The 72,089-nt window shown below is 46.5% G+C and overlaps 2 protein-coding genes across 2 annotated transcripts in view; both read right to left on the bottom strand.

Annotated features, from left to right (window-relative positions):
* The window catches only part of UBE2C (ubiquitin conjugating enzyme E2 C), a 6,655-nt gene extending 5,503 nt beyond the window's left edge, over positions 1-1,152 (bottom strand). The window contains exons 1-3 of the mRNA XM_044298162.1: positions 965-1,152; positions 857-884; positions 696-782 (exon numbers count right to left, since the gene is read on the bottom strand). Of these exons, the coding sequence (XP_044154097.1) occupies positions 696-782; positions 857-884; positions 965-1,062 (213 nt within the window). The 5' untranslated portion in view covers positions 1,063-1,152. The remainder of the gene's footprint in view (positions 1-695; positions 783-856; positions 885-964) is intronic.
* Positions 1,153-21,274: 20,122 nt separating this feature from the next.
* DNTTIP1 (deoxynucleotidyltransferase terminal interacting protein 1) lies at positions 21,275-38,139 on the bottom strand. The gene is made up of 13 exons (XM_044299581.1): positions 37,982-38,139; positions 35,969-36,039; positions 35,406-35,502; positions 34,474-34,572; positions 34,317-34,385; positions 30,814-30,870; positions 30,677-30,738; positions 28,706-28,751; positions 27,030-27,088; positions 26,883-26,943; positions 26,494-26,565; positions 24,933-24,988; positions 21,275-21,481 (listed from the first exon to the last, which is right to left on the bottom strand). The coding sequence occupies exons 1-13, from the start codon at positions 38,060-38,062 to the stop codon at positions 21,373-21,375; spliced, it is 939 nt and encodes a 312-aa protein (XP_044155516.1). The 5' UTR covers positions 38,063-38,139; the 3' UTR covers positions 21,275-21,372.
* Between the last annotated feature and the right edge of the window lie 33,950 nt (positions 38,140-72,089).

The raw sequence follows: 72,089 nt of genomic DNA on the forward strand, positions 1-72,089 counted from the left end.
TACGGGTGCAGCACCTATATCAAGAACAGAGCCCTGCAAGGTGGTGACTGGAGGACTCTGGTCCGGCCACCACCTAGCCTGCTCACCATAGAAGTAAATGGGAGTGCACTGTGCATGACCAGCCACTGCTCCCATTCACTTCTATGGGCTATTTTCGGCAGCCCGAAAGAAAATGAATGTAGAGCGGCTGCACATGCACCCTTCACTTTCGGGCTTCCGTTCTCAATATAGGTGCGGGTCCCACACCTATAAGACAATGCGGGCATTTCCTAGCGATATGCCCCCATTGTCATGAGACAACCCCTTTAAGCAGTAGTCAGTGTGAACTCACAATCCCCATTCCCTTTAAAAAGGGGTTACCCAACCCCTGAAATGCCTCCCCCCCCATGCAGGACCAGAATAGGCATAGCTATGGATGGGAGAGAAAAGTGCAAAAAGCACATGTATATCACTGCCAGAAACACGGATATAGTCGTGTCGATGAGGCCCAACTCCTGACCCCCACCAGTCACATGTAAAGCTTCTCCATTGCAGAGCAGCTGAACAGGACAGAGCTGCAGTGAGGTGGTGTGACGTCACAGGGTCCAGACGCAGGCGCAGTGCGGGCCCCAGTACAGCAGAGGGTTACCTCTATAGATCAGAGCAGTATACGGTGGCCCACAAGGCTCAGTATAAATCATTACATAGCTCCTTACCGTCCCCGCGGCTCCGTCTATGGTTCCGATCCACTTGAAGAGGTTATCGGACTCCGGGAAGGCAGAGATGCCCTTATCTCCGGACATCTGCAGACAAGACACAGGCAGTCACCCTCCGTGCCCCCGGACAGCACCCCCACAACGCCCTGCACCCCACTCACCATCAGCGCCATGAGCTCCTGCTGCAGCCTGCAAGGGAACACAGCCATTATTACACCGCGGGCCGGACTAATGGTGCCCCCCGCCGGATGACAGGACCCCAGACTCACCGCTTCCCCACAGAGCCCCGCGCCGCCTGAGCTCCGGGCTCCATCCCTTTCCTGGCCGTGGCTGAAGACGCCGCCGGGTCTATGTTCTGGGAGGCCATTTGTGTAGGAAGTAAAGGGAGAGCCGTACGGGTGCAGCCAGCAGCTCTGCAGACGCTTCTCTTACTGAACCTACCGCCTTTGTTTGAATGGTTTAAACCCCACGCGCGTGAGCCAATCACCGCAGCGGGGGGGAATTTGATTCCACCAATCAGAGCCCGCTGTTTCGCCAGTCACTAAGGTGATCGATGGCTTGGCCTCCGAATGAACGTTTTAAAAGGGAAGCGAATGATTGGCTGCGGCTGCACCGCCCACTGCTCTGATTGGCGGAGAGGAGCGTCCGTCACGCAGCTGGCAAACTGATTAACACGTTCGATGCCGGAAATAACAGTACTGATTGTACAGTAGTCACTATTGGTTCGTGTAAAATTCCTATAAACCGCGAGCTTCAGGGCACGAGAAGGGGCACACTCTGTAAGGGTGGCTGCGCACACAGCCAAAGCAGGAAACAGACTTAAAGGGGTATGCCAGCTGTGACGAGTTATAGCTCAGTGGGGGTCCTACCACTGGGAACCCAAGATCGGGGACCCTCCTGTGGATAGGTTGTCACAACCGGAATACCCCTTTAAGCCAGTGGGGTTTTTGCTGGTGGAATTTGGCTGTAAAAACTCCCAGGCGGCATCGCTGACTCTGCCTCCCACCGTTTATAATGGGAGGATGCGGTTTATAGCCACGCCCGCCATGTCCGTTCTTAGTGCGCCGTCCGGATGGAGGGCGTCCACTCGCGGTTTAGCTCTGTTCAATGGGGCAAAACCTTGAGCAGGTTGACGTCATTCAAGCTGTGTGAACTAGCCCTTGTGCACATTTATGAAACTGTCTTTTTACGCTGGTCTTAGGCTACTTTCACACTTGCTGCAGTGTGATCCGGCGGGCAGTTCTGTCATCGGAACTGCCTGCCGGATCCGCCGATCTGCCGCAAAGCATTTGTGAGACGGATCCGGATGCGGATCCGTCTCACAAATGCATTGCAAGGACGAATCAGTCTCTCCGCTTGTCATGCAGACAGACGGATCCGTCTTGTATATTTTTTCACATTTTTACCAGTCTGGAAGGACGGATCCGGCATTCCGCTATTTAGAATGCTGGATCCGGGACTAATACATTCCTATGGGGAAAAATGCCAGTAGGTAAGTTTAGCATGGTATTTGCTGACCTGCTGCTCTCGGATCAATATGGTGCCACTGCTGCTGTTTTTTTTTTTTTTGCCAACTTCCAAAAATACGGGCCTAGCAACTTACAGTAAATGGGGATGCAGCCCAAATGACATTATATATCCGCTGCTCACAAAAAGTTAGGGATATTTGGCTTTCAGGTGAAATTTATGGAAAATGTAAAAACCGTTCACGCGACAGTGATACAGTACTGATCAAAAGTTTAAGACCACTTGAAAAATGGCAAAAAATCCTATTTAGCATGGCTGGATCTTAACAAGGTTCCAAGTAGAGCGTCAACATGCAACAAGAAGAAATGGGAGTGAGACAAAACATTTTTGGAGCATTCAATTAATTGAAAATAACGATTAAACTGAAACAGACTGTTTTTCAGCTGATCCAAATTTTAGGACCAAATGCCTTCAACCCCTTAAGGACTCGGCCCTATTTCACCTTAAGGACCAGGCCATTTTTTGCAAGTCTGACCAGTGTCACTTTAACCGCCTCCCGACCATGTAACACACGGAGGTGGTTGATTTATTCCTCCTGGACGCATCCGTTCGTCATCTCGCGAGACGCGAGATTTCGGACTGAGCCGGCCCGTGCATGCGCATCGCGGGCCGGAAAAATTACAGGCACCATTTCGTCACCAGCCTGCCAGCCAATGATCGCGGCTGGCAAGCTGATGATTTTTAAAAAATCCAATCAATGGCCAGATAACAGATCATATTAGTAAATATGATCTGTTATATGGCTGCCTGCTCCTCTGCTGGTTCTTTTCGTCGGTTGGATCCAGCAGAGGAGCAGGCTACACAGTGAGTACACCAACACTACACACTTAGCCCCAGATCACCCCCCTGAACCCCAATTAACCCTTTGATCGCCCCTTTCAATCACAAGTGAAAGGAAAAAAGTGATCAGTGTAAACTGTCACTTTTTTTTCACTGGTATTGACCGTTAGGTTTTAGGTATAGTTTAGGCCCCTTGGTTAGGTAGTTTAGGGATCGGTTAGCGCCCAGCCCACCGCACCGCAGTCCGTTATTCGCTGATTAGCGTATCGCTAATCAGCATTTGTACTTTTATAGTATCTCGAAGTGATCAAAACTGATCACGGTCAGATCTATAATTGTATTAGTGTCACTTTAGTTCGCCCTCCACCCAAAACGCAGTGTTTGCCCGATCAGGCCTGATCGGTCGCCCACACGTGCGTTCGCCCACACCCGCCCCACCGCAGTGACCAAAAATTATTATTTTTTTGATCACTGCACATTCACTTTACACGCGCTGCGGCGATAAAAGAAAATCAGTTTTGATATTTTTTATCAACCGCAGCGGCCTCCGGTACTTCGCTAGCCTCCCCTTTGTAAGACAGGCTTGCTTTTTTTCTTGGGTAGTCTCAGGGAATACCCCTAAATTTAGTAGCCCAAATGTCAAACAGGGGGTATTCCTCTGAAGAGGCCTACAGGCTTCTGACCCAGTTGGATGAGGAGTGGGAACCCTCATCTGATGAATCCAGCGGGTCAGAATACGAACCTGTAGAAAGCAGTGGCTCTCTGACCCAAAGTTCAGACGAGGAGGCTGAGGTCCCTGATAGCACCAGGCGTACCCGGCCCCGTGTCGCTAGACCACAGGTTGTGCAGGATCCGCTTCAAGGGCAGCAGAGTGGGGCTGGTGCTGTCGGATTACGTGGTGAGGCATACACCAGCAGCCCAGCCCTTCCTGGACCTAGTACCAGCACTGCCGTACAACATGGTGAAGTGGCGAGCACCAGAAGGGCAGTTGAAGCTGGTACGGTGGCACGTGCAGTAGTTACCCCGTCGCAGCCACCGCACAGACAGGCCCGTAGAGCCCCTAGAATCCCTGAGGTGCTGGCAAACCCTGATTGGCAGTCCCCAACTTCAGCCGCATCTGTAGTTCCCCCTTTCACCGCCCAGTCTGGAGTTCGGGTTGAGACAGCTCAGATCGGTTCGGCCCTGGGATTTTTTGAGCTGTTCTTGACTGCGGAGCTCTTAGACTTAGTTGTGGCAGAGACAAACCGGTATGCCACACAATTTATAACCGCCAACCCGGGAAGCTTTTATGCCCAGCCTTTCCAGTGGAAACCAGTCCAAGTTTCCGAATGTAAAATTTTTCTGGGCCTTCTCCTTAACATGGGTCTCATTAAAAAGTATGAATTGCGGTCATATTGGTCCACGAACCCAATTCATCACATGCCCATGTTCTCTGCTGCTATGTCCAGGACACGATTTGAGACCATCCTGCGTTTCCTGCACTTGAGGCTGGGTTCACACCTGAGCGTTTTACAGCGCGTTCCTACGCGCTGTAAAACGCTCAACAAGGAGAAACCAATGATTCCCTATGGGAATGGTTCACACTTGGCCGTTTTACAGCGCGTACGATCGCGCTGTAAAACGCCCGACGCTCCAAAAAGTACATGAGCGACTTTTGGGGCGTTTGTGGCCATAGGACACTGTAGTGAATCACACAAACGCGCGTCAAACGCGCGTTTACTATTACAAAAACGCGCATAAAAATGCGCGTCAAAAACGCGCGTAAAACGCGCGTTTGCGCAACGCTCAAGTGTGAACCCAGCCTTAGCGACAACACCACCTCCCGTCCCAGAGGCCACCCAGCTTTTGACCGGCTCCACAAAATTCGGCCCCTCATAGACCATTTCAACCAGAAATTTGCAGATTTGTATACCCCAGAGCAAAACATCTGCGTAGACGAGTCCCTGATACATGTTACCGGGCGCCTTGGCTTCAAACAATACATCCCAAGCAAGCGCGCCCGGTTTGGGGTCAAATTGTATAAGCTCTGTGAAAGGGCCACAGGCTATACCCACAAATTTCGTGTCTATGAGGGAAAAGATCAGACCCTGGAGCCGGTCGGTTGCCCTGACTACCTGGGGAGCAGTGGGAAGACAGTCTGGGACCTGGTGTCACCCTTATTCGGCAAGGGGTGCCATCTTTATGTGGACAATTTCTACACAAGTGTGGCCCTCTTCAGGCATTTGTTTCTAGAACAGATTGGCGCCTGTGGTACCGCGCGAACTAGTCGCGCGGGCTTCCCCCAACGGCTCGTTACCACCCGTCTTGCAAGGGGGAGAGGGCTGCCTTGTGTAACCAAGAACTGCTCGCGGTGAAATGGAGAGCCAAGCGTGACGTTTACATGCTCTCCTCCATTCACGCAGACACGACAATACAAATTGAGCGAGCAACCCGTGTCATTGAAAAGCCCCTCTCAGTCCACGACTATAACCTTCACATGGGAGGGGTGGACTTCAATGACCAGATGTTGTCTCCGTATTTAGTGTCCCGCAGAACCAGACGCTGGTATAAGAAGGTGTCTATATATTTGATTCAATTGGCTCTGTATAATAGTTTTGTTCTCTACAGTAAGGCTGGGAGAACTGGATCCTTCCTCAAATTTCAGGAAGAGATCATCGAGAACCTCCTGTACCCAGGAGGTTCTGTGGCCCCATCCACCAGTGGAGTTAGCCGTCTACACGAGCGACATTTCCCCAATGTCGTTGCCGGTACTTCAACCCAACCGTCACCCCGAAAAAGATGTCGTGTCTGTAGCAGGAGTGGAATAAGGCGTGACACCCGCTATTTCTGTCCTGACTGTCCTGACCACCCTGCCCTATGCTTAGGGGACTGTTTCCGGAAGTACCACACACAGGTACATCTAGCATAGGGATCACATCTCACCACCAGGACAGGCACACAGGGCTATTAGGGCCCATTCACATACAGCTGCTGCAAACCTCTCCCTTCACCTGGGATAAAGTGCATAATGTACTTTGCCACATCTTTGGGCGATTTGCGCTTTGCACATTGACCCATGGGGAAGGAGAGGTTTGTCCTATAACGGTAAAAAAAATCAAAAAAAATCACCAGTAAGCAAAAAGGTTAATGTTCAGTTCAAAAAGTTAAAGTTTATATGTTCTGTTCAAAAGTTAATAAAATTGTTGCGTTGCGGCCTGTTTTTTTTTTTTTTTTACCTTCCAGGTGGACCAACCGATCGACTAGCTGCAGCACTGATGTGCATTCTGACAGAAGCATTGCGCTGCTGTCAGATTACATACAAGTCGGTGTATGCGTCGCTGCAAGACGAGATTTCTCCTCTGCAGTAAAAGATATGTTTGCCGAGGCTTATGTGCTGAGGAGGTGGCGGTGTTCCTATGCTTTGGCAAACACTTTGTATATAAAAAAAAAATCCCGGCAATGATTTATTCATCCACATCGATTGATGTGAATGGAGAAATCTGGTTTGCCAGGGCATACGAGCTAAGTGGGTATGGATGTAGGGCGGAGCTCCTATGTCCTGGCCGACACCTTTCCCCTCCTTTTTTTTTTGTTTTTGGCAGAGATTTTTTCATCCACATTGATCGATGCGAATGAAGAAATCTGTGCCGTTCATTTTTTTCTTTCAGCCCAGAGGCTGAACGGAAAAAAAATCTCATTACCTGTATGCTCAATATAAGGAGAATAGCAGAAACTCCTAATGCTGGCCATACATGTAATGATTGCGGAGACCCTCAAATGCCAGGGCAGTACAAACACCCCACAACTGACCCCATTTTGGAAAGAAGACACCCCAAGGTATTTGCTGAGGGGCATATTGAGTCCATGAAAGATTGAAATTTTTGTCCCAAGTTAGCGGAAAGTGAGACTTTGTGAGAAAAAAACAAAAAAAAAAAATCAATTTCCGCTAACTTATGCAAAAAAAATAAAAATTCTATGAACTCGCCAGGCCCCTCATTGAATACCTTGGGGTGTCTTCTTTCCAAAGTGGGGTCACATGTGGGGTATTTATACTGCCCTGGCTTTTTAGGGGCCCTAAAGCGTGAGAAGAAGTCTGGGATCCAAATGTCTAAAAATGCCCTCCTAAAAGGAATTTGGGCACCTTTGCGCATCTAGGCTGCAAAAAAGTGTCACACATCTGGTATCGCCGTACTCAGGAGAAGTTGGGCAATGTGTTTTGGGGTGTCATTTTACATATACCCATGCTGGGTGATATAAACATCTTGGTCAAATGCCAACTTTGTATAAAAAAATGGGAAAAGTTTCAAGTTTCAATTACTCAACTTCTATAATACATAGTAATACCTCCAAAAATAGTTATTACTTTGCATTCCCCATATGTCTACTTCATGTTTGAATCATTTTGGGAATGATATTTTATTTTTTGGGGATGTTACAAGGTGTAGAAGTTTAGTTCCACAAGAATTAATGGAAAATAGAGATACAATTTTAACCACTTCAGCCCCGCTAGCTGAAACCCCCTTCATGACCAGAGCACTTTTTACAATTCTGCACTACACTACTTTCACCGTTTATCGCTCGGTCATGCAACTTACCACCCAAATGAATTTTACCTCCTTTTCTTCTCACTAATAGAGCTTTCATTTGGTGGCATTTCATTGCTGCTGACATTTTTACTTTTTTTTGTTATTAATCGAAATGTAACGATTTTTTTGCAAAAAATGACATTTTTCACTTTCAGCTGTAAAATTTTGCAAAAAAACCGACATCCATATATAAATTTTTCGCTAAATCTATAGTTCTACATGTCTTTGATTAAAAAAAAATGTTTGGGCAAAAAAAAATGGTTTGGGTAAAAGTTATAGCATTTACAAACTATGGTACAAAAATGTGAATTTCCGCTTTTTGAAGCAGCTCTGACTTTCTGAGCACCTGTCATGTTTCCTGAGGTTCTACAATGCCCAAACAGTAGAAAAACCCCACAAATAACCCAATTTCGGAAAGTAGACACCCTAAGGTATTCGCTGATGGGCATAGTGAGTTCATAGAACTTTTTATTTTTTGTCACAAGTTAGCGGAAAATGATGATTTTTTATTTATTTATTTTTCTTACAAAGTCTCATATTCCACTAACTTGCGACAAAAAATAAAAAATTCTAGGAACTCGCCATGCCCCTCACGGAATACCTTGGGGTGTCTTCTTTCCAAAATGGGGTCACTTGTGGCGTAGTTATACTGCCCTGGCAATTTAGGGGCCCAAATGTGTGAGAAGAACTTTGCAATCAAAATGTGTAAAAAATGGCCTGCGAAATCCGAAAGGTGCACTTTGGAATATGTGCCCCTTTGCCCACCTTGGCAGCAAAAAAGTGTGACACATCTGGTATCGCCGTACTCAGGAGAAGTTGGGGAATGTGTTTTGGGGTGTCATTTTACATATACCCATGCTGGGTGAGAGAAATATCTTGGCAAAAGACAACTTTTCCAATTTATTTATACAAAGTTGGCATTTGACCAAGATATTTTTCTCACCCAGCATGGGTATATGTAAAATGACACCCCAAAACACATTCCCCAACTTCTCCTGAGTACGGCGATACCAGATGTGTCACACTTTTTTGCAGCCAAGGTGGGCAAAGGGGCACATATTCCAAAGTGCACCTTTCGGATTTCACTGGTCATTTTTTACACATTTTGATTGCAAAGTACTTCTCACACATTTGGGCCCCTAAATTGCCAGGGCAGTATAACTACGCCACAAGTGACCCCATTTTGGAAAGAAGACACCCCGAGGTATTCCGTGAGGGGCATGGCGAGTTCCTAGAATTTTTTATTTTTTGTCTCAAGTTAGTGGAATATGAGACTTTGTAAGGAAAAAAGAAAAAAAAAGAAAAATCATCATTTTCCGCTAACTTGTGACAAAAAATAAAAAATTCTAGGAACTCGCCGTGCCCCTCACGGAATACCTTGGGGTGTCTTCTTTCCAAAATGGGGTCACTTGTGGCGTAGTTATACTGCCCTGGCAATTTAGGGGCCCAAATGTGTAAGAAGTACCTTGCAATCAAAATCTGTAAAAAATGACCGGTGAAATCCGAAAGGTGCACTTTGGAATATGTGCCCCTTTGCCCACCTAGGCTGCAAAAAAGTGTCACAAATCTGGTATCGCCGTACTCAGGAGAAGTTGGGGAATGTGTTTTGGGGTGTCATTTTACATATACCCATGCTGGGTGAGAGAAATATCTTGGCAAAAGATAACTTTTCCCATTTTTTTATACAAAGTTGGCATTTGACCAAAATGTTTTTCTCACCCAGCATGGGTATATGTAAAATGACACCCCAAAACACATTGCCCAACTTCTCCTGAGTACGGCGATACCACATGTGTGACACTTTTTGCAGCCTAGATGCACAAAGGTGCCCAAATTCCTTTTAGGAGGGCATTTTTAGACATTTGGATCCCAGACTTCTTCTCACGCTTTCGGGCCCCTAAAAAGCCAGGGCAGTATGAATACCCCACATGTGACCCCACTTTGGAAAGAAGACACCCCAAGGTATTCAATGAGGGGCATGGCGAGTTCATAGAAACTTTTTATTTTTTTTGCATAAGTTAGCGGAAATTGATTTTTTTTGTTTTTTTCTCACAAAGTCTCACTTTCCGCTAACTTAGGACAAAAATTTCAATTTTTCATGGACTGAATATGCCCCTCACGGAATACCTTGGGGTGTCTTCTTTCCGAAATGGGGTCACATGTGGGGTATTTATACTGCCCTGGCTTTTTAGGGGCCCTAAAGCGTGAGAAGAAGTCTGGAATATAAATGTCTAAAAATGTTTACGCATTTGGATTCCGTGAGGGGTATGGTGAGTTCATGTGAGATTTTATTTTTTGACACAAGTTAGTGGAATATGAGACTTAGTAAGAAAAAACATAAACAAAAACAAAACGCTAACTTGGGCCAAAAAAATGTCTGAATGGAGCCTTACGGGGGGGGGGGGGGGGGGGTGATCATAGACTCCCTGATCACCCCCCTGTCATTGATCACCCCCCTGGTAAGGTTCCATTCAGACGTCCGTATGATTTTTACGGATCCATGGATACATGGATCGGATCCGCAAAACACATGCGGACGTCTGAATGGAGCCTTACAGGGGGGTTATCAATGACAGGGGGTGATCAGGTTGATCACCCCCCTGTCACTGATCACCCCTCCTGTAAGGCTCCATTCAGACGTCCGTATGATTTTTACGGATCCATGGATACATGGATCGGATCCGCAAAACACATGCGGACGTCTGAATGGAGCCTTACAGGGGGGTGATCAATGACAGGGGGTGATCAGGGAGTGTATATGGGTGATCACCCCCCTGTCATTGATCACCCCCCTGTAAGGCTCCATTCAGACGTCCGTATGATTTTTACAGATCCATGGATACATGGATCGGATCCGCAAAACACATGCGGACGTCTGAATGGAGCCTTACAGGGGGGTGATCAATGACAGGGGGTGATCAGGGAGTGTATATGGGTGATCACCCGCCTGTCATTGATCACCCCCCTGTAAGGCTCCATTCAGACGTCCGCATGTGTTTTGCGGATCCGATCCATGTATCCGTGGATCCGTAAAAATCATACGGCCGTCTGAATGGAGCCTGACAGGGGGGTTATCAATGACAGGGGGGTGATCAATGACAGGGGGGTGATCAGGGGTTTATAAGGGGTTAATAAGTGACGGGGGGGGGGGTGTAGTGTAGTGTGGTGTTTGGTGCGACTGTACTGAGCTGCCTGTGTCCTCTGGTGGTCGATCCTAACAAAAGGGACCACCAGAGGACCAGGTAGCAGGTATATTAGACGCTGTTATCAAAACAGCGTCTAATATACCTGTTAGGGGTTAAAAAAATCAGATCTCCAGCCTGCCAGCGAACGATCGCCGCTGGCAGGCTGGAGATCCACTCGCTTACCTTCCGTTCCTGTGAGCGCGCGCGCCTGTGTGCGCGCGTTCACAGGAAGTCCCGGCCCTCGCGAGATGACGCATATATGCGTGACTCTGCGCAGGGCCGCCGCCTCCGGACCGCACATCTGCGTTAGGCGGTCCGGAGGCGGTTAAAATGTCACTTTTTTGGTAGATTTTCCCTTTTAATAATTTTTTTCCAGTTACAAAGCAAGGGTTAAAAGCCAAACCAAACTCAATATTTATGGCCCCGATTCTGTAGTTTAAAGGAACACTCCATATGTGGTCGTAAACTGCTGTACGGGCACACGGCAGGGCGCAGAAGGAAAGGAATGCCATACGGTTTTTGGAAGGCAGATTTTGCTTGACTGTTTTTTTTTTTACACCATGTCCCATTTGAAGCCCCCCTGGTGCACCCCTAGAGTAGAAACTCCATAAAAGTGACCTTATCTAAGAAACTACACCCCTCAAGGTATTCAAAACAGATTTTACAAACGTCGTTTACCCTTTAGGTGTCCCACAAGAGTTATTGGCAAATAGAGATGAAATTTCAGAATTAAAATTTTTTGTCAAATTTTCCATTATAATCAATTTTTCCCAGTAACAAAGCAAGGGTTAACAGCCAAACAAAACTTAATATTTATGGCCCTGATTCTGTAGTTTACAGAAACACCCCATATGTGGTCGTAAACAGCTGTACGGGCACACGGCAGGGCGCAGAAGGAAAGGAATGCCATACAGGTCCTTCTAAAAAAATTAGCATATTGTGATAAAGTTCATTATTTTCTGTAATGTACTGATAAACATTAGACTTTCATATATTTTAGATTCATTACACACCAACTGAAGTAGTTCAAGCCTTTTATTGTTTTAATATTGATGATTTTGGCATACAGCTCATGAAAACCCAAAATTCCTATCTCATAAAATTAGCATATCATGAAAAGGTTCTCTAAACGAGCTATTAACCTAATCATCTGAATCAACTAATTAACTCTAAACACCTGCAAAAGATTCCTGAGGCTTTTAAAAACTCCCAGCCTGGTTCATGACTCAAAACCGCAATCATGGGTAAGACTGCCGACCTGACTGCTGTCCAGAAGGCCATCATTGACACCCTCAAGCAAGAGGGTAAGACACAGAAAGAAATTTCCGAACGAATAGGCTGTTCCCAGAGTGCTGTATCAAGGCACCTCAGTGGGAAGTCTGTGGGAAGGAAAAAGTGTGGCAGAAAACGCTGCACAACGAGAAGAGGTGACCGGACCCTGAGGAAGATTGTGGAGAAGGACCGATTCCAGACCTTGGGGGACCTGCGGAAGCAGTGGACTGAGTCTGGAGTAGAAATATCCAGAGCCACCGTGTACAGGCGTGTGCAGGAAATGGGCTACAGGTGCTGCATTCCCCAGGTCAAGCCACTTTTGAACCAGAAACAGTGGCAGAAGCGCCTGACCTGGGCTACAGAGAAGCAGCACTGGACTGTTGCTCAGTGGTCCAAAGTACTTTTTTCGGATGAAAGCAAATTTTGCATGTCATTCGGAAATCAAGGTGCCAGAGTCTGGAGGAAGACTGGGGAGAGGGAAATGCCAAAATGCCTGAAGTCCAGTGTCAAGTACCCACAGTCAGTGATGGTCTGGGGTGCCATGTTAGCTGCTGGTGTTGGTCCACTGTGTTTTATCAAGGGCAGGGTCAATGCAGCTAGCTATCAGGAGATTTTGGAGCACTTCATGCTTCCATCTGCTGAAAAGCTTTATGGAGATGAAGATTTAATTTTTCAGCACGACCTGGCACCTGCTCACAGTGCCAAAACCACTGGTAAATGGTTTACTGACCATGGTATTACTGGGCTCAATTGGCCTGCCAACTCTCCTGACCTGAACCCCATAGAGAATCTGTGGGATATTGGGAAGAGAAAGTTGAGAGACGCAAGACCCAACACTCTGGATGAGCTTAAGGCCGCTATCGAAGCATCCTGGGCCTCCATAACACCTCAGCAGTGCCACAGGCTGATTGCCTCCATGCCACGCCGCATTGAAGCAGTCATTTCTGCAAGAGGATTCCCGACCAAGTATTGAGTGCATAACTGAACATAATTATTTGAAGGTTGACTTTTTTTGTAATAAAAACACTTTTCTTTTATTGGTCGGATGAAATATGCAAATTTTTTTAGATAGGAAATTTGGGTTTTCTTGAGCTGTATGCCAAAATCATCAATATTAAAACAATAAAAGGCTTGAACTACTTCAGTTGTGTGTAATGAATCTAAAATATATGAAAGTCTAATGTTTATCAGTACATTACAGAAAATAATGAACTTTATCACAATATGCTAATTTTTTTAGAAGGACCTGTATGGTTTTTGGAAGGCAGATTTTGCTGGAGTGTTTTTTTTGACACTATGTCCCATTTGAAGCCCCCCTGATGCAACCCTAGAGTAGAAACTCCAAAAAAGTGGCCCCATTTTAGAAACTACGGGATAAGGTGGCAGTATTGTTGGTACTAGTTTAGGGTACATATGATTTTTGGTTGCTCTATATTACACTTTTTGTGAGGCAAGATAACAAGAAATAGCTGTTTTGGCACCGTTTTTATTTTTTGTTATTTACAAAATTCATCTGACAGGTTAGATCATGTGGTAATTTTATAGAGCAGGTTGTCACGGACGCGGTGATACCTAATATGTATACTTTTTAATTTATTTATGTAAGTTTTACACAATGATTTCTTTTTTGAAGCAAAAAAAATTATGTTTTAGTGTTTCCATAGTCTGAGAGCCATAATTTTTTCAGTTTTTGGGCAATTACCTTGGGTAGGGTATGATTTTTGCGGGATGAGATGACGGTTTGATTGGCACTATTTTGGGGTGCATATGACTTTTTAATCGCTTGCGATTCCACTTTTTGGGATGTAAGGTGACAAAAAAATTGTTTATTTAGCACAGTTTTTATTTTTTATGGTGTTCAACTGAGGGGTTAGGTCATGTGATATTTTTATAGAGCCGGTCGATACGAACGCGGCGATACCAAATATGTATACTTTTTATTTATGTAAGTTTTACACAATAACAGCTTTTTTAAAACAAAAAAAAATGATGTTTTAGTGTCTCCATATTCTGAGGCTTGTTTTTTATTTTTTGGGCGATTGTCTCAGGTAGGGGCTCATTTTTGGCGGGATGAGGTGACGGTTTGATTGGTACTATTGGTGGGCAAACGCCCTTTTGATTGCTTGCTGTTGTACTTTTTGTGATGTAAGGTGACAAAAAAATGGTTTATTTAGCAATTTTTAGTTTTCAGTGTTTATCTGAAGGGTTAGGTTATATGATATGTTAATAGAGCCGGTCGATACGGACGTGGCGATACCTTATATGCATACTTTTTTTTTCTCCCTATTTTTTACCAATTTTCTTAAACTTTATTTGGGGAAAATGTATTTATTGTCCCACTTTGGGACTTGAACTTTTGGGGGTCTAATCCTTTACAATGCATTCCAATACTTCTGTATTGGAATGCATTGGGTGTATGAGTAATACTGTGTGTATTACTCATACAGCTTCCGGCCTGTAAGATCCAGGGTGCTGGATCTCACAGGCTCTTCATCGGAAGGCAGCGCAATGATTTCCTGTGAACGCGCACACACAGGAACGGAAGGTAAGCGAGCTGATCTACAGCCTGCCAGTGGCAATCGTTCGCTGGCAGGCTGTAGGTGCGATTTTTTTAACCCCTAACAGGTATATTAGACGCTGTTTTGATAACAGCGTCTAATATACCTGCTACCTGGTCCTCTGGTGGTCCCTTTTGCTTGGATCGACCACCAGAGGACACAGGTAGCTCTGTAAAGTAGCACCAAACACCACTACACCCCCCCGTCACTTATTAACCCCGTATTAACCCCTGATCACCCCCCTGTCATTGATCACCCCCCTGTAAGGCTCCATTCAGACATCTGTATGTGTTTTAAGGATCCACGGATCGGATCCGCAAAACACATACGGACGTCTGAATGGAGCCTTACAGGGGGGTGATCAGGGAGTCTATATGGGATGATCACCCCCCTGTAAGGCTCCATTCAGACGTCCGTATGTGTTTTACAGATCCATGGATCCATGGATCGGATCCGCAAAACACATACGGACGTCTGAATGGAGCCTTACAGGGGGGGTGATCAGGGAGTCTATATGGGATGATCACCCCCCTGTAAGGCTCCATTCAGACGTCCGTGTGTGTTTCACGGATCCATGGATCGGATCCGCAAAACACATGCGGACGTCTGAATGGAGCCTTACAGGGGTGTGATCAATGACAGGGGGGTAATTACCCCATATAGACTCCCTGATCAACCCCCTGTCATTGATCACCCCCCTGTAAGGCTCCATTTAGACGTCCGTATGTGTTTTGCGGATCTGATCCATGGATCCGTGAAACACATACGGACCTTTGAATGGAGTCTTACTGGGGGGTGATCAATGACAGGGGGGTGATCAGGGAGTCTATATGGGGTGATCACCCCCCTGTCATTGATCACCCACCTGTAAGGCTCCATTCAGACGTCCGTATGTGTTTTGCGGATCCGTGGATCCGCAAAACATGGACACCGCGGATCCGCAAAACACATACGGACGTCTGAATGAAGCCTTACAGGTGGGTGATCAATGACAGGGGGGTGATCACCCCATATAGACTCTATTTAGAAAAAAAATTGGCACAAGTTAGCGGAAATTGATTTTTTATTTTTTTTTTCTTACAAAACCTCATATTCCACTAACTTGTGTCAAAAAATAAAATCTCACATGAACTCACCATACCCCTCACGGAATCCAAATGCGTAAAATTTGTTAGACATTTATATTCCAGACTTCTTCTCACGCTTTAGGGCCCCTAAAATGCCAGGGCAGTATAAATAACCCACATGTGACCCCATTTCGTAAAGAAGACACCCCAAGGTATTCGCTGAGGGGCATATTGAGACCATGAAAGATTGAACTTTTTGTCCCAAGTTAGCGGAAAGGGAGACTGTGAGAAAAAAAAAAAATCAATTTCCGCTAACTTGTGCCCAAAAAAAAATCTTCTATGAACTCGCCATGCCCCTCATTGAATACCTTGGGGTGTCTTCTTTCCAAAATGGGGTCACATTTGGGGTATTTATACTGCCCTGGCATTTTAGGGGCCCTAAAGCGTGAGAAGAAGTCTGGAATCCAAATGTCTAAAAATGCCCTCCTAAAAGGAATTTGGGCCCCTTTGCACATCTAGGCTGCAAAAAAGTGTCACACATGTGGTATCGCCATACTAAGGAAAAGTAGGGCGATGTGTTTTGGGGTGTCTTTTTACATATACCCATGCTGGGTGAGATAAATATATTTCGGTCAAATGCCAACTTTGTACGGCGATACCACATGTGTGACACTTTTTTGCAGCCTAGGTGGGCAAAGGGGCCCACATTCCAAAGAGCACCTTTAGGATTTCACAGGGCATTTTTTACACATTTTGATTTCAAACTACTTCTCACGTATTTGGGTCCCTAAAATGCCAGGGCAGTATAACTACCCCACAAGTGACCCCATTTTTAAAAGAAGACACCCCAAGGTATTTCGTGATGGGCATAGTGAGTTCATGGAAGTTTTCATTTTTTGTCACAAGTTAGTGGAATATGAGACTTTGTAAGGAAAAATAAATAAAAAATCATTTTTCGCTAACTTGTGACAAAAAATAAAAAGTTCTATGAACTCACTATGCCCATCAGCGAATACCTTAGGGTGTCTACTTTCCGAAATGGGGTCATTTGTGTTTTTTTTTCTACTGTCTGGGCATTGTAGAACCTCAGGAAACATGACAGGTGCTCAGAAAGTCAGAGCTGCTTCAAAAAGCGGAAATTCACATTTTTGTACCATAGGTTGTAAACGCTATAACTTTTACCCAAACCATTTTTTTTTTTTACCCAAACATTTTTTTTTTATCAAAGACATGTAGAACAATAAATTTAGAGAAAAATGTATATATAGATTTTTTTTTTTTTTTTTTAATTTACAACTGAAAGTGAAAAATGTCATTTCTTGGCAAAAATTTTGATTAAAAAGTTCAAATGTCAGCAGCAATGAAATACCACCAAATGAAAGCTCTATTAGTGAGAAGAAAAGGAGGTAAAATTCATTTGGGTGGTAAGTTGCATGACCGAGCAATAAAGGGTGAAAGTAGTGTAGTGCGGAATTGTAAAAAGTGGTCTGGTCATTAAGGGTGTTTAAGCTAGGGGGGCTGAGGTGGTTAAATTGAATGCTCAAAAAATGTTTAGTCTCACTCCAATTTCTTCTTGTTGCATGTTGAAGCTCTACTTGGAACCTTGTTAAGATCCAGCCATGCTAAATAAGATTTTTTTGCCTTTCTTCAAGTGGTCTTAAACTTTTGATCAGGACTGTATTATATCTATAGGGCATATAAGTAGAAACAGCAGTGGTGCAGTTATGATCCTTTACATAGCACTCTCCTCGACGTCTCCAACATTGTTGGCGGCCATCATTTCTGCTCAGCGTGAATTGACTTTCATCAGTGAACTGCACTGAGGCCCACTTGTCCCTCGTCCAGCGTAGATGCTCCCTGGCCCATCCAAGATGATAACGCCTGTGCCTGGTGGTGTGATCAGGTACCCTTGCAGGTCATCTAGAACGCAGACCACACTGATGGGTGCCTCTAACTTGCCTTAAATGTGCCTGGAGTTGTGTGGCATTCAGCATTCGGTTCCACAGGGAATTGTTTACAATGAAGCGGTCATCAGTTTGGGATGTGGCCAAAGGACGTCCACTTCTATACCTTACTGTTACTCTTCCAGTCTCTCTGTTGCAACCTGCTGATGACACTATGCAACACTGTAAGCTCAATGGCCACTTCCATCTGAGAACATCCTGCTTGAAGCCTCTGGGTACTGTTGATCAATTGTTAGATGGCGTCTTGGTCTCGTGATGTCAAAATGTGAACAGCATGATGAGGAGGACTGTTTAAAGAGGACCTTTCACTAGAATAAAACATGTAAACTAAGTATACAGACATGGAGAGCGGCGCCCAGGGATCTCCCTGCACTTACTATTATCCCTGGGCGCCACTCCATTCTCCCGGTATAGGCTCCGGTATCTTCATATGTTCGGCTCAACTAGGTGGAGCCTGCCGGCGTCTCCTTCTCCCAGGCTGGAGCGCTGGACAATCGCAGCGCTCAGCTCATAGCCTGAGAGAAAAAATAAAAACCTTGGACATATGCATTCAAAAGTTGAGGTGACATTAAGTTCATATGTAAGGGTTAGAGTGCATTTTAGGTTCATCCTGAAATTTCACCTACAACCAAATATCCCTAACTTTTTGTGAGTAGTGTATATACAGTATAACATTATATACATATTTTGTCCAAGTTTCAGTATCAGAAAACTATGTCAGGAGCGTGATAAATGTGTTGAACCATAACGCCATTCTTTTTAATACAGCTGGTCAGAGAATTGCGCAATCACCATGATAAATAAGCCCCATTATGAATCCCTGTGCTAGAAATGTGCAGATACAGCAGAAAATATCGTACCAGCAAGAGTAGAGACATTGACTGCCACTGCAACACTGTAACGCAAAAATCTGCACAGCAACCAACTCCCGCCACATTCACCTGGAGTGTGTGCACAAAAAGGCGGTATAGGTGCTCAGCGATGTCAGCGTAATAAATGGCAGTGAATATAGAAAAAAAGAAAGATCGCAGCACTCATCACAATCTTTATTTCAAAATAACGATTAAAAGCGCTATTACGGTACAGGACGCAGGGTACATGTTTCCCAGACCGAGCACAGTCGTGTGCATGACTCCGTAGCAGGGCCGTTTCATGCAGTTGTGCTTCCTCTGGGCATTTCCATGTACCCCGCGTCCTGTACCACATGTCAAATTAGACGTATCTTGCGGCAGCGGAGAGGGGGGAAAATAAGACCGGCGTAAAAACCTGGTCTTCGGAAATGTGTCCCTTTATTTATAAAAAGTGGCCTGGCGTTCCTTGTAAATGACCCAGGTTTCCGAGACCAAGCAAGGTCGTGTGCATGAGCCCTAATTACGCTAATGTGTTTTAGCCACATCCATTGTAAACAGGTGCATAAAATCAAGCACACAGCCATGCGATCACCACAAACACTACTAAAGCATGCCCAAAAAATCTCCTACCATCTATTACACTGCCTTCTACCCAGAGAACACTACCTGCCAGGCTGCTCAGTGCCTACTGTAAAGGTTGGTGGAGGAGGGACCGCGGTACGGGGCTGTTTCTCTCGGTTTGGCCCTTGTTTCCAGTGAAGGATACTACAGTATACACAGACATTTAGACAACTGTCACTTCCAAAGGCCTCTTCCTCTTCCAGCCAGCCTGACTGTGCACCAAGCGAGATCCATAAAGATGTGGGGGCACATTTTCTGATGGACTTGCGTCACTTTTAGACGTAAGTCTCCCTTTATATCTGGCTGTGCGTCTGGTTTTGTGACTTGTATGCCAGTTGGGTGTGACATGGGTGGGGACATGTTGGGAGTCCCAGCTCCGGCAAATGTATTTATATTTACGCCTACAAACAAGCTCGGGCGCAAACGTTAGCTAAAAACTACGCCAGCCAGGGACCGGCATAGTTTTTATTCCAGACACAGGGACTGCCACAGATTCTTTGTCATACATTAGACGTATCTAGCAGCAGCTCAGAGGAGGGAAACTAAGACCGGTGTAAAAAGCCCCATGGACTGAGGAGTCTGGTGTGCACGGGAACCCAAGTGGCCGCACAGGAACCCAAGTGGCTGCACAGAGCCCAGACCTCATCGAACACTTCTGGCACGCCGATTGTGATCCAGACCTTCTTGTCTCAGCGCTCAATACTCTTTTGGCTGAAGAGAGTAAAATTTCTAAATTTTTCGGAAAACCTTCGCAAAAGAATAAAGGCTGTCATAGCCGCAACAATAGGCCCAGCTCCATAGTAATAGTCATGGTCAAGTGTCCACATACTTTTGGGCATATAGTGCTTCACCTAACAGTTATTTGCACCAATGCAGCTGAAATAGGTGGACGTCTTCCAGGTTGCATCAGACTAATGCCTTTTTAGAAACATTGTTTTTTACCTTTGTTGGGTGCAGATTTTTATGAACTGACGAAAATGAAGTATGTATGGTAAGTATGAAATACAGTCCCATGTCATGATCACATTGCCCTGTCCGAATGTCACTTTCAGCTAGTAAAAGAGGCGAGCTGTACGGTAACATGACGGGGTGCATTTATTACAATGTATGGGGACAGTGGAAATCTGAAGAACTTGCTAGATAGCGTAGAGGTCACTACATTTAATGGTTGTGATGTACGTTTAGCAAGTATGTCAAAATTAAGCTTCTGTGCGCTCTTGAAACTTGAAACGCGTTGACAAAATAAAAGCTTTCCCTTTACCAAGAACCAACTGGTATTAAGTTTCCTGCCTACAGCGCTGATCAAAAAAGGTTCAAACCATCATTCTTTCTACAAATAATTAAGCTTCTGGCATATACACTAAACATATTCATAAGGCACCATTAGGCCTCATGTACACAACCGTATGTATTTTGCAGATCCTCAAACTACAGATACCGTCCGTGTTGCACCCGCATTTTTTGCAGACTCACTGACTGTAATGGGTCTGTGGCCTGCATTCTACAGCCCAATATAGGGCATGTTCTATCTTTTCGCACAACAGACACAGACCATCCGTGTGTTTTTTTACATCTGTATGTCTGTTCCGCAAAAAAGATAGACTAGGTCTGCAAAATGCAGACCGCGGACCCACTGAGGTCAATGGATCCGCCACAAATGCAGACAGCACACGAATGGCATCTGTATTTAGCGGATCCACAATTTTGTGCATGGGACCTTAGCATCCTTTTGTTTTTTGTCAGGCTGGTAGAAATAAAATAAAAAAAAAGTATGGAATGGAGGATTTTCCGGCAAACAGATAAAACGAAGGTGACGTCAGCAGGGTTTTCTGGGAGTACTATATTGATCTAACCTCAGGAAAGGTCATCAATATCTTCTCTTTGGAGGTCTGACTCCCAGCACTGCTGCCGATCAGCTGTTTGAAAAGGCTGCGGGGCTCCAGAGAGCGATGCGGCCTCCTCAGAGCTTACCAAGCACAGCGCTGTATACTAGTGGCTGTGGCTGGTATTGCAGCTCAGCCTCATTCACTTGACTGCGACCGAGCTGAACATAAGCCACCTGACCGTTGAAGGTGACGCAGCACTCACTGGAGAGCCATTGCCTAGTCAGCTGATCAGCAGGGGTGCCGGGAGTCGGACCCCCACTGATCTGATATTGATGACCAGCATAAAACAGGATAATGCTAGGTATTGTTCCTCATTGGTCAGCCATGTTTTATTATGCGGTTGACATGTCATGTGACGAGGCTGCATCCCAAGCACCCATAGATCAGGGGAAGAGACTCAGCTACTCCTGCTCGGTTCTCATATGGTCCATGTACTTTCTCATCTTCTCAATCACCCATGGAGGTACAGTAAATGGCTTCAGCTCATCCAACCACAGCTCCTTGCAGTCTCTGTAAATTAAGAACCGAGGATCACGTTAATGAAGACCATGTAAATTAGGAAGCCAACGTTATTTTGATTAAACTTTTACATTTAAAATAATAGGGGAAATAAAAAGACATGAAGCATCAAATAAGAAACACAATGGCGACCATTAATAAAAATGCCATCATACTACAGTGGTGGTCTGCGGTGCAGATACTGATGACCTGTCCTCAGGTTACATTATCATTGTCAGATTGGTGGGGGTCCGACACCCGGGTCCCCCACTGATCAGCTGTTTGCTTGGCAGCAAACAAAAGGAAGGAAATTCATTTCCAAGAGTTTGGAGATATATTTGCAATTGTTTTATGTAAATGGTCTATCCGGATGTTATGGCCCACGGCTGAGTGCGCGCTCCTATGTCCTCTGATAGCATGACCCATGCTGGGCACTGACCCAATGCTTTAGGCACCTTTTCCTGATACCTACCTCATTATTATTACTGGCTGTGACTTTGTGACCAAGGTCTGGGAAGTCAAAATAAGGACCTAAAGAGGTGAAGGTATAACCTCTATGGTAACAATGGTCCAGGATGGATTAAGAGTCACCTCTAAATAGACTAAATTCACTACCTTATGGATTGGGATTGATATTTTTCAACTTGTAGAGTCTAAATAAAACTAGTTCCTAATTATATTCAGTATCCTTGGTTTTTACACCAAGTGGATGAGAGAACGGAATGGACTTGAATGCGCAAAGTCTCTTTGCACGAGGTCAGGCCCACCAACTGTGTACAGTGATCCCTCAGGATACAATATTTTCAACATACAAGGGTCTTTTCTGACCCATCGTAAGTTGAAACCAGCCTCAACATACAATGTCTCAGACTCAGATCCAACCAATCAAGGCCACTTCTCTGGTAAAATTGCTGGATTAGTTGCTAGTTAGCAGCTATTACTGACTGTTATATGTAAGGGCTTATTTTATCTGCTTATTTATCTTAAAGTATAACTGTCGTATTATTATTTTTTGGGAGTATTGGATTGAGGTGATTAATATCTCCTTGGTGGCCCCATTTCAACTTTTCACTGTGTTACCCCTTAATTCCACATTTTTGTTCCCTGTACTGCCTGCTTTTCCTGTGCTTAAAATAGGGTTGCTATGGAGGGTCCGTCTATGTGTTGAAGGACGGAGGACGCAGAAGCACGCAGCCTGCAAGGTCAGATTACTGACAGCCAGGGACTGTAAGTAAATGATTAGAGCCAGGTCCTCCGCAGCAGCTGATAACAGTGCCTGGGCTGTGTGCACTTCTCCCTGTCCCTGCGCTTGGTAGACGCTCCCTCACTCAGCAGAGCTGGAGGATGCAGAGTTGAACCAGCGCAGACCAGGGAAGGGAGATCTGCCATCTGCTCAGTGTATAAATGAAAGCAACATGTGGTAAGAGGACCCCTTTGTGCTGCAGGAGATTAACCCTTTAGGGGGAGGGCTCTGGTTACTGACACTTTTGGGGGGCTATTGTTACTGGCTAGTGAGGGCAGGCGGGATTAGCCTCAGGGTGAGGGCAGTGGCGGCCATCTTAAAGGGGTTGTCCGGGTTCAGAGCTGAACCCGGACATACCGTTATTTTCACCCCGGCAGCCCCCCTGAGCCTAGCATCGGAGCATCTCATGCTCCGATGCGCTCCAGTGCCCTGCGCTAGATCGCGCAGGGCACGGGCTCTTGTGTTTTCAATAACACACTGCCGGGCGGTAACTTCCGCCCAGCAGTGTGTTCGGTGACGTCACCGGCTCTGAGGGGTGGGCTTTAGCGCTGCCCTAGCCGTTTTACTGGCTAGGGCAGCGCTAAATCCCGCCCATCAGTGCCGGTGACGTCACCGGGGTTCCTGTTAGCCCCATAGAGAGCCCGGTACGTCACCGGAACTCTGAAAAATGCCTTTGCCCTGCGCGATTTAGCGCAGGGCAAAGGAGAGCATCTGGGGTGAAAATGGAGGGCTGTCCAGGTTCAGCTCTGAACCTGGACAACCCCTTTAACTGAATAGTGAAATTGCAGTTTTATGCAGACTGGTTGCTAAGGGCTGAATCTTATTAAATATGGGGTAAGTCAGTCTAATAGTAACCGATTCTGGGATATCATGTTATTAGTAACTACATATATGAAAATTGAAATTAGGGTCTAAATGTGACAGTTATCCTTTAAATCTTACTTTTATCTTGATTGACATTTTGGGACTTCGGAACCGATTACTCAACTTACAATGGTTTCAACATACAATGGTCGTCCTGGAACCAATTAATATTGTATCTTGAGAAACCACTGTACCGTCTCTGGAAGACCGACATCATCCCCTGGCCTAGTGGGGTAACCTGATATTGGGCGAGCAATTCTAATTGGAGGAAGCACCACATAAGTAGTATTTTAAAAGATATCTGCAGCATTTGTGCGTTTTGATGAGGACTCCCAAATTTGTGTCTATTGTTCAGCAGGTATAGCGGTGCCGAAATCAAATTCCCACTTGTGCATGTGGGATGGTAGGTATGATGTGAGTACAATGACTCAGTATGAGGACGAGCGATAGCAGTGGCCATCTCTTGTCCTCATACCGTGTAAACGCAGCTGTTTACCTCCAACGACGAGCAAGCATTCCTTCCTGATAATTCTCTGCTTATCATCACAGTGTAAATGAGACTTTAGTGATAGGCGGCGGGGATGCTGGGGAAGTCCCCAAAATCAAGTCTACGGCTGATGGAGCTTCTAGGATGAGCCAAACAGGAGCGTCTGATAATATCAACATTTTGCACTCTTAGACAACTTATATCATTTACGAGACAATCTGTCCAAACATTGAATTGGTCAGGGCCCCCTACCAACGGTCAGCGCTAGTACCGTACATGGAATTAAGATATCCGTTCTCCTGTCTCAATGGAAACCGACAATTTAATCAATCGAGTTAAAGGGGTATTTCCATCTCAGTCATTTTTCCTGACTTCCCACAGTAGTGAATGCTACAGGAGCAACGTAGCGCAGCCTGCTTGGCTGATTCCGTAAGTCCGGCACTACGTCAGATAGATATTCTGATGTCAGCCATGAATGGCTGAGATGGGAATTTCCCTTCAGCAGTTTAAGGGCCCATTCACAGGACTGTATACTTGAACGGAATAGATGGGGATCCATTTATTTCAATGGGGCCACAAAAGATGCAGACAGCACACTGTGTGCGGTCTGCATCCATACTTCCATTCCACGGCCCAGAAAAAAATTATAGAACATGCCCTATTCTTGTCTGCAATTGCGAACAAGAATAGGCTTTTCTATCATAGGGCTGGCCGTTCCGCAAAATGCAGAACGCACACGGCCGGTATCTGTGTTCTGCGTATCCGCAATTTGCGGACCACAAAAACTGATATGGTCGTCTGAATGAGCCCTAACAAATGTGGCATCGCTACGCACTATGTTTGGCATCATTAACATGCTGTTCCTATACCTGTACTCATCTGTAACTGACAAATCAAGGATATCTTCTTCCAAAAGGAGATAAACCTACAAAATATAAAACATCAGTGTGAACATTCAAATCTCATATTAATAAACAAGGAAACAATCTGAAAGCAGCATAAATTGGTGACACATCCAGATTCAAACAAAGGATTTTTTGAAAATCACTGAGGACACGCTCAAGTAGGACCCCAGCACTGGAGTACTTGTATTCATGAGCTACAGCTTCCTGTGCCTCCATCTCCAGGGGCGGACTGGCCATAGACCCTACAGGGAAACTTCCGTGTAGGCCGATGCCCAGGGGGGCACTTGAGCTTTCCTTACGGCCGCTGGCCAGGTACACAAAGATCTGATGCTCTCAGCATTAATTAATTCAAGGAGCATCAGGTCCTTATGCAACTGGCCAGTGGTCGCAGGTGCCCTCCTGAATTCAACTGTATCCCCGTCATCAGTATTTTATGGTTCCCTGTGGTATTTGATTTTTCTGGGGCTGCATTTTGTGCTGCACTATGGCATTGTTGGTTCTGCCTACTTGTGTTGGCCCTGCCCACTCATGTTGCTCCGCCTTCTGTCAATTTGGACTCACCAAAAACTTGGGGCCACTTTTAGTTTTTTTTGTCCATGGCCACTATAAGATACCACTCTGCCCCTGTCTATCTCCACTGCTGATTGGAAGCAGCAGTGGTGGTGGGAGCGCATAAATATGAGGACCCCCAAAAGCATGCTTGGTATTAAAGGGAGTCTGTCACCAAGTTTTCATGTTTTGGACTGCTTATGTAGCGTTCTTGCACACACACGATTATAACAGCACCTTTGTTGTTTTTGTCCCATCTAGTAACGCTGAAAAAAATAATTTTATTAAGTTATGCAAAATAAGAGCACACAAGTGTCCAGGGGCGGCGTTCTGTCTGCAAGTGATCTGCACGCCTAACCCCTCCCCTGTAATGATCATCGTCTTCAGTTCTCGCCTGCACACTTCATCGCTGGGCCCAGGAATGCGCAGTGCTCTGCCCACTATGGCAGAGGCACAGACATGTGCAGTGCAATGCCGTGGCTCGCTGTTCTCTGCTGGTGAGCTGCGGCATTAACCGACACGTACGCACTGCATATACGCGGGCTTCTGCCTGCTCCGCTAAGCTAAGAGTCCTGCATGTCAGCTCTTAGCTTAGTGAAGCAGGCACAGGCAGGAGCCCGCTCCACTCAGCTAATCCTGGCATGGCACATGGTTACAGAGTACCCAGATGCTATGCCAGGAGTCAGTAAACCATGGGGCATGGGCAGGAGCAGCAATGTGTGTTCCTGTTCCGTGCGAAGCCCCATTCGTAAAGTGTCTACAACCCGTACTCCGTACGCCGCTGAGCAGTCAGTGGTGTACAGTAATGTCAGTTTTAAGCGCACAGGGAATGGTGCGCTTTAGGGAGGGAAACTGTAATAAAAAGACAAAAATCAATTAATAAAGTATATTAGAAAAACTTTTATTAGGGACCTCTTATTAAAAAATGTACTCAAAGGTTTAGTTACTCTTTAAATGCTAGAGCTCGGAAACCTACCATTTTACCACCTGTGGCTCTCATGTACTGTTTCTCCGTCAACCACTGCTTGTCCTGTGGATCGACTGTATACTGCAATGGAACAAGAGAATTATTAAAGATTATCCTATGTGGGTTTTATTCCACACAAGCAAAGTCAAGTTCATATAAAACATAAAAAAATAAATAAAAAATCTATAAAAATTATACCGTACATATATGTCCCACATTATATGTCCCACATTATATGTCCCACATTATATGTCCCATCATTGCACTGTTATTGGAACTCCATATCCCTTGCTTGTACTGAACAGACACATATTTAATCTTATAAAATACCCTGGTATTTTGGCTGCCACTAGAGGGAGCTCACAGGATACGGATTCACACAGCGGTCTCTAGCATACCTTAAACAGCTCTGGGTGTTTGAGATAAATCCGTCCCCTGGTCCCTCCCATTCCTAAAGCCCTAAAAGAGAGAACGAGAAGCGCTGATAAACCTTATATATGTTTAAACTTTAACATAATAATTCATGAGCCCCTTCTTCTTCTTACTTATTAGCTCGTGATCCAAGCACAAAGTTGGTTGTCTCATTCAGTCTGGCTGGATCCCACTAGAATACAAGAAACACTTTACATTGTATCTCAGATATTTTTTCAGGACCCGTTACCTCCTCACAGAACTCCAATAGACCCCATACTTTGCAGCCACATCATCCATGAATCCAGCTTTGTGTTTTTCTATTCGTGCCATCAGTTTCAGTGCCCAATAGTAGCGTTTTGTCAAGTGGGTGGTCAGTGTCAATGGCTGTGGTGACGTTCCAATGACAACAAGATGGGGACCGTCCGCCTGACAAATCACTGCTATTGGTTGATAAATCGAACGGTCCAAATAGCAGCTACAAAATAAAGAAAAACTGCTGGAGTGATGGAAGATGTGGCTGCAAATGTATGCAGCGTGTTGGAGTTCTATGGGCATGTGACGGGTTCTCTATATCACAGAAAATGCTCCCAATGAGTCATGTGACATAACGTGACCAGTAAAAGACTTCAAAGCTATGTACACCTTTGGGGACATTTATTTTTTATTAGTGCATGTACAATACATTATTTTGAGATAAAAATAATTTTTTCAATTGGTCTTTATTAAAAATATGGAGCCCATTTTCCTGCACGGTGCTGAGATGCTCTAAAAGCAGCCTCTGGATTTTCTCTCTTTTCTGTCAGACCAGGAGCTGACGGACTCCTTATCTCTGACATTATAAATACTCATTATAGCTCAATCCTTATCTTACTGATAAGAATGTGCCTTAAATAAGTGTTTATGACCTCTTAGTAATTTAGAGATAAGGTTTATTAGATGACGGACACAAAGTGAAAGTACCACACAGCTAGACAGTTAACCCTTTGTGACAGAACGGATCAATATTTTTAATAAAGGCCAATTGAAAATATGATTTTTATCCAAAAATGAGTAAAATGCAATGATAAACAAAAACAAAAACTGTCTCTGAAGGTGTACATAGCCTTTAAAAGAATTGTCCAGAACAATACAAAACATGCCCACTTTCTTCCAAAAACGGTGCCACACCTGTCCACAGGTTGGGTGTGGTACTGCAGCTCAGCACCAGTCACTCTGCTGTCTGCTAGCTTCCACCTCCCCCTCTCCATGAACTAATGGACAACTCAGGAATACACCAGACTCCTAAACCGTGGCTAACAGGAGGGCAGGAGAATGTATCTCCTATCCACTGGATTGGCGTTCTCTTTCAGTGGAGCACTGGCTGAGCATGGGACTGCCAGAGACGACCGAGTACAGTACTTGACTACTCCTGGCAGTCGCAGAGAATCCGAACGGAGTGGTTGTGCGCATGCTTCACCAGTGCTCCATTCACACAGGAGACCTTTACTATTACATTAATAAAATGAGATAAAAAGTGTCCCACAGGGTCTAGAGCTGGAAGAAGCAGAACCTGTGGCAATCATTTGATTATTGGGGGGCTTCAATCTACCCAAGAAGGTGTTGACCAATGGGAGCACCACTTTAAGGTGGCTACCTTGATAAAAAAAGGTAATGAATGATATATTTGGGATGGCTTTTAACTCCATTACATGTCAATCTATGTACTCCACGCGGTAAAGTGCAATTACACCAGTCTGCTCTTCCGATACAGGCTGATCACGTCTCTCTACACCAACTGTAACTCTGTATGTTCCTCCAAGAACAGTACCTTAGGCCCTTCACGCCTGATAGGATCGCCAGTCTTGGGTTTTAGACTGAAAAATTAATACAGCAAATACTATAGTCAGTACACAAACTGCCAATATGTTCCTAACAAACCGCATAAAATACCAAAAAAAACCCTTACCTTATGTCCCACCACTCCCCTGACGTCACATCCATCATACATGACCGCTGACACCACCCACTGGCCTCAGCAGTCATGCTGTTCATGTAAACATGACATCTAAGGTCAGTGATTGGCAGCAGCAATAATGTGAACAATGGGCATGACGTCATCACTTTAGGACATTTCAAAGGTTGAGCAAGTTTATTCTAAACTGCCTGCCCCCCTTCCCGGCTGGAATTATTCGGCTGGAATTATGGAGACAGACCAGAGTCTGGTGCTCTTCTGTTTCTGTAAGGGCTCATGCACACGGGTGTTGATCGGCCATTCCGTGCATTGGGGACCGCAATTGCAGTCCCAAATGCACAGTCAACATCACTGCAGATTCCGCAGACGGATCCAGGCACATTCAACTTGAATGGGCCCGTGATCTATCCGCACTGCAAAAAAATGTTCTATTGTTTAAGTAAATGTGTCTGCATCCATGATGCGGGATGCACAAGGCCGGTACCCGCATATTGCAGACTGCAATACGGGCACGTCTGGGCAATGGCCATGTGCATGAGCCCTAAGGCTAGATACACATCTGTGGTAGAGGTTTCGGCAGGGGCCTCCATTGCAGATTCTGGCAAGAGAAAAAGGACGAAATACTGCTGCGTGCAGTGGTATTTTGTCCGGCAAAATGGCGATATTCACAACGGAAATCTGGGAGACCCCATTATGGTAGCAGGTGAATATGTTATTCTGTTCATATGCCAGAACAGAATACCAGAATCTAAGAGCAGGCGAGCACCTAGACCAGTGATGGTGAACCTTTTAGAGACCGAGTGCCCAAACTGCAACCAAATACCCACTTATTTATCGCAAAGTGCCAACACGGCAATTTAACTTGAATACAATATAGTATATCTTTCATGTACTTTATCATTTAGCTATAATATCTTAATAGCCTGCATTCAGTGCGCTGCCTGTGCCGTTCATAGTGCGTCCTGTGCTGATGAATGGCAAGAAAAGTCTAAAGCATATTGGTACGTCATAGACTTTTTCCAGGGCGCAGGTGCCCACAGAGAGGGCTCTGAGTGCCGCCTCTGGCACCCGTGCCATAGGTTCGCCATCACTGACCTAGACTGTCGGAGTTATGGACAGAACGTAGCTTGCTGTGCTAAGCCGTTTGTGTAGCTTTTGTTCCCTGCTATGAATCAGTAGAGCGCTGTCTGCTCAGACATTTCCATTACCCTGCCGCTTACTGTGGTTAATCCTATCCTGGCCACAAAAGGTTGAGATGGGAAGCTCCTTTAACCTCTTAATATTTTTCCCTCAGTTCTGCTCAAACTTTAGGAAAACGATGAGCGGAGCCTTGGTTGCAGAGTGAGGGCTCCTTTAAGGCCCCTTTCACACGGGTGAGTATTCCGCGCGGATGCGATGCGCGAGTTGAACGCATTGCACCCGCAGGAGCTCCGTACAGTATTAGAATGTATTGGCTCCGATGAGTCGAAGTTATTGCTTCATGAAGTCTCATGAGACTTCGCGCAATAACTTCATAAATTAATTGGTACTGTTGTAAAAAAAAACATTTCCCGAACTCATCCCTAGTCTCTAGTTTAATAAGGCCTAAAAATAGTCACAGATTCCCTTTAAAGTCGGAACAACGCGTGGAGTTCTGCTGACCTGCAAGTTTTTACCACGTAAAACTCTTTATTACTAAAGCCTATTAAATACATTTTGCATGGACTCTCTCTATTTTCTTGCATGTTGTGGTGGAAGTGGCTCCTTACACGGTGAGGACGCCCCTGGAGGAGAGCTGCTCGTGAGCCCGATGTAATCCAGAAGGCTGGGATGACTATTTATACTCACGATGTAAGTCCTGAGGAATGCCGGTCATTCAATGAGCTTTGTCCCGGGGGGCGCCCCTTTCTCTGCAATACAAACCCCATTTAGATATTCCCTTTTAACAAAGTCATAATTAGTGGGGATTTTAAGCTGCTCATTACCTTTTTGGGCACTGGACTCCTCCGCAGGGATGACTCATCTTCTGCTATTCTTGTTCTCTAAAGTGAAAAAAAGAGAAGAAAGAAATACAGATATTAAGAGACTACGACATCTTGTCTGCAGCGTTAGGACCGGTAACTCAGCAATCTGCCTTGTGTCCTTCCTCTCTTATTCCTCCTGGAACTGCCACACTGTCTAATCATTGCTGGCAGTGAATGACACCCAAATGACAAAGTGAATGGTAACACGCAACTTATCCACTCATTTACAGGAGCAATTATGGCAGGAGAAAAAATAGGGAGAGGCGCTCATAGGGTAGTAAGAAACCATAATCAGCTAACAAAGTGGATGAAATATGCTCACCTTTTGGTGTTGTGCGTGTATGGGCACAACATCCGTAAGAGCAGAAAAGTGTGGGTACCTCTTTGGCGCACAAAGACGACCTGGATTCAGAGACTTTTGGTATAGATGCTATTTATTATGTTCCCTTTATCAAGTCTTGGGGACGGCAACAGCAATGGTGGCCAGACGGCTGGAGATTCCCTCTGGTGAGGATTGCTGTGTGTGTGCACGTTTTCAGAGTACATTGGCAGACCAGCAGGCACTCTGCTGCACACCGAACCTGTCAGATCTGCAGCTCTTATCTGGACTTTAACAGCTCAGAAACGCTCATTATATTCTCATCAGTTTGATAAAGAGTTTAGCTATAAGAAGTGTCCATGAGCTGTCAGGAGTTCAGGGATAAGGGCTACAGATCCAGCCGTCAGTGCAGTTCTCTGACGGGTCCAGTGTGCAGCAGAGAGCCTGCTAGTCTGTAAATGTACTGAAAGCTGAAGAAAAACTGTTGAAAATTTTCGATAAAGATCAAATGAAACATTCATATTAAGCCCAAAATGAGTAGCCTGTAAAAATAAAATACTGCCCCCAAAGGTGACCATAGCGTTTAAAGGGCATCAGCAGATTTGTACCTAAAAAACTGGCTGACCTGTTTCATGTGCACTTGGCAGCTGAAGGCATCTGTGTTAGTCCCATGTTCATATGTGCCCGCATTGTTGAGAAAAATTATGTTTTAACCCTTAAGATACCGGAGGTTTTTTCCGTTTTTTGCATTTTCATTTTTCTTCCCTATTTTCCTTGAGCCATACCTTTTTTATATTTCCGGTCACATAGCTGTATGAGGGCTTATTTTTTGCGGGACAAGTACTTTCTAATCCTACCATTAATTATGGCATAAAAGGTAGTAGGAAGCTGTGATGAAATCCCAAATGGGATATAATAGGAAAAAAAAACTCAATTTCTCCACCATTTTACGTATTTTGTTCCCACTGCGTTTTGTTTATGGCAAAACATGCCCTTCATTCTCTGTTTCAGTACGATTACAACGATACTCCATATGTATAGGTTCTTTATGTCTAAATAGTGTAAAAATAAATGTAAACTTTGATTTAAAAAAAATATAAAAAATATCTACATCGCCATATTCTGACCCCCCCCATAACTTTTTTATACTTATGTCTAATGAGCTGTTTAGGGGCTCATTTTTTGCAGAACAATCTTTTATATTTTTTTAAGTTTTTATATTTTTAACATTTAAAAAAAAAAAAGTTGTGATAATTTTATGGCTCATATATGAGCCTATAAATTATGTTTTTTTTTATTTTTCATTTTGTTCTATCAGGGATTTTAAAAATCCCATTAAACTCAATATTGCTCATTTCTTATCCTGGCCTGCCATCTGGTGGCCAAAATAAGAATTGCCGCATTAACACTTTCAGCCTCGTTAGCGAGGCTGAAAGTGTTCAGCGCAACTACCGATGCCCCAATTGGCCACACGGGGCATCGGTAGGAAGCGCATTTGCGCATTTAGATGCCGTGATCTCACTTGGCCATGGCATCTAAAGAATTTAATTACCGCGATCGGCATTATTGCCGGTCACGGTAATTAGCCGCAGGTCTCTGTTGTTTGTTTACATATCGCTTCGGCGCCGTACATGTATGGTGCTGGTAGCGAACGGGTTAATATATGCAAATGAGGCTGTAAGAGCAATGGGGGTGTTGCCATTACGCCTGGAGGCTCTGCTCTCTCTGCAACTGCCGTAAACCTCTGCACTTTGATTAACAGGGCCAGGTGTGATGATATTTGCACTGCCTCGTCCTGTAAATTAAAGTGCAGAGAGCGCAGCATTTACAGAGAGAGCTAAGCCTCTAGGTGTAACAGTAACACCCCCGTTGCTCCTAGAGGCTCGTTTATATATTAAAACTTTTTTTTTTCAGCAATGTGGGCACAACCAACACAGATGTGGGAACATGGGACCAACACAGATGCCTTTAGCTTTAAAGGGGAGTAACAGTTTTTACTTATTTAACAAGGCTCCCTGCCTAATTTTCAAAAAATACCAGAGAACCTCTCTAAATGGGCAAATAGCTAATATTTCATCTAAATCAGTCATAGGAACATAAAGAGCACATTCAGGTTAGTGAACTCTAGGTCTGCTGTATATAGGAAGGGAATCCCTACAAAAAAATGAGGGGGAAGCTTCACTGCTATATTAGGGAAAGGTAATACAGCTATCCCCTTATACAGATCTATTACAAAACCTGTCACTTTACAAGGGGGAGTGATTCAAGTAATGTATACCCTGCAGCTGTTCTCAGAATACAGATACCATTTAGGGTAGGGGAAAAAAACTGCAGCTCAAAACCTGTCCCAATACGGTGGCCAATGGCTGCAGCATTTTGCAGGTGAAACCGAATTATTTCCTTCAAAATCGTTTATCCACCAGACACTGCATGTTCAGCTGTCGAGACATGTGTCCCTTACAGAGCACATATTCTATAAAGGTCCAAGGGCTGCTCTGATGGGAATTCCTCCAGTCACAAAATGCCAGATTCACAAACAGAGACTATTCTGTTGAGGCTGCTGAGTATTCCTGTGACCGCTCTTACCTTTTAATCCAATTCATCCTGCTCATAAGGCGATGCCTGGGATTACAACGGCGGTTTAAAAAAAATTAAAATAAAAAAGCACCACTTACCTGTTAGAATAAGAAGTCCATGGAAACACAACTATACTGGAGAACAGATGTGGATGATTTTCGCTCATATATAAATGAAGACTGGCTGTAAAGGGTTCGTCTAGGATTTCATTCCTGTCCACAGGACAGGCCATGAATATCTGATCGGCAGGGGTCCCGCACATCAGCTGTTTCAGGGTTGCTCCGTTGAGACAAGTCGGCATCAGACCTACACAGCTCTATCCATTGTGTAATGGATGGAGCTAGTTACTGCAGCACTGCTCCCATTCACTTCAATGGGAACAGTACTGCAGCAAGCAGCTCTGCCTACTACACAATGGACATAGCTGTAGTTCCAGCACTGAAGCCACTGCAGAACAGCTGATCGGTAGGGGTATGTGGTGTCGGACCCCCACCGATCAGATATTAATGGCGTATCCTGAGCATGGCCCATCAGTAGTAACATCCTCTACCTCATGCCTTCTGCTTACCTTCATGGCGGGGCCCTCTAACATCGGCTTCATTACTGCTTTGTCTCGGTCTGTAAAGAGGACCTTTGCCTATATAAAAGAACAGGACAATGGTTGGTACTGTAGGTGGATACCCTGGTCTGCCCAGGTAAGTGCATAGTGTATTTTCTGTACTTACCTGCTCCAGGCAGCTGCGACAAGTCTCTCGGATCAGTTGCTCGGGGTCCACTTGATCCCCCACATTCTCTCTCACATTAATAGCAGCTTTCTGAAAGAACTAAGTGTAGAAGACAATGATAACGCCCATGAGATAATAGGCTAGGATATGCATAGACATAGAACATGCTGACCACTCACATAGGGAGGTTAAAAGGTGACTTATGGGCATCACAGGAGTCACCCAGCAGATGCCCAACACTAAATATAACATAAAATAAAAGAGAACACATGCAGGCTGCCATCTTGACTCACCAGTCCGGTGATGCACAGGTAAGTCCTTACCTGTGCCTGTGCAGGGAGCCGGTCTGAAATCAAATGCGGTCAGTGGGAGCAGGCAGTTCCGAGAACAGCCGCTGGGGGCCTTTATCGGGATGTTCTCGGAACTGCTTGCTCCCGGTGACCGCATTTGTTTTCAGACCGGCTCCCGGCACAGGTAAGGGCTCACCTGTGCATCGCCGGACGGGTGAGACAAGATGGCAGCCCGCATGTGTTCGCTGGCGAACACTGCGAGCTGACCATCACTGTTCACAAATGGGAATTTGGTATCTGATATTACTGTAGGGGAAAGCTTGGGATCTAGTGATCACCAGTCAGTGTGGTTTACTATAAGTACAGTGACTGAGGGCATAAGAACAGCACAGAGGGATTTACTCAGGGATTGCCCTGTGATATTACAACAGCGTGCCATCCGAATAACAGACACAGGGGGAGATTTATCAAAACTGGTGCAAAGGAAAAGTAGCTCAGTTGCCCATAGTAACCAATCATCAATCCTTTAACTTTTTAAAGGAGCTCTGAAAAATGAAAGGAGGAATCTGATTGGTTGCTATGGGCAACTATGCTATTTTTCCTTTGCCGCGGTTTTAATAAAATCTCCCCCAATAGCTTTACCTTCATATATTTATCAAAAACGCCTTGAATTTCCTCATTGATGCTCGGCTGTAGAACAGCCCGCAGCAGGTCCATGGAGACGGCTGGCTCGGTGTAACTGCAGACCAAATAGAATCCATGAGAGAAAGGTGCAGACCGAAGAGACCCATCAGTGTATCTCATGTCCCAATTAGGGATGAGCGAATCGACTTCGGATGAAACGTCGTTAGAATACTGTACAGAGTTCCCGTTCTGTACAGTATTAGAATGTATTGGCTCCTCCTCGCCAGACTTCGGGTAATAATTTCGGAAATTCATTTCTGCTGTTAAAAACCTTTTTAACAAACTCGGTTTTGGCTCCAAGTAGTATCTTGGAACCGAACCCAAGTTCGGTAATAGGTTTTTTTACAGTAGAAATTAATTTCCGAAATTATTACCCGAAGTCTAGTGAGACTTCGTTTAGTAATAACTTCGGCTCATAGGAGCCAATACATTCTAATACTGTACGGAGCGGGAACTCCGTACAGTATTCTAACGACGTTTCATCCGAAGTCGATTCGCTCATCCCTAGTCCCAATGCTTACCTGACTGCAACATGAGCACGGCGCCCCCTACGTTGCACTTGTCGATGCTTAATCATGATATTCCACGGGCTCTGCAAAAAGTAACACATAACAATGAGGCCTCAGGACACGACTGACACATCCCAGGGGACAATGCAACTATCTGAGGTCTATGACATATTGGCCACTACAAAAAGTCAGGTAGGCTCATAAAGTCTACAGAATGTTGTCTAACCCTGGTTGAGGAAATGATCCAGATGTAATCAGAAGCAGTCACATTTAGAGTTCCACAGAATTTTAGGTATTTTTCATTTCAGGGAGCTGCGTGAACAGTAATGGCCAAATAGTGGTCAGATCTGACAACCAGGTATGGACAGGCCCCTTTAAACAGCTATGCTGAGGTCATCATGATGTAACTCCGGCGCTGTGTTTTGTAAGCTCTGAGGAGGCCGCAGCGCTCACTGGAGCAAACGGCTGATGGGCGGGGGTGCCGGGGATCAGACCCCCAATGATCAGATATTGATGACCCATTGTGAGGATAGGCCATCAATATCCTAGGAGCACCTGACAGCCCTCAGGCCTAATGAATAAGATGACTGGATGGAGCAGAGTGAAGAGAGTCCTGTCAGCGTGGGTGGCAATACTTATGCGTGGAGGGGCTGTACTCCTGACATTATTAGAGATGGCGTGTTTAAAGGGGCTCAGTTTCCATAAGTAATGTCATACGTCATCATATCCTGATCGGTGGGGTCGGCCAGCCTCCACTGTTTTCTACCCAGTTTTCTTGGACTTAGGGCTCGTTCCCACAACCGTATGAATGAGTCCGCATCTGTTCCGCAAGAATCCAAACCCATTCATTTCAATGGGGCCGCAAAAGAGGCGTCCAGCACACAGTGTGCTGTCCGCATCCGTATGTCCGTCACAAAAAAGATAGAACATGTCCTATTCTTGTCCATTTTGTGGACAAGAATAGGGATTTCTATAATGGGTCGCCTGTTCCGCAAATTGCAGAACGCACATGGGCGGCGTCTGTATTTTTCGGATCTGAAATTTGTGGACCGCAAAACACGGCACGGTCGTGTAAATGCGCCCTTAGTGGGGTACTCGGATAAAAAAAAAAAAAAAAAAAAAGGGAAAATGCAGGAAGCTGTACAATAATAGAAATTATACTCCACGTTTAGAACCCTCCTGGCTGGGCTTGGTTAACATGACTGCAGCACATACTACTAGTGACTACTGCAGCCAATCAGTGGGCTCAGCGGTCTAGTGCCATAGAGCGCTGATGCCAGTGCTGTATATGCGACATTGGTCCTGCAGGCAAAAATATGACATCATGGCTGCAGCAGCAGGGGGTGGGGAATGGAGCGGAGCTGCAGTGGAGGAGAGTTCAAAATGGAGATTATAACCTGGACAACCCATTGACAGTCTACGCTCGGAACAGTCACTTAGGCCACAAACCGCGGATACTGGCAGTGTGCATGCCGCTATTTCCCTTCTCCCTTCTGTAGGGATACTGTATCCTTGTCCGCAAAACGGCGGAAAGGACATATGGATGCGGAGAGCACATGGTGTGCGGTTCTGCATTACTGCGGCTCCACTGAAATGAACGGGTCCACATCCGATCCACAAGAAATGCAGATCAGATGCTGGAATAATATACGGCTGTGTGCGTGGGTCCTTATCCGGAGGAGCTGCTGTACCTACATGAACAATATGGTGCTGGTCGCCCTCGCCATATTCTGGTGCGCTGCCGTAATAATATTATCAGGTGTGAATACCCCTTTCCATTGGGCACCCTGCCTAGTGGTCAGACATTACCTATGGGTAAGGCTGCTGTGGGATGAGCCCTCTAAGGTGCAGTCACCACACACAGAGAACACCATCATTATCTTCAAGGGCAGATCTGATAGTTACATGCAGGTATAACAGACATGGCCACCAGCAGTCAGATCCACACTCACAGGGCGTCGCCATCATGTCCACAGGTACATACAGCCGGGTGGACGCCACAGAGCCCGTCCTCCTCACACTTACCGGGGATGTCCGGTCACCGGGGTCCCCATCCTCCTCTCCGCCGCTCTGGCCCTTCACATCCGAATCATTGCTCGTCCCCATGATTAGCACCAGTCAATCCCGGACATCACAACATCGGCGCGATGACGTCATCCAGCCGCGACCAGCTCCTGTAACCACGGAAACGGCAGCTGGCTCCTCACTAGCTCGGTCAGGGGTCCTCAGTGTACAGTGTGTATGTGTACCTCATGTGCCAGTGACTGGCGTCAGAAATAAACGCATTATAACATATTGTGCAGTCCCTTTCCTGATTCTCAGCAGTCCCTGTTCTTCAGGGTCATATAATAAATTCCATCCTCACTGAGATTTATTAACCAGGGATCGTGTTGCCTATAGCAACCAATCAGATTGCTGCTTTCAGTGCTTAGAGGGCGGCTTAAATATAAGAGCTGGATTCTGATTGGTTGTTATGGACAGCTGCAACAGTTTTCCTTTTGGCCTAATGCTCACGACTCGGGATGAGCGAATCGACTTTGGATGAAACATCCGAAGTCGATTCGCATAAAACTTTGTTTCAATACTATATATAATAATACTGTATATAATACTTTGCATAATAACTTCAGAAATTGATTTATACTGTTAAAAAAACATGGTGGTACCTTGGAACCGAACCCGAGTTCGGGAAATTGTTTTTACAGTATAAATCAATTTCTGAAGTTATTATGCGAAGTCTCGCAAGACTTAATAACTTCGGCTCATCGGAGCCAATACATTCTAATACTGTAAGGAGCGCTCGCTCCGTACAGTATTGAAACAAGCTATTTGAAAAATAAGAGGGGATGTCCAGCTTCCAAAAAAAGACGTTCTTTATTCCAAAAATGACACAGGATAAAAACAATCCACACGGCAAGCAGGTCTACATGTTTCGGATGCTCTAATACTGATCCTTATGATCCTTATTCATGTCATGAATAAGGATCAGTATTAGAGCATCCGAAACATGTAGACCTGCTTGCCGTGTGGATTGTTTTTATCCTGTGTCATTTTTGGAATAAAGAACGTCTTTTTTTGGAAGCTGGACATCCTGTCTTATTTTTCATATAGCTTGCAACTGGTGCCCCTTCCAAGCACAGTCTGTGCTTCCATCGCAAGACTGACCAGGTGAGCGCCGCCTACGGAACTTTCATAGTATTGAAACAAAGTTTTATGCGAATCGACTTCGGATGAAACATCAAGATTCACTCATCCCTACTCACGACGTATTTTTTACCCATGTGATATCTGCATGTTTTGCGGATAGCACAGTGATCCATTCATCTCTGTGAGGCTATGCACATATCTTTGTGAATCCGTGTGGCCGTTATGCAAATGATAGAACATGTCTTAGGCCTCATGCACACGGCCGTGGCCATATTGCTGCCCGCAAATGGCGGGTTTGCAATCCACGGCCACCAGCCGTGTGCACCACGCATCACGGATGCGGACCCATTCACTTGAATGGGTCCGCAATTCCGTAGATGTGAAATGGATTCACGGAACACAAGAAGCACTAAGGAGGGCATCCGTGATGTTTCTTTCCGTTGTTCTGCACCGCAAAAAAATATGACATGTCATATTATTGCGGTGCAGACAGACCACGGTCCCATTCAAGTTGAATGGGTCCGTCCCGCTGCACGGATGTGCCCAATGCACGGAACGGCTGCACAACGGCTGTGTGCATGCAGCCTTATTATGGTCCATGTTGCAGATGAAAATAGCCATTTCTGCTGAAGCAGACTGACCATAGACCATACAGAGAGATTTCTCAGTGGGCCAATCTCTGGGGGCCACGAGAGCCTTCCTCAACATCACTGCCACTGTCTGGGTATATGATGATGTGATGCTCTCAGCATTAGTATACAATTTATTCTCCCTTAGGATCCTGATGCTTCTCCATGTCAGGGGAATAAATTAGAATATCATCCAGATTCAGAGCAATAGGACTTCGCAGAACGCTCTCCCTGGCGTAAGCCACGCAACTTAGTCTCGGCCAGGGAGACCTGATCTGGGTCATCGTAGATAAGATTGTGATCCAGTCGGCAAAGAAAAATCCCAAGACCGAGCGTCACCTTTCAGTAACAAAATAATGATCTCCACTTTTTGACTCTCGTCCCCAGAAGAGTTAGGACGTAGTCTAAAATATAGTTTGCATGACTCCCTGAACTGAATAAAGTTGTCACTTCCCCCGGAAAACCTATCCGGGAGAGCGACCTTAGGTTCAGAGCAGGCTTGGTTCCCGCCACCCGTGGTCTCTGAAACTGCGAGACGCCCGTGCTGAGGTCAGCCACCTCCAAAGACAGTCCCTGCATAGGATCGACCAATGCAGAAACAGTATCCATCGCAGTACTGACATAAACAAAATGACGGTTTTGGGCGGTTGATAATGTCACACGTAATGGGGCGGGGAAACACCAAATACATACAGAAGGGAATAGACCAGAGTCTAGGCCTCAAAGCTAAGGAAGAGGGATGGTGACCTTCTAGGAATCCCTAGACAGACCTCTTCCTGATATCTGCCAGTAAAAGTAGACCCAGATGATGGAAATACTCATACACTGGAACCTAGCCCTTCAGCCCACGGCCACCAGCCGTGTGCACCACGCATCACGGATGCGGACCCATTCACTTGAATGGGTCCGCAATTCCGTAGATGTGGAATGGATTCACGGAACACAAGAAGCACTACGGAGTGCCTCCGTGGTGTTTCTTTCCGTTGTTCCACACCGCAAAAAAATATGACATGTCATATTATGGCGGTGCGGACAGACTACAGTTCCATTCAAGTTGAATAGGTCCGTCCCGCTGCACGGATGTTGCCCGTGCATTGGGGACCGGAATTGCGGTCCCCAATGCACGGAACGGCTGCACAATGGCTGTGTGCATGCGGCCTTATTATGGTCCATGTTGCAGATGAAAATAGCCATTTCTGCTGAAGCAGACTGACCATAGACCATACAGAGAGATTTCTCAGTGGGCCGATCTCTGGGGGCCACGAGAGCCTTCCTCAACGTCACTGCCACTGTCTGGGTATATGATGATGTGATGCTCTCAGCATTAGTATACAATTTATTCTCCCTTAGGATCCTGATGCGTCTCCATGTCAGGGGAATAAATTAGAATATCATCCAGATACACCACTACAAACCTGCCCACCAGATAATGAAAGGTGTCATTGATGAAATGTTGAAAAACAGCAGGAGCATTGGTCAACTCAAAAGGCATTATGAAATTCTCTAAATGACCTTCAGGGGTATTGAAGGCCGTTTTCCATTCGTCCCCCTCCTTGATCCTTACCAGATTATATGCCCCCCTCAAATCCAATTTAGAGAACACCTTGGCACCCACAATTTGATTGAATAAATCTGGGATCAAAGGAAGGGGATAGGGATCACGGACAGTTATGCGGTTAAGCTCACGGAAGTCTAAACATGGCCTAAGAGTTCAGGTTTTTTTTAAAACAAAGAAGAACCCTGCATCCACTGGGGATTTGGATGGTCTAATATGACCTTTAGCCAAACTCTCGGTGATACTCTCGCATGGCTACTCTTTCGGGTTTAGAAAGATTATACAACAGAGACTTGGGCAACCTAGCTCCGGGAATAAGGTTGACGGGGAAATCATACTCCCGATGCGGAGGCAACTCCTGTACTCCATTCTCAGAGAATACATCAGAAAAATCCAAAAGAAAAGAAGGTAACATTTTAGTATTTACAACAGAAAGTGACATGCTAAGACAGTTGTCAATGCAAAAATCACTCCAATCAAGAATCTGTCTCGCTTGCCAATCGATGGTAGGGTTATGCTTGGTTAACCACTGCAAACCCAGCACCAGAGGAGCAGGCAGACCCTCCAGCACAAAACACAAAATAGATTCTTGATGAAAATCTCCCACCTTTAGGCGAATGTCCTGCACCATTTCTGACAAACACTTTTGTGAGAGTGGAGCGGAATCAATCACAAACACTGAAATATTTTTGTCTAATGCGCTTGTTGACAAACCATGCATACGGACGAACTGGCCATCCACTAGGTGAACCCCTGCCCCACTGTCAATAAATACTCAAATTCAGTTTTGGAGTCAGCGACAGGCAGGCAGGAGAGATCAGGTACTACCGGTAAATGAAAAAAGTACATTCTCAGATTCCCCACCCACACTACCAAGAGTGAGAAGAGGACTAAACACATTTGTCTTTTTTCTTTCTTTTTCACCTTGACATTTAACATAAGGACATACGTTAACAAAATTTCCCCCTTTACCACAGAAAAAGCAAAAGCAGAGTCTTTTCTTAACCCTAAAGTTCTTATCACCAGGTCCAGGAGTGACCTCCCCCAACTGTATTGGCTCATCATCAGTCATGAGCTCAAGTGTTTCCCTACCCAAAGTGTCGGAAGAGGCCAATATGATAGTGCGTCCCGAGCAAGAAGAACCTTAGATCTCTCCCTCAGGCGTCTATCAATATGTACAGGCAGAGACATGGCCGCCTCCAATGACTCTGGATATTCATCAAATGCCAATGTGTCCTTCAGGTTCTAGGATAACCCTTGACAGGATTGACTACGGAGGGCTGGGTCATTCCAGTCAGTATCAGTTGCCCATCTCCTAAATTCAGAGCAATAGGACTTTGCAGAACACTCTCCCTGGCGTAAGCCACGCAACTTAGTCTCGGCCAGGGAGACCTGATCTGGGTCATCGTAGATAAGCCCCAGAGCTCTGAAAAATTCATCTACCGACCGGAGGGATTGTGATCCAGTCGGCAAAGAAAAATCCCAAGACCGAGCGTCACTTTTCAGTAACAAAATAATGATCTCCACTTTTTGACTCTTGTCCCCAGAAGAGTTAGGACGTAGTCTAAAATATAGTTTGCATGACTCCCTGAACTGAATAAAGTTGTCACTTCCCCCGGAAAACCTATCCGGGAGAGCGACCTTAGGTTCAGAGCAGGCTTGGTTCCCGCTGCCGGAACCCGCCACCCGTGGTCTCTGAAACTGTGAGACGGCCGTGCTGAGGTCAGCCACCTCCAAAGACAGTCCCTGCATACGATCGACCAATCCAGAAACAGTATCCATCGCAGTACTGACACAAACAAAATGACGGTTTTGGGCGGTTGATAATGTCACACGTAATGGGGCGGGGAAACACCAAATACATACAGAAGGGAATAGACCAGAGTCTAGGCCTCAAAGCTAAGGAAGAGGGATGGTGACCTTCTAGGAATCCCTAGACAGACCTCTTCCTGATATCTGCCAGTAAAAGTAGACCCAGATGATGGAAATACTCATACACTGGAACCTAGCCCTTGAGACCCTGGAAGCCCTAGGAATGGTGGCAGGGAATGAAACTACTGGTTCCTTCCCAGATGAAGGAACCATCGTCTCCCTGAGGCCTAGAAAACAACACAAACAGGCCAACAACAAAATGCAAAACAGAATACACTTATCTTTAAAGAAGAATGGAGGAGCAGGAGATCCAAAGGAACAACACTCCAGCTCAACCAACACCAAGCAGGAAATATCAACCACATAGTAAGCAGTGTCAGAAAGGACTAAATAGAGCCTCAGTAATGACCACGAGCTGCACCTGACGAGAGGTGTGGTCATTACTAAACAAAAACACTGCAAGGTGAGAACAGAGAGACTGTTAGATAACCTCACGTGCCGCCAGTCTCTCAGATCTTCTCACCTCTCTCATGGGAGGGACCGTACCACTGGGCTATGCTAGGTGGAGGCTTCCTCCTAGTAGTGTAAAAAGTAAAACAAAAAGGCTTGGCCTGCATGAGGGGGCAAGGGGGAGCAACGGAGCATGAAATGCTACGATGCTCAACTCAGAAGGGCTGAATGAGGGAAGAAGAGGTTATGTCCGGGTTTAGCTCTGAACCCTGACAAAATGTAATTAATGCTGGAGGCATCAGGAACTTATGCACCTAGCCAGTGGACGGACGCAGGTGCCCTCCTGAATTCAACTGTATTGCCATCCTCAGGACTGTGAGACAGTCGAATACTACAGTGGGGGCGGCAGTATTTGTGGCTGCACTGTGGTATTTGGTTCTTCTGGGGTGGTATTTTGTGCTGCATTATGGTATTGCTGGCCACGTTTGCTGCTGTTGTCCTTACATATTTGTGTTGCCTTCTGTCAATTTGGATTCACTTACAACATGGAACCACTTTTAGTTTTATATCCAGGGCCATTTTAAAGGGTTTCTACCACCACATTTTGACCTAACTAGCTGTCTGACACTAGCGATCTGCTAGTGTCTGCTGTACCTAACCATGCTATTGTAATACCTTTCTCTGCAGCGGTTACCCTAAAAAACTAACTTTTATTGCTATGCAAATGAGCCTCTAGGTGCTATGGGGGCGTCTTTTCAGCACCTAGAGGCTCCGTCTACTCACTATGTCTGCCGTCCAGCTCGTCCCTCCAGCCCGCCCATCTCCTCTAGATTGACAGCCTCCATGTCATGGTCTTACCTTCTTGCTGTTCTCCTTCGTTTGACATGTGCTGGCGGCCATCTTGGTTTCTGGGTTTCTTGTAGCCTCCCACCCTGCGGCTTCTCCTTCCCACTGGGAGGAGCTGGATGCCTAGCTCATACATATAGGAGGTCTGTGGCTTCAGTTCCTTGCTTGGTCCTCCTGTGTTCACATGCTTCCAAGACTGCTGCTGCTTCTGGTTCCTGATCCTGGCTTCGTCTGACTACCCTGCTGGTTCCTGATCCAGGCTTCGTCTGACTACCCTTCTGGTTCCTGACCTCTGGCTTCGCAAGACCCTGCTTCGGTTTAGCCATCCGTTTGGACTTTTGCCTTACAGCTTGATTTTCAATAAAGCCTTCTTATTTCCACTTATCTCTTGTTGTACGTCTGGTTCATGGTTCCATGACATTAGGACCAAGCCATGAATTCTGACGGTACAGGGCCATCCTCGCTACCTACGCTGGTTGCCAGACTTGATCAGCAGGATCACCTGTTGGGTCGGTTCGCTGTGGCGTTGCAAACCCTGCTTGAACGCACGGCTCATTTAGCTTCCGTTGCCGATGGGTCGGTTGTCGCTCCTGGGCCCGCTCCTACTGCCGCTCCGGTTGTTGCGCCAGAGTCTACCCCGACACCTGTTGCTGCGCCTGCGGTGTTTCGGGGTATGACCGGTTCTGCCCCCCTTCCACAGCGCTTTGGGGGAGAGCCAACTCAGTGCCGAGGTTTCCTTAACCAGGTGGGCATTTATTTCGAGTTGCTGCCACATGCCTTTCCTACTGAGAGATCAAAGGTGGGCTTCTTGATCTCGCTGCTCTCGGACAAGGCCTTGGCCTGGGCCAGCCCTTTATGGGAGAACAACAATCCGGTGGTTGCCGAGTTTTCCGGTTTTGTTGCTTCTCTTCGGAAGGTATTCGATGTGCCGGCTCGTGCTGCCTCTGCTGCGAAGCTCCTTATGTCCATCAGACAGGGTTCACGATCCGTAGCTGAATACGCCATTGAGTTTCGTACCCTGGCAGCAGAGGTGGGCTGGAATAATGAGGCTCTGGTCGCTGCTTTCTCTCATGGTCTCTCGGATGCCTTGAAGGATGAGGTTGCAGCTAAGGACCTACCAGTGGAGCTCGAGTCTCTTATTTCTTTCCTGATTTTGATTGACACCAGACTCAGGGAGAGACCTTCCTTTAAGGAGAGCCTGCGGAGGTCTTCTAACAGATTGGCGCCTACGTTTGCTGTCCCACCCGTGCCTCCCTCTCCTCCCACGCCTCCTGGGGATGACTTGTCTGGGGGTGAACCCATGCAGCTGGGGTTTGCTCGCCTGTCCGAGGGGGAGAGGGTACTCCGGAGACGCGAGGGCCGATGCATGTACTGTGGTCTCGGTGGGCATTTTCGGTTGGCATGCCCGAACCGTCCGGGAAACGCTCGCACCTGAGATCCTGTCGGGGGCAGATCTTGGGTGGAGTCTCCTCGTCCCCGGTTTCCCGTGTTGACAAACCACTGATTACTGTTGTCCTCTCCTGGGTCGGGGGCTCGGTGACGACCCAGGCGTTGGTGGACTCTGGTGCTGGTGGTTTGTTCATTGATAGTGTGTTCGCTGCCGCCAATTCCATTCCTCTGCAGCCTCGAGGTTCCCCACTGGCTCTTGAGGCGATAGACGGCAGACCCCTTCTGCCGCCACACGTGACTCAGGAGACCCTTCCAGTGGGGATGGCCATTGGTGCCGTTCACAGAGAGTCGGTCTGTCTCCAGGTTATTTCGTCTCCACACTACTCGGTGGTCTTGGGGTACCCCTGGCTCCAGAAGCATAATCCGACTTTCGATTGGAGATCGGCCGAGATCCTCTCGTGGTCACCGCAGTGTGGGGCTAGTTGCATCCATGGGCCTGTCAAGTTGCTGTGTACTTCCTCGGACTCTCTGTTGCCTCCTGAATACGAGGAGTACCGGGATGTATTCGATAAGGTGCGTGCGGTTGCCCTACCTCCGCACCGCCCATACGATTGTGCCATAGAGTTACAATCTGGTGCCGTTCCTCCTCGTGGCAAGGTCTATCCACTGTCGGTAGCGGAGAATGAGGCCATGGAGGAGTACGTGAGGGAGGCGCTTTCACGCGGACACATTCGCAAATCCTCGTCCCCGGCAGGGGCTGGATTTTTCTTTGTGAAAAAGAAGGGCGGTGAGTTGAGGCCTTGCATCGATTACAGGGGTCTCAATCGCATCACGATCAAGAACGCTTACCCGATACCCTTGATTTCCGAGCTGTTCGATCGCCTCAAAGGGGCCACGGTCTTTACCAAACTCGACCTGAGGGCGGCATATAACCTGGTAAGGATCAAGGCGGGCGATGAGTGGAAGACCGCGTTTAACACCAGGACCGGTCATTATGAATCCTTGGTTATGCCCTTTGGGTTGTGCAATGCGCCCGCAGTCTTCCAGGAATTCATCAACGATGTTTTCCGTGACCTGTTGCAGCAGTGTGTGGTGGTCTATTTGGATGACATCTTGGTATATTCTGAATCCATGGAGGCCCACATTCTGGATGTCAGACGAGTGTTGCAACGGTTACGAGAGAACAAGCTGTTCGGTAAGCTTGAGAAATGCGAATTTCACCGATCCCAGGTAACCTTCTTAGGTTACATCATTTCCGCTGAGGGGTTCTCCATGGATCCTGAGAAGGTTTCGGCTGTCTTACAGTGGCCCCAGCCCAGTGGTCTTCGTGCCCTGCAGCGCTTTTTGGGCTTCGCCAATTATTATCGGAAGTTCATCAGGGACTTTTCCATGCTAGCCAAGCCTCTCACGGATCTGACCAGGAAGGGCAGTAATCCCCAGGTCTGGCCGCTCGAGGCCATCCGAGCTTTTGAGGCTCTAAAGTCCGCCTTTGTGTCGGCTCCGATTCTGTCGCATCCCAACCCTGGGTTGCCTTTTGTCCTCGAGGTGGACGCGTCTGAGACGGGAGTAGGCGCCCTTCTGTCTCAGCGTAGAACACCAGAGGGTCCTCTGCTTCCTTGTGGGTTTTACTCCCGGAAACTGTCTTCCGCGGAGTGCAACTATCAGATTGGTGACAGGGAGTTATTGGCCATCGTGCAGGCCCTTAAAGAATGGAGGCACTTGCTCGAGGGCTCGGTGGTTCCGGTTCTCATCCTGACGGACCACAAGAATCTGACCTACCTCTCTGAGGCCAAGAGATTGACACCACGTCAGGCCAGATGGGCTCTGTTCTTGTCACGTTTTAATTACGTGGTCTCCTACCTACCCGGTTCCAAGAACATCAGAGCGGATGCCTTATCACGGCAGTACTCCGAGCTGTCCGGGGAGGAGTCGATTCCGACTTCGGTCATACCTCCGAATCAGATCCTGGCCGCTATTCGCACCAGCCTGACCTCTCCCCTGGGTGAGCAGATTTTGGCGGCTCAATCTGGTGCTCCCTCTGGGAGACCCAACGGCAGATGTTTTGTGCCTGAGGAGTTGCGCACTCGGTTGTTGCGAACCTACCATAACTCCAAGGCCGCGGGGCATCCTGGAAAGAATCAGCTGTCCTGGGCTGTTTCACGTCTGTTCTGGTGGCCTTCTCTACGTTCCGACATCGCCGCATATGTAGCGGCATGCTCCGTTTGTGCCCAGAGTAAGTCCCCTCGGCACCTTCCGTTGGGCCTTTTGCAACCCATAGCCACCGGGGAGCGTCCATGGTCACACCTGGGGATGGATTTCATTGTGGACCTCCCTGCATCCCGAGGCCATACGGTCATTCTCATGATTGTGGATCGGTTTTCCAAAATGTGCCACTGTGTTCCTCTCAAGAAGTTACCCTCTGCACAAGAGTTGGCCTCGATTTTTGCCAGGGAGGTCTTCCGGTTGCACGGTTTGCCCAAGGAGATTGTGTCGGATCGGGGGAGTCAGTTTGTGTCCAGGTTCTGGCGCGCCTTTTGCTCCCAGTTGGGGATTCATCTCTCTTTCTCCTCGGCCTACCACCCTCAGTCCAATGGGGCCGCAGAACGATCCAATCAGGCCTTGGAGCAATTCCTTCGTTGCTATGTCTCCGATCACCAAGACAATTGGGTTGACCTCCTGCCTTGGGCTGAGTTTGCCAGGAACACGGCGGTGAACTCTTCCTCTGGGACGTCTCCCTTCATGGCCAATTATGGGTTCCAACCTGCCGTGTTACCGGAGGTATTCTCTCCCCAGGATATTCCGGCTGTGGAGGATCACCTTTCCGTCCTACGTGCTTCTTGGGTACAGATCCAGAGGTCCCTTGAGGTCTCTGCGCAGCGCCAGAGACTCCAGGCTGATCGCAGACGAGCGCCCGCTCCTTCCTACCAGGTCGGAGACCGCGTATGGTTGTCCACCCGCAACCTCAACCTTCGAGTGCCCACTCCCAAGCTGGCGCCTCGCTTTGTTGGTCCCTTCCGAGTGCTTCGCAGGGTAAACCCGGTAGCCTATGCCCTTGCGCTTCCTCCTGGCATGCGGATCTCCAACGTGTTTCATGTCTCCCTGTTGAAGCCACTGGTGTGTAATCGTTTCACTTCCTCGGTTCCTCGGCCTCGTCCGGTCCAAGTGGGCAATCGTGAGGAGTATGAGGTGAGCAATATCCTGGACTCACGCCTGGTCCGCGGTCGGGTGCAGTTTTTGGTCCATTGGCGTGGTTATGGTCCAGAGGAGCGTTCCTGGGTTCCCTCCGCAGATGTCCATGCTCCTGCCTTGCTCCGAGCCTTCCACGCACGCTTCCCTCAGAAACCGTTCTTTACTCCGCGGAGGAGGGGCCCTTGAGGGGGAGGTACTGTCATGGTCTTACCTTCTTGCTGTTCTCCTTCGTTTGACATGTGCTGGCGGCCATCTTGGTTTCTGGGTTTCTTGTAGCCTCCCACCCTGCGGCTTCTCCTTCCCACTGGGAGAAGCTGGATGCCTAGCTCATACATATAGGAGGTCTGTGGCTTCAGTTCCTTGCTTGGTCCTCCTGTGTTCACATGCTTCCAAGACTGCTGCTGCTTCTGGTTCCTGATCCTGGCTTCGTCTGACTACCCTGCTGGTTCCTGATCCAGGCTTCGTCTGACTACCCTTCTGGTTCCTGACCTCTGGCCTCGCAAGACCCTGCTTCGGTTTAGCCATCCGTTTGGACTTCTGCCTTACAGCTTGTTTTCAATAAAGCCTTCTTATTTCCACTTATCTCTTGTTGTACGTCTGGTTCATGGTTCCATGACACTCCATCGCATCCATTGTGGCCGAATTCTCACGCCTGCGCCGTGTGCGTCTGTATTCGGCGCAGGCGCAGTGACTGTCGGACCGCTCCCTGCGCCGGCATCTCCACTGCGCCTGCGCCGATGACGTCAGAGTGCTCCCAGGAACAGACAACGCCCGGCCTCAAGAAGTGGAGATGCGCAGGCACAGTGGACATGCCGGCGCAGGAAGTGGTTTGACAGTCACTGTGCCTGCGCCGAATACAGACGCACGCGGCGCAGGCGCGAGAATTCGGCTGCGATGGATGAGATGGAGGCTGTCAATCTAGAGGAGATGGGCGGGCTGGAGGGACGAGCTGGGCGGCAGACATGGTGAGTAGACCGAGCCTCTAGGTGCTGAAAAGACGCCCCCACAGCATCTAGAGGCTCATTTGCATAGCAATAATAAAAATTCGTTTTTTAGGGTAACCGCTGCAGAGAAAGGTATTACAATAGTATGGTTAGGTACAGCAGACACTAGCAGATCGCTAGTGTCAGACAGCTAATTAGGTCAAAATGTGGTGGTAGAAACCCTTTAAGATCCTAATATGCAAATCTGGATGCGGAACACTCGCGGAAGGTATCCGTATTTTGTGGATCCGTTGTTGGCAGACCAAAATACGGACACTAGTGAAGATAACCCCTCCCATAGTTACAGGCCAGGTTTCTGGGGGTATGTTCAAAGTTCAAAAGCATATTTTTACCTTTTTCAAAATTAGATGTGGATTCCGGTGGCAGATATGCAGCGACTGGGCAGCAGGGGCAAAATGTGAGTGTTGGTGAGCCTATGGGGGTAGTAGTAGTTTTACTCACGGTTAGCAGCGCTCCCTGGGCCGGCGTGCAGTGAAGGTTAGGCCAGCTTAAGTTCCTTCAGGGCATACTCTGTTGTCCAGGGATTCCTGCCAGATGGTGGTTGTGGTGCCCTTGGTGGAATGGGTTTTTAGGTGCCTTGAAAGCAGGGTTCCTGGTGTTCGTGATGCCAGCACTGTTAGGTACAAAGGAAGGTGGTAGAAAGGATGAGGAGTCAATGTTTGAAAGCAATGGAACTTTTACTTGATCAATTGCAGTGTCCCAGGGGGTCAGTAGTGTATGCTGGGCTTTGTAGTGCAGATTACCCACTAACCTGGGATCCACTGTCGTCTTCAAATCGGGGCAAATACTGGAACAGGCAGGTATTTAAAAGTTCGTGACGCCAGTGTCAATTAAACGGTGACACGCCGTGTATGGTATTGTAGAAGAATGAAGCAAGCATAGGATAGCCAACAAAAACTGGAACTTTTACTGAATATCAGTGAGTATAATACATGGACGCAGTTGGAAGCGCAGTTCCATGAAAGACAGTTGGTTACTATTGGAATACAGCTGGTTCTTGGAAGTACAGAATGGGCGGTCTTAGCAATGTTTTATACAGAGTGTTGATTACAGGAGATGCAGTACAGGCGGCTTGCACACTATTCCTGACTGGTCCTGAAACATGTGACTTTCTCTCCAAGGTCTAATGCCCTTTATCTGGCGTACCCTTGAAGCTGTCCTTATCTAGTACCTCCTCTGTTATCTTGAGTACCTCTTGCTTTATCTGATCGGCCTCTGTGGTATTCTGTGTCTTCAGGCTGTTTAGCTATGCCCTTCTGACTTCTATGCATACGGACTCAGGAGGGGAACCCTCTCTGCACTGAGTCTGGAAACTTCTCTCTTCCTGAGCTAGGCCCTAGCCTATTTATACTGAACTGGGGGCTCCCTCTGCTGGCTGTGATAAGGATTGCCGGTAACCGGCCTGACTGGCTTAAAGGGAAATACACATTCAAATCTAGCAGTGTCGGGTAGCCTACCCGTATGCTGCACACCCCCAGACTTTAACGTGAGTAAGGCCTCGTACTCACACACATGCCTGAACCAACATAAGCTGATGCATAATTGAAACATGACATTATAAATATAATAAACAACTATTTCACACAAAAATATAACATTTGCAACAAATGACGCAAGAAAAAGGGGCGTCTTCTTTCTTCTTAGGCACGGCCGCTGACCTGGCACAGCGGACTTAAGGTGAACCAGGTTAGTCTATTTTTCTTGACTGAAGTATAATAAGGAACTACACAGGGTTTCCCCGTAGGTGTAGGACAGGCAAGGGCTCACGTGGAGGAGTCCATTCTTGCGCACAAACATCAAGCAGGCTATTTCCGATAGTAACTGTTCGGGAGGAGACACCACCAGCATAGTCAAAGTCTCCTAAATGGACTGGCGGACGTCCCCTGGTCATCCGGGTGGACCTTCTTAACACAGGGGTTTCCTCTTCCCTTAGCACCGAGGTAGAAGAGAGAGGAGCAACAGGAGGATCTCCATCCGTGAGACCTTGGTCAGGAACAACAGGATCCACTAGAGGGGGAACTGGATCCGGGGCATCTTGAACCGGCTCTTCTGGAAGTAAAGGTACAGTAGGTGCCGGAGCGGGCACCAACAAGTTCAACCATGGTGTCAGAAGCCAATGCATGGGATCAGCGTCATACCTTAGATTACGGACAGCCTGCATAGGATCCTCGGGCTGTATCGATGACTCTGACACAGGGGGTTCAGATATAGAACTCTCGGCACTGGGTCCTGGTGTCAGGCAGAGCTTTAACCGGTTTCGGTGCACAATTTGGGATCCCCTGCCCTCCCGGGTGATCTCATAAGTGTGAGTTCCAACATTTGGGATTGCAGTGACAACATAGGGACTTTGCTCCCATTTACTGTCCAGTTTACTGGTACAGGCGGTTATTTTTTAACCATACCACAGCCCCTATCGTCAGGGGTTCTGCATGGGCTGCTTGGTCATAGTCTCTCTGCTGCCGGTCTCTAGCATAGTCCATACGTTCCTGAACAATAGCTTGGGCCGTATTCAATCGCCTTTGGTGTTCAGCAACCCAGTCGGTATTAGGGAATGGGTTGATGCAATCAGGTACGAGTACATCCAAGGAGTGGTCAGCAGGCAATAACCCTTGGCGCCCAAACATCAAATAAAAGGGGGTATACCCGGTGGAACAGTGTATGGTATGATTGTATGTGAACATGAGCTGTGGCAACAGATTAGGCCAATCTCCCCTGGTTTCAGGAGGCACGGTCCTCAGCATCTCTATCAAGGTCTGATTCATTTTTTCACATAATCCATTACCTTGCGGATGGTAGGCCGTCGTCCGGATCTTCTTACAGTTGTGCAGGCGGCACAGTTCATGGAACAGGTGGGACTCAAAAGCAGGACCTTGATCGGTGAGGATCTTTTCTGGACAACCGTAGGGCAGGAGGAAGTGTTTCCAGAACAGTTCGGCTGTAGTCTTGGCCGTCTGGTCTCTCACAGGCACCGCTACAACAAACTTAGTGAAATGGTCAATAATAGTCATAGCGTACACATACCCTGAGCGACTAGGCTCCAGTTTCACATGGTCGATGGCGACAAGTTCAAGAGGACGAGTACTTACAATGGGTCTCAGTGGTGCCCTCTGATCATGGTGTTCACCTCGTTTCAAGGCACAGGCTACACACTCCCGACACCACTTCTCCATGTCTTCTCTCATGCCCACCCAGTAAAACCGCTGGCGGATATTTGCCTCAGTCTTTTGGACCCCAAAGTGACCGGATTGATTGTGGTACATCTCCAACACCATACCTGCATCTCGTCGGGGTATGAGAATTTGATGCACTCTTTCGTTGGACACTGGGTCTAGGCTTCTCCGTAGCAACAGGCCCTTTTGTATGAAGAGTTGATGGCGCTGTCTCCACAGTTTGATGAGCTCAGGATCTGTACTCTTACGCCGAATCCTCTCAGGGGCTCTGCCACTGGTAATGAAGTCCAACAATTCACCCAGCACTCTACTTTCAGACTGTAGTTTCACCCACCTTTCTTCTTTGAGTTCAGGCCTACTGGAGGGTGAAGGAACTGCAGCTCTGTTACTGGTAGCCCGAGCCTGATCCTGTTGAGCAAATTTATGGTAGAAGGCCGGCATTTCTACATCTTCCCAAGCATCTCGCACATCATCAGGAGCTGTCTCTGTGGGAAGTCTGGATAAAGCATCAGCATTGTCAGTTAGTACGTCCAGCGCGATATTTTACAGAGAAATCATAGTTGGCGAGACGAGAGGCCCATCTTTGCTCCAAAGCCCCCAATTTAGCTGTATTTAGATGTGCCAGAGGGTTATTATCAGTGAATGCAATGAATGGGGTAGCGGCTAGATAATCTTTGAATTTTTCCGTCACTGCCCACACTAATGCCAGGAATTCTAGTTTGAAGGAACTATAATTCTGGTCATTTTTCTCAGCTCCTTTCAGGGAGCGGCTTGCATAAGCTATCACTCTTTCTTTTCCCTCTTGAATCTGGGCTAACACAGCCCCCAGGCCCCGCTTGCTAGCATCAGTATACAGATGGAAGGGCTTGCTGTAGTCGGGATAACCTAACACGGGAGGCTCGGTCAGTTTCTTTTTTAACAACTGGAACGCTATCTCTCTCTCTTCATTCCACTCAATGAGCACTGGAGTTCTAGGACTTTTCTTGGGCTGCCCCCTCAAGAGTTCCTGGATAGGATCGGCTATTTGAGCAAAATGGGGGATGAAACGTCTATAGTAGCCGGCAAAACCAAGGAAACCCCTCACCTCTTTGACGGTAGTGGGTACCGGCCAGTTACGGACAGCCGCTAACTTATCAGGGTCAGGTTGTACGCCCTCCCCGCTTACCACATGCCCCAGGTATTTTACCGCAGGTTTGAGCAGGTGGCATTTAGATGGCTTTACCTTCAGGCCATATTTGACAAGGATTTCAAAGACCTCTGCTAAGTGTTTCAGGTGGTCTTCATATGTTTTTGAGTACACAATGACGTCATCTAGATACAGCAGCACTGTTTCGAAGTTTTTGTGACCCAAACACCGCTCCATTAGTCTCTGGAAAGTTCCTGGGGCATTACATAACCCGAACGGCATACAATTGAATTCGAACAGGCCCATGGGAGTGGTGAAAGCAGTCTTTTCCCTATCTGCCGGGGCCATGGGTACTTGCCAGTAGCCACTGGTCAAGTCCAATGTGGAGAAATAGGCAGCGGAGCCCAGAGCAGTTAGTGACTCTTCAATGCGGGGCAGTGGGTATGCGTCTTTGTGGGTTATTTGGTTAATTTTTCTATAGTCCACGCAGAAACGGATACCACCATCCTTCTTCTTTACAAGGACCAGGGGTGCCGCCCACGGGCTACGACTGTCCCGGATTACATTAGAGTCTTTCATCTCTTGGATCATTTCTTTTACAGTCTGATATGAAGTAGGCGGTAAGGGTCGGTATCTCTCCTTGATAGGAGGATGAGAGCCAGTAGGTATGGTGTGTTGTATGGCACTAACCTCTCCATAATCAGCAGCATGTTTACTGAAGGCCTGGTGGTGCTCTTTGACAAGCCGTAGTATCCCTTCTTGTTGATGTTGGGGGGTAGTCTCGTCCCCGACATGTAGCTCTTCCCACCAGGGTACTTGTGACTGGGGCACCGGCGGACATCCGCTGACTGCAGCTGGCGGCTTTTCTGTCACTGGAAGACGGATGATGTCTTGGAAGAACACCTGAGAAAGCTGGGCAACAGGGTAATGCTTAGTAAGCGCAACAGGATGATCACTCAGGTTAATCAGACGGACAGGTACTTTACCTTGGGAGACGTTCACCAGGCACTTGGCAGCTCTCACATAAGGGTAGTTCTCCATCTGGATTGGCTCCACCAGGGCTGGATAATCTTGGCCTTGGACTCCCAGGACAGCACGACACCATAAGAGAGTTTGGGAATTAGGAGGCAAAGTCACAGGCTTATTATCACGAATCTTGGCAGTACAAATTTCTCCTTTCCCGTTAGCAAACCTCTGCTGGGCACTTAACACAGTGATAGTCTTTTGAATCACCCTCTTGGACGCAGAGGAAGCGGTGGGCAGAGTCTGATGTAATACGGCAAGTATTTCATGCATAACAGTTTTTGAAGACATTGGTGCCTAGAATGACAGGATGTCCTCCTCTGTCGCCGGCCTGTACTACTATCACCCCCTGTTGAGGCAAGGTTACTTCTCCCACCTGCAGGGTGGGTTCCCAGTATCCATGGATCTTTACCGGTTTGCCATTGCTGGCGATAATCTCTACCCAGGATTCAGGCGGCTGGGTCAATTGATTGGTGTCCCAGAATCTTTCAAAGGCGGGCAGCTGAATAGTAGTGACCTGAGACCCAGTATCTAATAGGGCTTCAAAGGGGACCCCGTTAATCTCCACATTGATTTTAGGATGGGATCCTACATACCGTGGCATCCAATTTGGATCTTTTGGACCTAGTGTTCTACCTCCCGAGGGGTGGTCCTCAGCCTCAGGGGTTGCCCGTTTAACTGCCAGCAAGTGGATTCTGTGTGTCCCATCTTTTTGCAGTATGTACACACGGGCCGCTTGCGATCCCTATTGCGCCTCCCAGGATCCCTGGGGTGAGTCTCTTGGTATGGAGGTGAGAACGGCTTAGAGGGTGACAGGAACTCCTCTTCTGACATCATAGGTTTTTCCCATTCCTCCATTTTTCTGCACACTCTCTCTAGGCTTTTAGTGAGGTGATTTACTTGCTCTGTCAGCATGGCGATAGTATCTGTAGCTGTAGCTTGAGCAGCTTGACCGGCCTCAGCTCGGTTAATGATAAGCGGTTTTGACCTGCAGGCTGATAACTCAGGTGGGGTGCTCAACTCTGTAGATACTGCTGACCCCAGAATTTTTATAGCCAGTTCTTTAAAGTCCAGAAAGGTACTGTTAGGGTGTTGGGCGGACAGCATCTTTAATTGGGTCCTTATTTGCTCACTAGACACTCCGGTAATAAATTGTTCCCTCAGGGTCTGATCCTGGTTATCAGCTTCCTTGGGATCTATCTGAATTACAGCCCCCAAAGCCTCCTGAAGTGATAGGGCATAGTCACGGAGGGACTCACCGGACTTCTGTTTCTTGCCAAAGAAGTGCATCTTTATCTCTGAGGCAGTCCTCGTTTCAAAAGTGGCCCTGAGGCGGGTGAATATCTGCTCTAGAGTACTCCGTTCCGCAGCAGGCCAGGATAATACCTCTCTGCGGGCAGCCCCCTCCAGTTGCGCTAGCAAGATTTCCATTTGCTGATCGGCATTTATGGGGTATAGTTTGAATAAGGCCAGCAACTTTTCTTTAAAGTCTCTTAGGGTATGGACCTCTCCGTTATAGCGGGGAAACCATGGGGCCCCAAAGTAGTAAGGCATGGTAAAGGGCATCATGCTGGGGGCTATAGGATGATTAGGAGCCGCAAGCTCTCCCGGGTCCGGCCGCTCGGCAACTCCCGGATCTGACATGTTAACTTATTACGAGGTGGACCGCTGGTGACTAAAGGGGCCGGAACAATCCCCTTCCCTCCGGATACAAGTTCTTACCGGTTTCGCCGGGTGTGCGCAGGCCAAATCTCGAGAGACTCCGGACTTCCTGCGACCGCGGTGACGTAGAGGAAACAGGGCAGCGGCGGTGCGATGATGAAGAGGGGCGGGCTTTTCGGTGTCCTTGAAGGGATCCGCCCACGAAGGTCCTCAGCAGCGCGGGAAACTTTACTCCAGGCGGCTGGTGGCCATCTTGATCACAATTCCCTGACAGCAAGCAGGGTGTTGCAAAGTCCAATAAATCACAGTCCACAAATACGATTTTCCCTCTGGGGGTAGCGCAACACAGTACAGCGCCTCTGATTCCTCCCAGGCACAATTTTAATCCACCGGCTTGGAAATAAAGGGTTACAGTCTTTGCAATACGGTGGTGGAATAGTTAAAGCACACAGTTCACACTTCTCTGCACTTCAGAAGTATGCGGATCCTGTTCGTGACGCCTAAAAGAGCGATGCAGTGTCCCAGGGGGTCAGTAGTGTATGCTGGGCTTTGTAGTGCAGATTGACCACTAACCTGGGATCCACTGTCGTCTTCAATTGGGGCAAATACTGGAACAGGCAGGTATTTAAAAGTTCGTGACGCCAGTGTCAATTAAACGGTGACACGCCGTGTAATGGTATTGTAGAAGAATGAAGCAAGCATAGGATAGCCAACAAAAACTGGAACTTTTACTGAATATCAGTGAGTATAATACATAGACGCAGTTGGAAGCGCAGTTCCATGAAAGACAGTTGGTTACTATTGGAATACAGCTGGTTCTTGGAAGTACAGAATGGCCGGTCTTAGCAATGTTTTATACAGAGTGTTGATTACAGGAGATGCAGTACAGGCGGCTTGCACACTATTCCTGACTGGTCCTGAAACATGTGACTTTCTCTCCAAGGTCTAATGCCCTTTATCTGGCGTACCCTTGAAGCTGTCCTTATCTAGTACCTCCTCTGTTATCTTGAGTACCTCTTGCTTTATCTGATCGGCCTCTGTGGTATTCTGTGTCTTCAGGCTGTTTAGCTATGCCCTTCTGACTTCTATGCATACGGACTCAGGAGGGGAACCCTCTCTGCACTGAGTCTGGAAACTTCTCTCTTCCTGAGCTAGGCCCTAGCCTATTTATACTGAACTGGGGGCTCCCTCTGCTGGCTGTGATAAGGATTGCCGGTAACCGGCCTGACTGGCTTAAAGGGAAATACACATTCAAATCTAGCAGTGTCGGGTAGCCTACCCGTATGCTGCACAATTGTCTCAGGGTAGTCAGTACAGTTCATTTATATAGCAAAAGTAACTAGAAAAGCTACAATTTCTGGGGAAATTGTGTGAAGTGTTCTTGCCTCCACCAGTAGTCTACAACTGAAGTGGGCGGAGTAACTGGGTGGAGTGGCTTAGTAACTGTTGTGTGGTTGGAGTGGCTGGAGTAACTGTGGAAAGGTTGGACTGGGCAGAGTAACTTTATGGAGTGGGCAGAGTAACTGTGTGGAGTGTTTGGAGTGAGTAAAGATTGTAAACATTACACTAACCAATTGATCAAATTTAAAAAGTGCACATGGCAAGCTTGATAGAGTGAGAAATGCATTTCACCTTTTATTTATTTATATAGCACTATTAACCACCTCCGGACCGCCTAACGCACATGTGCGTTCCGGAGGTGGCAGCGCTGCGCACAGTCACGCATATACGCGTCATCTCGCGAGACGCGAGATGACGCGAATATGCGCGCGCGCATGCGCAGTTCGCGCCGGCATTTCGCACAGCAGTATTTCGTCAGCAACCTGCCAGCCAATGATCGTGGCTGGCAGGTTGCTGATTTTTAAAAAATCCAATCAAAGTGCCAGATAGCAGATCATATTTGTAAATATGATCTGTTATATGGCTGCCTGCTCCTCTGCTGGTTCTTTTCGTCGGTTGGATCCAGCAGAGGAGCAGGCTTCACAGTGAGTACACCAAACACTACACTATAGCCCCTGATCACCCCCCTGAACCCCAATTAACCCTTTGATCACCCCTTTGATCACCCCTGTCAATCACAAGTGAAAAGAAAAAAGTGATCAGTGCAAACTGTCACTTTTTTTTTTCACTGTTATTGACCGTTAGGTTTTAGGTATAGTTTAGGTCCCTTGGTTAGGTAGTTAGCGATCAGTTAGCGCCCAGCCCACCGCACCGCAGTCCGTTATTCGCTGATTAGCGTATCGCTAATCAGCATTTGTACTTTTATAGTATCTGGAAGTGATCAAAACTGATCACGGTCAGATCTATAATTGTATTAGTGTCACTTTAGTTCGCCCTCCACCCAAAACGCAGTGTTTGCCCGATCAGGCCTGATCGGTCGCCCACACGTGCGTTCGCCCACACCCGCCCCACCGCAGTGACAAAAAAAAAATTTTTTTTTGATCACTGCACATTCACTTTACACGCACTGCGGCGATAAAAAAATCAGTTTTGATATTTTTTATCAACCGCAGCGGCCTCCGGTACTTCGCTAGCCTCCCCTTTGTAAGACAGGCTTGCTTTTTTTTTCTTGGGTAGTCTCAGGGAATACCCCTAAATTTAGTTGCCCACATGTCTAACAGGGGGTATTCCTCTGAAGAGGCCTACAGGCTTCTGACCCAGTCGGATGAGGAGTGGGAACCCTCATCTGATGAATCCAGCGGGTCAGAATACGAACCTGTAGAAAGCAGTGGCTCTCTGACCCAAAGTTCGGACGAGGAGGCTGAGGTCCCTGATACCACCAGGCGTACCCGGCCCCGTGTCGCTAGACCGCAGGTTGCGCAGGATCCGCTTCAAGAGCAGCAGAGTGGGGCTGGTGCTGTCGGATTACGTGGTGAGGCATACACCAGCAGCCCAGCCCTCCCTGGACCTAGTACCAGCACTGCCGTACAACCTGGTGAAGTAGCGAGCACCAGAAGGGCAGTTGAAGCTGGTACGGTGGCACGTGCAGTAGTGACCCCGTCGCAGCCACCGCAAAGACGTGCCCGTAGAGCCCCTAGAATCCCAGAGGTGCTGGCAAACCCTGATTGGCAGTCCCCAACTTCAGCCGCACCTGTAGTTTTCCCTTTCACTGCCCAGTCTGGAGTTCGGGTTGAGACGGCTCAGATCGGTTCGGCCCTGGGATTTTTTGAGCTGTTCTTGACTGCGGAGCTTTTAGACATAGTTGTGGCCGAAACAAACAGGTATGCCACACAATTTATCACCGCTAACCCGGGAAGCTTTTATGCCCAGCCTTTCCGGTGGAAACCAGTCCAAGTTTCCGAACTTAAAACTTTTCTGGGCCTCCTCCTCAACATGGGCCTGACAAAAAAGCATGAATTGCGGTCATATTGGTCCACGAACCCGATTCATCACATGCCCATGTTCTCTGCTGCCATGTCCAGGGCACGTTTTGAGGCCATCCTGCGGTTCCTGCACTTTAGTGACAACACCGCCTCCCGTCCCAGGGGCCACCCTGCTTTTGACCGGCTCCACAAAATTCGGCCCCTCATAGACCATTTCAACCAGAAATTTGCAGATATTTATACCCCAGAGCAAAACATCTGCATAGACGAGTCCCTGATACATTTTACCGGGCGCCTTGGCTTCAAACAATACATCCCAAGCAAGCGCGCCCGGTATGGGGTCAAATTGTATAAGCTCTGTGAAAGGGCCACAGGCTATACCCACAAATTTCGGGTCTATGAGGGAAAAGATCAGACCCTGGAGCCGGTCGGTTGCCCTGACTACCTGGGGAGCAGTGGGAAGACAGTTTGGGACTTGGTGTCACCCTTATTCGGCAAGGGGTACCATCTTTATGTGGACAATTTTTACACAAGTGTGGCCCTCTTTAGGCATTTGTTTCTAGAACGGATTGGCGCCTGTGGTACCGCGCGAACTAGTCGCGCGGGCTTCCCCCAACGGCTCGTTACCACCCGTCTTGCAAGGGGGGCAGAGGGCCGCACTGTGTAACGAAGAACTGCTCGCGGTGAAATGGAGAGACAAGCGTGACGTTTACATGCTCTCCTCCATTCACGCAGACACGACAATACAAATTGAGCGAGCAACCCGTGTCATTGAAAAGCCCCTCTCAGTCCACGACTATAACCTCCACATGGGAGGGGTCGACTTCAATGACCAGATGTTGTCTCCGTATTTAGTTTCCCGACGCACCAGACGCTGGTATAAGAAGGTGTCTGTATATTTAATTCAATTGGCTCTGTACAATAGTTTTGTTCTCTACAGTAAGGCTGGGAGAACTGGATCCTTCCTCAAATTTCAGGAAGAGATCATCGAGAACCTCCTGTATCCAGGAGGTTCCGTGGCCCCAACCACCAGTGTAGTTAGCCGTCTACACGAGCGACATTTCCCCAATGTCGTTCCTGGTACCTCAACCCAACAGTCACCCCGAAAAAGATGTCGTGTCTGTAGCAGGAGTGGAATAAGGCGTGACACCCGCTATTTCTGTCCTGACTGTCCGGACCACCCTGCCCTATGCTTTGGAGAGTGTTTCCGGAAGTACCACTCACAGGTACACTATTAGCATAGGGATCATCTCACCAGGACAGGCACACAGGGCTATTAGGGCCCATTCACTCACTGCTGCTGCAAACGTCTCCTTTCACATGGGACAAAGTGCATAACGCACTTCGCCACATCTTTGGGCGATTTGCGCTTTGCACATTGACCCATGGGGAAGGAGAGGTTTGTTCTATAAAGGTAAAAAAAAAAAAAAAAAAAAAAAAAAAAACACCAGTAAGCAAACACGTTAATGTTCAGTTAAAAAAGTTAAAGTTTATATGTTCTGTTGCAAAGTTAATAAAATTATTGCGTTGCGGCCTGGTTTTTTCTTTTTTTTTTTTTTCTTTTTTTACCTTCCAGGTGGACCAACCGATCGACCAGCTGCAGCACCGATGTGCATTCTGACAGAAGCATTGCGCTGCTGTCAGATTACACGCAAGTCGGTGTATGCGGCGCTGCAAGACGGGATTTTCTCCTCTGCAGTGACAGATACGTTTGCCGAGGCATACGAGCTGAGGAGGAGGCGGCGTTCCTATGCTTTGGCAAGCACTTTGTATATATATATATATATAAAAAAAAAAAAAAAAATCCCGGCAATGATTTATTCATCCACATCGATTGATGTGAATGGAGAAATCTGGTTTGCCAGGGCATACGAGCTAAGTGGGTATGGATGTTAGGGCGGAGCTCCTATGTCCTGGCAGACGCCTTTCCCCTCCATTTTTTTTTTTTGGCAGAGATTTTTTCATCCACATTGATCGATGCGAATGAAGAAATCTGTGCCGTTCATTTTTTTCTTTCAGCCCAGAGGCTGAACGGAAAAAAAAATCTCATTACCTGTATGCTCAATATAAGGAGAATAGCAGAAACTCCTAATGCTGGCCATACATGTAATGATTGCGGAGACCCTCAAATGCCAGGGCAGTACAAACACCCCACAACTGACCCCTATTTTGGAAAGAAGACACCCCAAGGTATTTGCTGAGGGGCATATTGAGTCCATGAAAGATTTAAATTTTTGTCCTAAGTTAGCGGAAAGTGAGACTTTGTGAGAAAAAAAAATAATAATCAATTTCCGCTAACTTATGCAAAAAAATAAAAAATTCTATGAACTTGCCAGGCCCCTCATTGGATACCTTGGGGTGTCTTCTTTCCAAAGTGGGGTCACATGTGGGGTATTTATACTGCCCTGGCTTTTTAGGGGCCCTAAAGCGTGAGAAGAAGTCTGGGATCCAAATGTCTAAAAATGCCCTCCTAAAAGGAATTTGGGCCCCTTTGCGCATCTAGGCTGCAAAAAAGTGTCACACATCTGGTATCGCCGTACTCAGGAGAAGTTGGGAAATGTGTTTAGGGGTGTCATTTTACATATACCCATGCTGGGTGAGAAAAATATCTTGGTCAAATGCCAACTTTGTATAAAAAAATGGGAAAAGTTGTCTTTTGCCAAGATATTTCTCTCATCCAGCATGGGTATATGTAAAATGACACCCCAAAACACATTCCCCAACTTCTCCTGAGTACGGCGATACCAGATGTGTCACACTTTTTTGCTGCCAAGGTGGGCAAAGGGGCACATATTCCAAAGTGCACCTTTTGGATTTCACCGGTCATTTTTTACACATTTTGATTGCAAAGTTCTTCTCACACATTTGGGCCCCTAAATTGCCAGGGCAGTATAACTACCCCACAAGTGACCCCATTTTGGAAAGAAGACACCCCAAGGTATTCCGTGAGGGGCATGGCGAGTTCCTAGAATTTTTTATTTTTTGTCGCAAGTTAGTGGAATATGAGACTTTGTAAGAAAAAATAAAAAAATAAAATCATCATCATTTTCCGCTAACTTGTGACAAAAAATAAAAAGTTCTATGAACTCACTATGCCCATCAGCGAATACCTTAGGGTGTCTACTTTCCGAAATGGGGTCATTTGTGGGGGTTTTCTACTGTTTGGTCATTGTAGAACCTCAGGAATCATGACAGGTGCTCAGAAAGTCAGAAGCTGTTTCAAAAAGCGGAAATTCACATTTTTGTACCATAGTTTGTAAATGCTATAACTTTTACCCAAACCATTTTTTTTTGCCCAAACATTTTTTTTTTATCAAAGACATGTAGAACAATAAATTTGGCGAAAAATTTATATATGGATGTCGTTTTTTTTGCAAAATTTTACAGCTGAAAGTGAAAAATTTCATTTTTTTGCAAAAAAATCGTTACATTTTGATTAATAACAAAAAAAGTAAAAATGCCAGCAGCAATGAAATACCACCAAATAAAAGCTCTATTAGTGAGAAGAAAAGGAGGTAAAATTCATTTGTATGGTAAGTTGCATGACCGAGCGATAAACGGTGAAAGTAGTGTAGTGCCGAAGTGTAAAAAGTGCTCTGGTCATGAAGGGGGTTTCACCTAGCGGGGCTGAAGTGGTTAATTGCAATGTTGGTGCCCAAAGTGCTTCACTAAATCATACATTTATAAAAACATTAGCAGCCGATTTGTGTAGGTGGGCTTGAAAAAGAGGGAGTGGTGGCAGTTTAGAAATCATGTCCTGATTTTTCAGCTCACACTCTAGCTTTAGTCACTCTGCTGGCTGCTCACACACCTGGGTTCCTATGGCAACTCACTGTACAGCAAGGGCAGAGAAGAGAGGTTAAAAACAAACTGCTCCAACTTGCTCACTTCACTGGCAGTTGCCATCTTCAAACGATTTTAAATCCTACAGCAAAGAGCTTTATATTGTGAGAATCACAAGACTCAGACCTACATTTTGATGCATAGTAGGTCTCTGAAATATTAAAAACAATGGCACAGTCGCAGTTTAGAAATTGCCCTTCAAATTTTAGGTGGCTAGAGTGGAGTTTCAATAAATGTCAATGGGCGGCGTGAGTTGCAAACAAATGGTCATATTGTGAAAACTATCAGGACTATGGCTTAGAAAATGAGGGCGTGGTGGCAGTTTAGAAATCATCTCCTGATTTTTCAGCTCACACTCTAGCTTTTGTCAGCTCCCACTCTAGTTTTGAACATTCCGCCATTCTTTCCTATGGGACAAATTTCGCCACAAAAATGCAGATATTTCATGAACCATTACTGTCTATGTAGTGTAAAAACTGCGGGAGGAGTTAGGGTGGTAAATTTGGCTATAATAATAAGAATATATATGTGAGATAACAGTAAGTGGTCTTGCCATGCAAGAACACTTATCAGCTCAGCTGTAATCCTTGTAACAGGCTTGGCAGAAATAGCTTGCAGAGTTTCATCTCTAACAGGTAGGAGAGATTCCTTCTTATATCTGTCTACACTATGTCCACACTCTAGCAGCCAGGTACTGGATATAATAACTTCTTACTTGTTATTAGCAATCCACAGGGCAGTCTCCCTAACGGCAGGCAAAAACCTCTGCTTCATTCTTTGTATAGGATGCTTGTAATAGACAACCACGCGTATAGTCGTCCGGTTGTGTCCAGGTGCTTTGAGGCTTCTTTCCTGTTCTTCTTAGTCTTAGCAAAACCCTCAGCTATATATAAGTTGTGCCAGCACCACCTAGGGGTGAATAGATCTAGTGACACACTCATCTAAAACAGCCTGTTATAAGGAATTTACAGTTTACACGGCAATACATTGACCTGACATATACAGAGGTTTTAAGTGCCCACGACCATCACATGCCGTCTGGTATTTCAATTCGAGGGGGGCAGACCCACTTGCAGTTTAGCCCCATTGAATGAGGCTAAGGCAGGAATGGACACCCCACTGTGGTATCCGCTTGGTAACCATGCCATGAGAGGGCTTGTGCTCGGGATGATGATTTGGCAAATTGGGCAAAAGATATGATCACCTAATGAAGGAACATTTTCTTGGCACCTTTAGGGTACGTCTACGTGAGACTGAAAACACAGCAGACTTGGATTTTGCTGCGGATCTTCGCAAAACGCGTCTGTATTGCATGCATTTTCTGCCACGGAAATGGCTGTGGATTTTACCCTTTCCATGGCAAAGTCTGCGGTGGAGATTCTTAGCATAAATTTACATGCTGTAGAATCCAAATTCGCACCGCAGGTTAGTTTACACTGCAGATATTTTTGTTACAGCGTGTGAATGAAACTTCTTAAAACTCTTCCACTTTGCTGGTAATGTACCACACTGCAGAACTTCTGCAGAAAAATCTGCAACGGAATAATCTCTGGCTATATGTCACATGTGAACATACCCGTACACAAGGCAATTATCGGGATTGCTCATCCCCAATAATTGCCATGATCGTCGATCCAAATAAAAGAACATATAGTCTCGGGCATCAGGTGTAACAGTAGAACTTTGAGAGTCAACAGCTTTCGGTGCACGCAGCTTCCCAAGGCGTCAACACTGGGTAAAGTTGCTCCAAGGTGGCAGAGTTTAGATTAATAAGCTGCAATTGGAGCCACCATATCTCTTCCACATGTTGCAGTCTGGTACAATATGGACAGTCTCCACCGGGTGTTCCCAGGTAGAAGTTTCTCCATCTTTACAACCAACACTCATGCTCCGCACTGTCCCTCCACAGCCATGGTATCCCATTCTTCGTGCCACGCAGCCTTATGCACAGTAGGAACTCCATGCAATAAAACGTAAATGCTCCATCTGATGGTGGAAGAAGCCAGTCTGATTGAGAAGTTCATCCTTAATTAGTTCCCCATACGTGTTGTTGGACAGTTGCGAAATGGAGCTCTGCATGGCCAAAATGGAGAAACCAGGATAGCTTCTGATAATCCATCCACCATCATTGAATTTGTGTTGCGTCTGCTCAGCAAGCAGAACCTGGGAAGCTGTGAATTCTCTCCGAAAGCCATCATATCTGTCTTGGGAATGCCCTCTCTCTGTTCAGGAACCAATCTGCATGCAGCTTCTTCATAGTGGACAGAATAGGCAGTTCTGTCCGTGACCTGTGAAAAGACAACCTCTTCTCAAAATGGCCTGGCTGATGTATCTGTAGTTAGGGTTGCAACCTTCACCTTTCCCAACAATAAAACAAGCCATGTTGATACGGTTAAAAAGTTGGTGTGGTTTCTGGATATGGCTTAACATGTGGTGTTATTTGACACCAATGGTTTTTTCATAATTTTTATAAATAAAAATAAATAAATTTTCTTCTGTCATTTTTTAATATAAAATGGAACAAAAAATGAGGAGGAAAAGACATGATGTGTGAACGAGTGTAATTGAATGAGCTCTTGAACCTCCCCTACACTTATGTCATTCCTGCCCCTGAACTGTGCAGCCCTATGCAGGAGCCTAGTTTGCCCTGGACGCGATCCTTTCTGGAGACAGTCAGTGAGAATAAATGTCTCTTCTCATTGATGGCAACGTTCCCCTAATGGCACTTAAATATAGTTATCACTATTACTGCAGAGTGTAATGGGTATTGCTAGACGAGAGGTCCGAATATTACATGCTGAAGATCCAGTATTGATAGGATAGGGACAGTGTAACATGGAAACTTTACTGTTTTTTGTGTTTTGGTGCGACTAACTTGATGCTGTGATTCAGACGGCTGTGGAGTCAATAAAATGGCCTAATTAGGGGCAGAGGGATCATTAGATGGCAAGTGCTAACTTCCTCAAGCCTTTTCTGGAAAAAAAGACCCTGATATGCCACAATCATAGAGCAAGTACGGCGTCTGAATGATGGGGGGGGGGGGGGGTGATTCCACAGGAAAAAGAGCCATTTATCCGACAAAAAAAATCATATCATGCTTTACTATATTTTTGGTATTTTTTTATTTTGTTTTGCAGGAATTTATGACAGATTATCCTTACTGAGCCCCCAATGCAGAAATGAATAGCCTAGCATGGACTGTGTGTGTAATCAATCCTCCCCATCACATATAGGGATATTTTTTTCCAGAAAAGCAGAGAGATGAGATCTGGCCTATCTAATCACCCCTCTGCGCCGAATTAGGCCATTATATTGTTGCCATAACCCAGGTGTTTACCAGATTTACCAGCTCTTCAAGAAGTCTGGGAAGTCTCTCCTTTTTCCACGAGCGGTAGATATTTTTGGGCACAAGCATGGCCACTTCCTCCTTACAGGCTAAAACCCACTCCCTTTTGTGACATGTTACACCCGCAAATCTTTTCATTCTACTAATGGTTTGGGCTCATTAATACTAGTGTGGGATGTGGTACTGGAACCCACGGCCAATCTTCTCTCTGGGCAACCCGGAGTTCTTCCAGCTCTACAAAGAGATTGGGCACATTGCCCTACAGCATGTCATCCCAATTTGGCTGGCGTCCTCCCTTCATCTTGTGACTTTTCATTGCCTTACCCTCTTGGTTATTCAGGTGGTGGATCTTCTAGCAACAGGCCAGAGTTGCCTGTCCTCGGCAATGCTTCTTCTGTAACTGAGCTTTCTTTGTGGTGAAAATAATGTATAGCTGGAGATGCGGTAGACCCCAGGGGCGGAGGACAGGACACTTGCATCCTTCCTGCTCCATGCATTGCGTTCTTTTGCTGATTCCCACACTTGGATACGTAGATGGAACTAAGGCAAGTATGGCGTAGTGTAATGTAACCCTTTGTGGGCCGGCGTAAAACCAATGACATGACTCTGTTTCTTGACAGCAAGTGGAGTGAGTGATAACATCCATGGTAGTTCTCCACAACACAGTTTGGTCGTTATTTCCACAAAACACACTCTGGTAGCACAATTAGGTCTCTAGGATTTCCAGCACAGCAATATGGCCACTGGTTTAGTAGCATACAGATTTGCTAAGCATCTCTAATTTATTAGCATAGCATAAGCAATATAATTCATTTTTGTACTTTATTTGGTTTGCAGAGAGCTGTTGCATAGTATGTTTTGTTCTATGTTGTGTTTTTAGCCATAGCAACGTGCCCCTGCGCATTGGGATGTTCTGACTGACCCCCTTTTTTTCTTTGCAGTCTGTACTGGAGGTGTGGCTGACACTTCAGTCGTCCACTCCTGACCAGCTCGTCTGCCCCATAGGCTGATGTTAATTAGTGTGAGTATATAGCTTGGCCTGCTCTCCCTCATTCACTGCTAAAATTTATATAGTTTATTTCATTGAACCATTCTTATATTCCATATTTGGTTATATGCTCCCATCTAGTGGCCGTTTTTGGTAATGCACATGTTCTTCTGTTCGTGAGATGTCATTCATTTCATTGCTCCACCCCTTCTTCTGTGTACCTCACTTCCTGTTTCTCCATACTGCTCCAGGCATTGAACAGGTACACATGTATTCTCATGTAAACTTACAAAAGCATCATCTTTTGACCGCACAATACAAGAATCCATCTGTTCTGCTGTACTCTGTTATCTGGCTTACAGAATAAAGCAACTTACATGGATAAACTGGTGTTGGTGAGTTCAAGCTATCTGATAAGGATTGTCCACAGTGATTATATCTGCTCATACAGGCCAGGCATAGGTCTCACTAGGGATAAATTGCTATTACAACAATCGGAGTCAGAATAGGGAGCTCTTGGTGTTAAGCATTTTGTAAGGGTGCAAGGCAGAAGATGTAGGTGCTGTGGGCCAGCGAATGGAACTGGAGTCAGTAACCCGGCCAGTGGTAGAAAATAACTATGTATCCCTTTACTAAGGGTGTAGTTATAAATCACAGTGCTATTCTTCCCCGATAGCAACGTATGGATAGCAGCAATAATGGGGGTTGTGGTGCTCCTTCCTTCTCTCTTTCTCTGCAGAATCTAAGGCTGGCAATAAGTCTCTTGCAAACTTGTCTTTAACTCAGGCTGAGGGGTACAGGATCTTAATCTGTGCTAATGTGCTAATGTCAGCACTACAGTGTGTTTTTTACACAGACCCTTATTTCTGATATTTGCAGATTCTATATTGACAGGGAATGTCCCACAGGATTGGCACATGGCAAATGTGGTGCCAATATTCAAAAAGGGTCCAAAAACAGAGCCTGGAAACTATAGGCCGGTAAGTTTAACATCTGTTGTGGGTAAACTGTTTGAAGGTTTTCTGAGAGATGCTATGTTAGAGCATCTTAACGGAAATAAGCAAATAACGCCATATCAGCATGGCTTCATGAGGGATCGGTCATGTCAAACTAATTTAATCAGTTTCTATGAGGAGGTAAGTTCTAGACTTGACAGCGGCAAATCAATGGATGTCGTATATCTGGACTTCTCCAAAGCATTTGACACTGTACCACATAAAAGGTTAGTATATAAAATGAGAATGCTCGGACTGGGAGAAAACATCTGTAAGTGGGTAAGTAACTGGCTCAATGATAGAAAACAGAGGGTGGTTATTAACGGTACACACTCAGATTGGGTCACTGTCACTAGTGGGGTACCTCAGGGGTCAGTATTGGGCCCTATTCTCTTCAATATATTTATTAATGATCTCGTAGAAGGCTTGCATAGTAAAAAATAAATTTTCGCAGATGACACTAAACTGTGTAAAGTAATTAACACTGAAGAGGACAGTATACTACTACAGAGGGATCTGGATAGATTGCAGATAAGTGGCAGATGGGGTTTAACACTGACAAATGTAAGGTTATGCACATGGGAAGGAATAATGCAAGTCACCCGTGCATACTAAAGGGTAAAACGCTCGGTAACACTGACATGGAAAAGGATCTAGGAATTTTAATAAACAGCAAACTAAGCTGCAAAAACCAGTGCCAGGCAGCTGCTGCCAAGGCCAATAAGATAATGGGTTGCATCAGAAGGGGCATAGATGCCCGTGATGAGAACATAGTCCTACCACTTTACAAATCATTAGTCAGACAACACATGGAGTACTGTGTACAGTTCTGGGCTTCTGGGAACAAGGCAGACATAGCAGAGCTGGAGAGGGTACAGAGCAGGGCAACTAAAGTAATAACTGGAATGGGGCAACTACAGTACCCTGAAAGATTATCAAAATTAGGGTTATTCACTTTAGAAAAAAGACGACTGAGGGGAGATCTAATTACTATGTATAAATATATCAGGGTTCAGTACAGAGATCTATCCCATCATCTATTTATCCCCAGGACTGTGACTGTGACGAGGAGACATCCTCTGCGTCTGGAGGAAAGAAGGTTTGTACACAAACATAGAAGAGGATTCTTTACGGTAAGAGCAGTGAGACTATGGAACTCTCTGCCTGAGGAGGTGGTGATGGTGAGTACAATAAAGGAATTCAAGAGGGGCCTGGATGTATTTCTGGAGCGTAATAATATTACAGGCTATAGCTACTAGAGAGGGGTCGTTGATCCAGGGAGTTATTCTGATTGCCTGATTGGAGTCGGGAAGGAATTTTTTATTCCCCTAAAGTGGGGAAAATTGGCTTCTACCTCACAGTTTTTTTTTGCCTTCCTCTGGATCAACTTGCAGAATGACAGGTCGAACTGGATGGAAAAATGTCTTTTTTCGGCCTTATGTACTATGTTACTATGTTACATTTGTCCCTGCAGCCGTTTTGCTTTACACACTTTTACAATATGCTAATGACCCCTAGGTGCTATGCGGGTGTAGATTCAGCACCTAGAGGCTCCGTCTACTCACCCTTTATCCCGCCCAGGTCCTCCGTTCTGCTCGCCCCGCTCCTCTTGATTGATGTCCAAGATCCATGCATCGTTGAGGAAATCCCGGCCCTGCACCGTTCACTTCTGTATTCGGTGCAGGCGCAGTGAGGAAGCCGGCTCAGAGTGAAATGACAGAGACCGCGAGGGATGAGGCTTTTTATAGGACTTTGGCATCACAAGGGATGTCTATCTGCTGATTGGCTAGCTGCATGGCATTATGGGTCATATTGCGTTCCCCGGCTTCTTACTTTCAATTGTAACATGTGCAGCAGCCATTTTAGAAAAATCTATATGTTACCACGAAGCGTGAGGAAAGTTGCTTTTGCAGTACGCCGCCCTGCAGGGTATTGAGATGGTGAGGTCACGGTTACTTAGGCAAACGAGGGTTGCTCTGAGTTACTCACAGTTTCTTGAAAGACCCTGGGCAGGCGTACAGCAGTGATGGAGAGGCTGGCACAGGGGACCTCTGGGGCACTCTCGGTGTATAGGGACCATGCCTGATGTTGGGTGAGGTGCCCTGGATGTTGCAGGTGTATAATGTGCTGGGGGCAAGGTCCCTTTAAGATTTGTGACGCCAGTGCCTGTAACAGTGGCACACCGATTTATGATAGGAATAATTGAGGAACACGATGTTATGGTGAACCAAAACTTCCTTTACTGGAAAAAGTCAATTATTTACAGTCTAGGTTCAGTTCCACATGGCAGTAGCAATCATAAGCAGGCTTTTACAAATGGCAGGCACAATGTTCTTGCAAGATACTCAGAGGGTTAAAACACTTACAGACCAGGCTGCACTTTTCCTCAGAAATCCTGTCTGTCTTTATCCCAAGGCCCGTATGCCCTAATGCTGGCTTTATCCTTGGTCACCAAAAACTTCATCAGGTATATATTTATCCTTGCATTAAGTAGATCCTTCTGCCCTTCAGCTTTCTGGTTCGGCTGGAAACACTTCTGCTCTGCTCTGCACTTTGCTTTGTAGGAACTGCAGGTT

This window comes from Bufo gargarizans, chromosome 6 (assembly GCF_014858855.1).
Source record: "Bufo gargarizans isolate SCDJY-AF-19 chromosome 6, ASM1485885v1, whole genome shotgun sequence".
NCBI classification, from domain to species: Eukaryota; Metazoa; Chordata; class Amphibia; order Anura; family Bufonidae; genus Bufo; species Bufo gargarizans.

Bases quoted from the DNA above. Each gene is read 5' to 3' on its own strand.
- DNTTIP1 (XM_044299581.1), bottom strand. From the start codon at position 38,062: ATGGGGACGAGCAATGATTCGGATGTGAAGGGCCAGAGCGGCGGAGAG. The intron at 35,503-35,968 runs GTAAGCATTGGG...TTTGGTCTGCAG, and splicing joins CGTGCTCATGTTGCAGTCAG to TTACACCGAGCCAGCCGTCT. The intron at 28,752-30,676 runs GTGAGTATAAAT...TTAATTTTTCAG, and splicing joins CATTCCTCAGGACTTACATC to TCTAAAACCCAAGACTGGCG.